The following is a 70,557-nucleotide window of genomic DNA, read 5'->3' on the forward strand; positions in this document are numbered from 1 at the left end:
ACCTGCTCAGGCCTGAGGCCCACTTTGCAGGACTCAGTGAACCTCAGTTCAGTTCAGTTCAGTCACTCAGTCGTGTCGAACTCTTTGTGACCCCATGAATTGCAGCACGCCAGGCCTCCCTGTCCATCACCAACTCCCGCAGTTCAGTCAAACTCAGGTCCATTGAGGCGGTGATGCCATCCAGCCATCTCATCCTCTGCTGTCCCTTTCTCCTCCTGCCCCCAATCCTTCCCTTAATCAGGGTATTTTCCAATGAGTCAACTCTTTGCATGAGGTGGCCAGAGTATTGGAGTTTCACCTTCAGCATCAGTCCTTCCAGTGAACACCCAGGACTGATCTCCTTTTGGATAGACTGCTTGGATCTCCTCCCTGTCCAAAGGACTCTCAAGAATCTTGTCCAGCACCACATTCAAAGCATCAATTCATTGCTGCTCAGCCTTCTTTATGGTCCAACTCTCACATCTGTACCTGACGCCTGGAAAAACCAAGCGTTGACTATATGGACCTTTGTCGGCAAAGTGATGTCTCTCCTTCTCAACACACTGTCTAGGTTTGTCATAGCTTTCCTTCCAAGCTGGAATCAGGATTGCCAGCAGAAATACGAACAGCCTCAGATCGCGGGTGACAGCACCCTAATGGCAGGAGGTGAAGAGGCGCTAGAGAGCTTCTGGTGACGATGAAGGAGGAGCGTGAAAAGGCTACCTTAAAACTCAGCACTCGACACAGAGCCCAAGGCGTCTGGTCCCACCACCTCATGGCAAACGGGTGGGGAGAGAATGGAAACACCCGCAGATGATATTTCCTTGGGCTCCAAAATCACTGCAGCTTCACAGTAATCAGAAGCAAAGCACCACCGTGGATACAGAAAGGAGAGAGAGACAGGCACCCAGGTCTTCCACTACGAAGAGCCATCCAGGCACAAAGGCAGACAGTAAGGGAGGGAGGAGAAACCAACGGCAGAAGAGCAGGAGACAATGAGCGAGCCGGACAGAGCGAGGCCCCAGCCAGCAGGCACCGCGCGAGGAGTCACATCCTCTAGAGAAAGACACAGAGAAGCTCGACTCACAGAGAAAGACCATCCAGTGGGAAGAGCGCAGTTCCTACAAACGCTCTAATTCCGGGGCGAATTGAAACACATGAGAGAGTCATTCCAACAGGAGTCGCAGGCGCTGTGATGAAACCCCGGGAGGGGGGTGTGGAAGGGACCTGTGCACACCCAGAGAAGGAAGAGGCCAGCAGCGACGGCCACACGAGAACACGGAGGAGAAGGGCGCGGAGAGGGAGACAGCCCCCAGAAAGTGAGCCCAGGAGCCGGGAAACACCCGGGACGCCCACCACCAGGGGAAAGCGCACAGCGGCATCGCCAGCAAGAGGAGGGCGGACGCGGGGCAGCCAACACGCAGCCCACCGCGTCCCCACACCTCAGGAAACCTGGAAGCCTGTACTTTAAACGTGAGAAAGTCTCCATGACCCGAAGGAAAATCTGCACGTTTAGCTGAAAGGAGGATAACGTGTTCCAGGGGAAAACAGATGTAAAACGCTCAGGACTAAGTCATGAGATGATTCCAAGCAGAATTCCCCAGGTTTTAAGAACAGTTGCGAAACACCCGTCCCCCGTTCGGGGCCAGGGTGGGAGGCCGCGGCTCTCTGGTCAGTGTGGGCCTGTCTCTGGGAAACATCCTAAGCCCAGAGATGGAGGAGCAGAATCTGCAAACACCTGATGGGAACAAAGGCGCCCCTGGAACAGCCCCTGTGGACACAGCATCGCTCAAGGCCTGGAGGACAGGCAAGCAGGCCCACGGGACAGGAGGCCAGAGCTGCGGGCCCCTGGCTGCTTGACGAAGCCTGGCAGGACCCGTCCCTCGGGACTGGCTCACATCAAAGAGGAGCGATGGGAGAGGCCCTGATGGGAACCCATAACGTGGGGATTAATCCTGAGTGATTGCAAATGAGGATCAGAGCAGGGACCAGCAACGGATGCCTGGAGAGTAACATGTCAACTGCGGAATGTCCCCTTCATCCCCACGCTAATGCTTCTTGCATCTTCCAAGGGGACCGGGAGATTACTATCAAATCTGCGTCATAAGTTTCTTTTGAAAACTGTTTTTCCCTGACTTGGTTTGTGTTATTCCCACCCTGCCACCCTGTTAAGGAGGGCTGGACTCCACTGATCTCCCCAGTTTCCCACCAGAAAGAAGATCTGGGAAACACAGTCTATCTTTTGATGTTTTTATTTGAAATGGACATATATGGTGTCCTACAGAATTTCTGTCTATCCTTTTACTTGCTGAATATTATAGTTTTGAAAATTCATCACCTTTCTTTGTATGAACCCTGGCCGTCTTCCCCCTGGTACCTAGGTCTCCTGAATAAGCCTCCACCCTACTTACTGATGGTCTTAGCTGTGGACACCAGGGGAGCCCCCACCTTCCTCCCCAGGAGCCAGGCCCTGCCAGCATCCTCCTATGTGGTCCAGGCTCTGAGTGCCTGCCTAGGGGGCACATGGTCCCATCACACGCACAGGGGCTTAGACCTACTCCCATCTCCAGCATCTGATGTGAGCATCAGTGGGGCATGTCTGAAGGACACTGGGAGCATCTCCCAACACATATGAAAGGCCCCGTGTACCAGCCGACACCATCACTGTCCCTGATTTCTGAGGCTCAGGTGCCAGGTCGCCCCGTCTCTACCTCCTGTCCTGACCCGGCCCTTCCTCTCAGCACCCAGGCCCCCCATCTGGAGGGGGACACCTCCTCCTCCTGATCCCCGAACCTTTCTGCTTCCACTTCATTTCAGAATTGTTTGCTCATTTCCTTGCAGAGCCTCCAGGAGTCTGTGGAACGGGCTGCGTGGCTTGGAAGGACGAGTATCTGTCCGTCCAGCACTGTCCTGCCTCAGCGCAGGTTTAGACAGCGCCCAGTGGTTTAGTAGGCAACAAGCCTGGGGGTCATGCTGGTAGCTGACCCTTGCTCCTCTGTGCGTTCTGTTCACTGCAAGAGAATCCCTGTTATGAATGTTCTCCTGAGTGACCCTCTCTACAGCCTGTAATCGAGTGATCAGCACCACAGCCCCTGCCCCTGGCTCTCAGTGTATTCTGGTTTCAGGAGACAGAGGAGTGAAAACCCACATAATCCACCGCTGAGTCCCCGGGACGCCCACAGCAACGTGAAGGGGCGATGCCGCTCTCTCCCTCTTCCCTGCGGCCTAAGCTTGTTGGAAATTCTTAACGTGGAGCCTCCCGACAATGGACGGACATCAGGAGTGAGATGGGATCTTTGAATTCGACACAAAGCTGTGTGTTGACGTGCAGATGTGTGGACTTGTCTGAGGAGAGGCCCAGCAGGATTCCAAGAGACGCATAGGCACCAGGAGCCCTTAAGCGCGGGCCTTCGGGTCTGGTCCCCGATGCGGAGCAGGAGAGTGCACTGAAGCTCACCTGGGTCTCAGCGTCAGAGGCTGAGAATGAACTAACTCGCGCCATCTGAGGACACAGGAGCATCTCCACCTCACAGGGAGAGTCCCCTCCCGGGGCAGCTCAGACTGCTCATCCCTGGGTGGGCATCAGGGAGGGCCGAGGCCCCTGCTGTGCTGATGGCTCAGCGGGAAGGTTTCAGGAGCCCCCGCCTCACCTGCTCAGGCCTGAGACCAGTTTGCAGGACTCAGTGACTCTAGAGGGAATCACAACATCAAAGGATTGAAGGCTCACTCTAAAGACCCCCAAGTGAAAATAAGTCTTTTCATACCTGGGGAGGGGGTCCACCCAGCGCCAGTTACCAGGGGTCCACCAGACACATTAAAACACTATTCCATGCTCTGGGAGCTGTGGCTCCAGCTACAGGGTCCGTGGCTATGTTTGAGTTAGAAATAGCAAAAAGAAATCACGATATGTATTAATATTATCTTTAAAAAAAAAAAGCCAGTATTCTATTCCATTGAAACACCTAGAAAAATGACCAACCCAGTAGCTATGAGCACTCCTGGGCCAAGACGGCTCTGGTGCAATTTCACTTTATGTATCTTAAGGGGACCTGAGTACTGGGGAGAAATGGAAGTCCCAAGATGAACCTGGGCCACCTTGTTACCCAGAAAGGAAGACAACAAGGAAACGCTACTCAGTCACGCCACTGGAATAAGGCACCAAACTCGAAAAGACCCCCAGGAGACAAACTGGAGAAACCTAAGCAGCCATTTTTCAACTGGGCTGGAATCCATGAGTACATAATCATATGCAAATGTAAGCACGAATGGTACGCGGAACGCACAAGCTGTCACGACGGCAAGAATCTCACCCAAGCCTCACAGCAGCCAGGAATCGGCGCCAGCAGAAGACGCAGAAGCGATGGCTAGGAACCGAGGCACGCCACGCCGGAAAATCATCGCCTCAGAGAAGGAGAGAGAGGGGAGGAAGGAAAGACCAGCAAACAGCCTGAAAAGGACAAGAGGACCGAGGCACGCCCCTATGTGCTAGTAAGTGCTTTACCTGTAAACGGATTAACTTCTCCATTGAAGACACAGAGAAGCTGAAGAGGGAAGAGCAATCAGTCTCAACCGAAACATACTCCAGGAGACGAAAGTGCATTTCCTGCCCGTGGTTGAGCTATACAGTCAATTCAAATAGGGCAGAATCAGTTGAATAAGGCTCACAGATGAAACGATGCTACTCGAGAAGTTTCAAAAGGGAGACGCGGAGCCCTATAGACACAAGGTGACCATCAGAGGTCACTGCAGACAGAATGCGTGAAAGAGAAGAGCGCGGAGCCAGACAGAGAGAGGTGACTGAGGAGCTGAGTGAGCAAGAAAAAGACCTGGGAGGCTCACCGCGCAGGAGACGCGCAGAGCCGCGACACCACCAGAGCAGTGAGCAGCTACCTGGCGGGGCAGTGGACACGCAGCCTCGGCACAAGTGTGAAGCCTCAGTGAGTGGGACAGAAATGCATTCTTCAAATATAAGAAACGCTCCATGACCTGAAGGAAAATCTGCACGTTTAGCTAAAAGGAGGATAACATGTTCCAGGGGAAAACAGATGCAAAATGCTCTGGACTAAGACGTGAGATGATTACAAGCAGAATTCCACAGGTTTTAAGAAATGTTGCGAAAACACCCATCCCCAGTCCCGGGGCCATGGGTGGGAGGCCGTGGCTCTCTGGTCAATGTGAGCCGTGTCTCTGGGAAACATCCTAAGCCCAGAGATGGAGGAGCAGAATCTGCAAACACCTGATGGGAACAAAGGCGCACCTGGAACAGCCCCTGTGGACACAGCATCGCTCAAGGCCTGGAAGACAGGCAAGCAGGCCCATGGGACAGGAGGCCAGAGCTGCGGACCCCTGGCTGCTTGACGAAGCCTGGCAGGACCCGTCCCTCGGGACTGGCTCACATCAAAGAGCAGCGATGGGAGAGGCCCTGATGGGAACCCATAACGTGGGGATTAATCCTGAGTGATTGCAAATGAGGATCAGAGCAGGGACCAGCAACGGATGCCTGGAGAGTAACATGTCAACTGCGGAATGTCCCCTTCATCCCCACGCTAATGCTTCTTGCATCTTCCAAGGGGACCGGGAGATTACTATCAAATCTGCGTCATAAGTTTCTTTTGAAAACTGTTTTTCCCTGACTTGGTTTGTGTTATTCCCACCCTGCCACCCTGTTAAGGAGGGCTGGACTCCACTGATCTCCCCAGTTTCCCACCAGAAAGAAGATCTGGGAAACACAGTCTATCTTTTGATGTTTTTATTTGAAATGGACATATATGGTGTCCTACAGAATTTCTGTCTATCCTTTTACTTGCTGAATATTATATTTTTGAAAATTCACTCACCTTTCTTTGTATGAACCCCGGCCGTCTTCCCCCTGGTACCTAGGTCTCTTGAATAAGCCTCCACCCTACTTACTGATGGTCTTAGCTGTGGACACCAGGGGAGCCCCCACCTTCCTCCCCAGGAGCCAGGCCCTGCCAGCATCCTCCTATGTGGTCCAGGCTCTGAGTGCCTGCCTAGGGGGCACATGGTCCCATCACACGCACAGGGGCTTAGACCTACTCCCATCTCCAGCATCTGATGTGAGCATCAGTGGGGCATGTCTGAAGGACACTGGGAGCATCTCCCAACACATATGAAAGGCCCCGTGTACCACCCGACACCATCACTGTCCCTGATTTCTGAGGCTCAGGTGCCAGGTCGCCCCGTCTCTACCTCCTGTCCTGACCCGGCCCTTCCTCTCAGCACCCAGGCCCCCCATCTGGAGGGGGACACCTCCTCCTCCTGATCCCCGAACCTTTCTGCTTCCACTTCATTTCAGAATTGTTTGCTCATTTCCTTGCAGAGCCTCCAGGAGTCTGTGGAACGGGCTGCGTGGCTTGGAAGGACGAGTATCTGTCCGTCCAGCACTGTCCTGCCTCAGCGCAGGTTTAGACAGCGCCCAGTGGTTTAGTAGACGACCAGCCTGGGGGTCATGCTGGTCGCTGACCCTTGCTCCTCTGTGCGTTCTGTTCACTGCAAGAGAATCCCTGTTATGAATGTTCTCCTGAGTGACCCTCTCTACAGCCTGTAATCGAGTGATCAGCACCACAGCCCCTGCCCCTGGCTCTCAGTGTATTCTGGTTTCAGGAGACAGAGGAGTGAAAACCCACATAATCCACCGCTGAGTCCCCGGGACGCCCACAGCAACGTGAAGGGGCGATGCCGCTCTCTCCCTCTTCCCTGCGGCCTAAGCTTGTTGGAAATTCTTAACGTGGAGCCTCCCGACAATGGACGGACATCAGGAGTGAGATGGGATCTTTGAATTCGACACAAAGCTGTGTGTTGACGTGCAGATGTGTGGACTTGTCTGAGGAGAGGCCCAGCAGGATTCCAAGAGACGCATAGGCACCAGGAGCCCTTAAGCGCGGGCCTTCGGGTCTGGTCCCCGATGCGGAGCAGGAGAGTGCACTGAAGCTCACCTGGGTCTCAGCGTCAGAGGCTGAGAATGAACTAACTCGCGCCATCTGAGGACACAGGAGCAACTCCACCTCACAGGGAGAGCCCCTTCCCGGGGCAGCTCAGACTGCTCATCCCTGGGTGGGCATCAGGGAGGGCCGAGGCCCCTGCTGTGCTGATGGCTCAGCGGGAAGGTTTCAGGAGCCCCCGCCTCACCTGCTCAGGCCTGAGACCAGTTTGCAGGACTCAGTGACTCTAGAGGGAATCAAAACATCAAAGGATTGAAGGCTCACTCTAAAGACCCCCAAGTGAAAATAAGTCTTTTCATACCTGGGGAGGGGTCCACCCAGCGCCAGTTACCAGGAGTCCACCAGACACATTAAAACACTATTCCATGCTCTGGGAGCTGTGGCTCCAGCTACAGGGTCCGTGGCTATGTTTGAGTTAGAAATAGCAAAAAGAAATCACGATATGTATTAATATTATCTTTAAAAAAAAAAAGCCAGTATTCTATTCCATTGAAACACCTAGAAAAATGACCAACCCAGTAGCTATGAGCACTCCTGGGCCAAGACGGCTCTGGTGCAATTTCACTTTGTGTATCTTAAGGGGACCTGAGTACTGGGGAGAAATGGAAGTCCCAAGATGAACCTGGGCCACCTTGTTACCCAGAAAGGAAGACAACAAGGAAACGCTACTCAGTCACGCCACTGGAATAAGGCACCAAACTCGAAAAGACCCCCAGGAGACAAACTGGAGAAACCTAAGCAGCCATTTTTCAACTGGGCTGGAATCCATGAGTACATAATCATATGCAAATGTAAGCACGAATGGTACGCGGAACGCACAAGCTGTCACGACGGCAAGAATCTCACCCAAGCCTCACAGCAGCCAGGAATCGGCGCCAGCAGAAGACGCAGAAGCGATGGCTAGGAACCGAGGCACGCCACGCCGGAAAATCATCGCCTCAGAGAAGGAGAGAGAGGGGAGGAAGGAAAGACCAGCAAACAGCCTGAAAAGGACAAGAGGACCGAGGCACGCCCCTATGTGCTAGTAAGTGCTTTACCTGTAAACGGATTAACTTCTCCATTGAAGACACAGAGAAGCTGAAGAGGGAAGAGCAATCAGTCTCAACCGAAACATACTCCAGGAGACGAAAGTGCATTTCCTGCCCGTGGTTGAGCTATACAGTCAATTCAAATAGGGCAGAATCAGTTGAATAAGGCTCACAGATGAAACGATGCTACTCGAGAAGTTTCAAAAGGGAGACGCGGAGCCCTATAGACACAAGGTGACCATCAGAGGTCACTGCAGACAGAATGCGTGAAAGAGAAGAGCGCGGAGCCAGACAGAGAGAGGTGACTGAGGAGCTGAGTGAGCAAGAAAAAGACCTGGGAGGCTCACCGCGCGGGAGACGCGCAGAGCCGCGACACCACCAGAGCAGTGAGCAGCTACCTGGCGGGGCAGTGGACACGCAGCCTCGGCACGAGTGTGAAGCCTCAGTGAGTGGGACAGAAATGCATTCTTCAAATATAAGAAACGCTCCATGACCTGAAGGAAAATCTGCACGTTTAGCTAAAAGGAGGATAACATGTTCCAGGGGAAAACAGATGCAAAATGCTCTGGACTAAGACGTGAGATGATTACAAGCAGAATTCCACAGGTTTTAAGAAATGTTGCGAAAACACCCATCCCCAGTCCCGGGGCCATGGGTGGGAGGCCGTGGCTCTCTGGTCAATGTGAGCCGTGTCTCTGGGAAACATCCTAAGCCCAGAGATGGAGGAGCAGAATCTGCAAACACCTGATGGGAACAAAGGCGCCCCTGGAACAGCCCCTGTGGACACAGCATCGCTCAAGGCCTGGAAGACAGGCAAGCAGGCCCACGGGACAGGAGGCCAGAGCTGCGGACCCCTGGCTGCTTGACGAAGCCTGGCAGGACCCGTCCCTTGGGACTGGCTCACATCAAAGAGGAGCGATGGGAGAGGCCCTGATGGGAACCCATAACGTGGGGATTAATCCTGAGTGATTGCAAATGAGGATCAGAGCAGGGACCAGCAACGGATGCCTGGAGAGTAACATGTCAACTGCGGAATGTCCCCTTCATCCCCACGCTAATGCTTCTTGCATCTTCCAAGGGGACCGGGAGATTACTATCAAATCTGCGTCATAAGTTTCTTTTGAAAACTGTTTTTCCCTGACTTGGTTTGTGTTATTCCCACCCTGCCACCCTGTTAAGGAGGGCTGGACTCCACTGATCTCCCCAGTTTCCCACCAGAAAGAAGATCTGGGAAACACAGTCTATCTTTTGATGTTTTTATTTGAAATGGACATATATGGTGTCCTACAGAATTTCTGTCTATCCTTTTACTTGCTGAATATTATATTTTTGAAAATTCACTCACCTTTCTTTGTATGAACCCCGGCCGTCTTCCCCCTGGTACCTAGGTCTCTTGAATAAGCCTCCACCCTACTTACTGATGGTCTTAGCTGTGGACACCAGGGGAGCCCCCACCTTCCTCCCCAGGAGCCAGGCCCTGCCAGCATCCTCCTATGTGGTCCAGGCTCTGAGTGCCTGCCTAGGGGGCACATGGTCCCATCACACGCACAGGGGCTTAGACCTACTCCCATCTCCAGCATCTGATGTGAGCATCAGTGGGGCATGTCTGAAGGACACTGGGAGCATCTCCCAACACATATGAAAGGCCCCGTGTACCACCCGACACCATCACTGTCCCTGATTTCTGAGGCTCAGGTGCCAGGTCGCCCCGTCTCTACCTCCTGTCCTGACCCGGCCCTTCCTCTCAGCACCCAGGCCCCCCATCTGGAGGGGGACACCTCCTCCTCCTGATCCCCGAACCTTTCTGCTTCCACTTCATTTCAGAATTGTTTGCTCATTTCCTTGCAGAGCCTCCAGGAGTCTGTGGAACGGGCTGCGTGGCTTGGAAGGACGAGTATCTGTCCGTCCAGCACTGTCCTGCCTCAGCGCAGGTTTAGACAGCGCCCAGTGGTTTAGTAGACGACCAGCCTGGGGGTCATGCTGGTCGCTGACCCTTGCTCCTCTGTGCGTTCTGTTCACTGCAAGAGAATCCCTGTTATGAATGTTCTCCTGAGTGACCCTCTCTACAGCCTGTAATCGAGTGATCAGCACCACAGCCCCTGCCCCTGGCTCTCAGTGTATTCTGGTTTCAGGAGACAGAGGAGTGAAAACCCACATAATCCACCGCTGAGTCCCCGGGACGCCCACAGCAACGTGAAGGGGCGATGCCGCTCTCTCCCTCTTCCCTGCGGCCTAAGCTTGTTGGAAATTCTTAACGTGGAGCCTCCCGACAATGGACGGACATCAGGAGTGAGATGGGATCTTTGAATTCGACACAAAGCTGTGTGTTGACGTGCAGATGTGTGGACTTGTCTGAGGAGAGGCCCAGCAGGATTCCAAGAGACGCATAGGCACCAGGAGCCCTTAAGCGCGGGCCTTCGGGTCTGGTCCCCGATGCGGAGCAGGAGAGTGCACTGAAGCTCACCTGGGTCTCAGCGTCAGAGGCTGAGAATGAACTAACTCGCGCCATCTGAGGACACAGGAGCAACTCCACCTCACAGGGAGAGCCCCTTCCCGGGGCAGCTCAGACTGCTCATCCCTGGGTGGGCATCAGGGAGGGCCGAGGCCCCTGCTGTGCTGATGGCTCAGCGGGAAGGTTTCAGGAGCCCCCGCCTCACCTGCTCAGGCCTGAGACCAGTTTGCAGGACTCAGTGACTCTAGAGGGAATCAAAACATCAAAGGATTGAAGGCTCACTCTAAAGACCCCCAAGTGAAAATAAGTCTTTTCATACCTGGGGAGGGGTCCACCCAGCGCCAGTTACCAGGAGTCCACCAGACACATTAAAACACTATTCCATGCTCTGGGAGCTGTGGCTCCAGCTACAGGGTCCGTGGCTATGTTTGAGTTAGAAATAGCAAAAAGAAATCACGATATGTATTAATATTATCTTTAAAAAAAAAAAGCCAGTATTCTATTCCATTGAAACACCTAGAAAAATGACCAACCCAGTAGCTATGAGCACTCCTGGGCCAAGACGGCTCTGGTGCAATTTCACTTTGTGTATCTTAAGGGGACCTGAGTACTGGGGAGAAATGGAAGTCCCAAGATGAACCTGGGCCACCTTGTTACCCAGAAAGGAAGACAACAAGGAAACGCTACTCAGTCACGCCACTGGAATAAGGCACCAAACTCGAAAAGACCCCCAGGAGACAAACTGGAGAAACCTAAGCAGCCATTTTTCAACTGGGCTGGAATCCATGAGTACATAATCATATGCAAATGTAAGCACGAATGGTACGCGGAACGCACAAGCTGTCACGACGGCAAGAATCTCACCCAAGCCTCACAGCAGCCAGGAATCGGCGCCAGCAGAAGACGCAGAAGCGATGGCTAGGAACCGAGGCACGCCACGCCGGAAAATCATCGCCTCAGAGAAGGAGAGAGAGGGGAGGAAGGAAAGACCAGCAAACAGCCTGAAAAGGACAAGAGGACCGAGGCACGCCCCTATGTGCTAGTAAGTGCTTTACCTGTAAACGGATTAACTTCTCCATTGAAGACACAGAGAAGCTGAAGAGGGAAGAGCAATCAGTCTCAACCGAAACATACTCCAGGAGACGAAAGTGCATTTCCTGCCCGTGGTTGAGCTATACAGTCAATTCAAATAGGGCAGAATCAGTTGAATAAGGCTCACAGATGAAACGATGCTACTCGAGAAGTTTCAAAAGGGAGACGCGGAGCCCTATAGACACAAGGTGACCATCAGAGGTCACTGCAGACAGAATGCGTGAAAGAGAAGAGCGCGGAGCCAGACAGAGAGAGGTGACTGAGGAGCTGAGTGAGCAAGAAAAAGACCTGGGAGGCTCACCGCGCGGGAGACGCGCAGAGCCGCGACACCACCAGAGCAGTGAGCAGCTACCTGGCGGGGCAGTGGACACGCAGCCTCGGCACGAGTGTGAAGCCTCAGTGAGTGGGACAGAAATGCATTCTTCAAATATAAGAAACGCTCCATGACCTGAAGGAAAATCTGCACGTTTAGCTAAAAGGAGGATAACATGTTCCAGGGGAAAACAGATGCAAAATGCTCTGGACTAAGACGTGAGATGATTACAAGCAGAATTCCACAGGTTTTAAGAAATGTTGCGAAAACACCCATCCCCAGTCCCGGGGCCATGGGTGGGAGGCCGTGGCTCTCTGGTCAATGTGAGCCGTGTCTCTGGGAAACATCCTAAGCCCAGAGATGGAGGAGCAGAATCTGCAAACACCTGATGGGAACAAAGGCGCCCCTGGAACAGCCCCTGTGGACACAGCATCGCTCAAGGCCTGGAAGACAGGCAAGCAGGCCCACGGGACAGGAGGCCAGAGCTGCGGACCCCTGGCTGCTTGACGAAGCCTGGCAGGACCCGTCCCTCAGGACTGGCTCACATCAAAGAGGAGCGATGGGAGAGGCCCTGATGGGAACCCATAATGCGGGGATTAATCCTGAGTGATTACAAATGAGGATCAGAGCAGGGACCAGCAACGGATGCCTGGAGAGTAACATGTCAACTGCGGAATGTCCCCTTCATCCCCATGCTAATGCTTCTTGCATCTTCCAAGGGGACCGGGAGATTACTATCAAATCTGCGTCATAAGTTTCTTTTGAAAACTGTTTTTCCCTGACTTGGTTTGTGTTATTCCCACCCTGCCACCCTGTTAGGGAGGGGCTGGACTCCACTGATCTCCCCAGTTTCCCACCAGAAAGAAGATCTGGGAAACACAGTCTATCTTTTGATGTTTTTATTTGAAATGGACATATATGGTGTCCTACAGAATTTCTGTCTATCCTTTTACTTGCTGAATATTATATTTTTGAAAATTCACTCACCTTTCTTTGTATGAACCCCGGCCGTCTTCCTTCTGGTACCTAATTCTTCAGCATAAGCTCCCATGCCACCTCCAGGTTGCCTTAGCTGTGGATTCCAGGGGAGCCCCCACCTTCCTCCCCAGGAGCCAGGCCCTGCCAGCATCCTCCTATGCGGTCCACGCTCTGAGTGCCTGCCTAGTGGGGCCATGGTCCCTTCACACGCAAAGGGGCTTAGAGCTACTCCCATCTCCAGGATCCAGTGTGAGCACCAGTGGGCCACGTCTGAAGGACTCTCGGAGCATCTCCCGACACACAGGAAAGGCCCGGTGTGCCCGATTTCAGAGGCTCGGGTGCCAGGATCCCCTGTCTCTGCCCACTTGCCTGACCCAGCCCTGCCTCTCGGGGCCCAGACCCCAACCTGAAGACTGACTCTCCCTCCCTGGCGGTTCCTGAGCCCTCCTGCTTCCACATCTTTGCAGAATTGTTTATTCAGCTCCTGCATAGCCCTCTGGGAGACGGTAGAATCGCCTGTGTGATTAGTTTGGAGACAGTGGCGTCCATTCGCCCATCAGTACTTTGTGTCAATGCGTGTTCACAACATCCAGTAGTTTAGTGGGGACCAAGAGTACTCTGCCAGCAAAGGCTGTCCAGTCAAGGCTATGGTTTTTCCTGTGGTCATGTATGGATGTGAGATGTGGACTGTGAAGAAAGCTGAGCACCAAAGAATTAATGCTTTTGAACTGTGGTGTTGGAGAAGACTCTTGAGAGTCCCTTGGACTGCAAGGAGGTCCAACCAGTCCATCCTGAAGGAGATCAGCCCTGGGATTTCTTTGGAAGGAATGATGCTGAAGCTGAAGCTCCAGTACTTTGGCCACCTCATGTGAAGAGTTAACTCATTGGAAAAGACTCTGATGCTGGGAGGGATTGGGGGCAGGAGGAAAAGGGGACGACAGAGGATGAGATGGCTGGATGGCATCACGGACTCGATGGACGTGAGTCTGAGTGAACTCTGGGAGTTGGTGATGGACAGGGAGGCCTGGCGTGCTGCAATTCCTGGGGTCACAAAGAGTCGGACACGACTGAGCAACTGAACTGAGGTGACCCTCGTGGGACCATCCTGGTCACTGCTGCTTGTCCGTCTGCAGGTTCTGTTCACTGCAAGTGAATCTCTGCTGTGGTCATTTTCACTCGCATCACTCTCGACAAGTCTGTACCTTACCTTCCTCATATAAATCAGTGTTCTACCATCTTTAAAAGATGGCGTACCCTGCACCTTCGCTTTCAGTGTATTTTGGGTCCAGGTGACAGAGGACTGAACACCCATGTGATCTGCCCCCCCAGCCCCTGGGACACCCACCGGAAAGCGAGGGGGAAGTGCTGCTCCCCCCGTTCCCTGGCATCTCTGCTCCCCCGTTCCCTGGCATCTCTGCTCCCCCCCGTTCCCTGGCATCTCTGCTAGCAGCGCATCCTCAGCGGGGAGACTGAGGACCACGGTGCGCTGACAGGGAGTCTACGCAGAGCTGTCTGTTGACACGCAGATGCGCAAATCTGTCCACTGGGAGAAGCATTGGAACTTCAGAGAGGGGTATACGCATGGAAAGTGCTTCAGAGAGGAGTCTACACACGGAAAGTACTCAGAGAGGGGTATGCAGACAGAGAGTACTCAGAGGGGGTATGCAGACAGAGAGTACTCAGGGGTATACACACAAAGAGTACTCGGGGTATACGCACGAGAACTACTCAGAGAGGGGTATACGCACGGAAAGTACTCAGAGAGGGGTATACCCACAGAGAGTACTCAGAGAGGGGTATACCCACAGAGAGTACTCAGAGAGGGGTATACCCACAGAGAGTACTCAGAGAGGGGTATACCCACAGAGAGTACTCAGGGGTATACACACAAAGAGTACTCAGGGGTATACGCACGAGAACTACTCAGAGAGGGGTATACGCACGGAAAGTACTCAGAATGGGTCTACAGGTGAGGTCCCTGACATGGAGCAGGGAAAGGATTTTAAAACACATGTGTTTCACCTTCTAAAAGTTAAAATTGCGTAGCATGCTGTATGTAACACTGTAGGAGCATTTGTACATCACAGAAATACCCCCCTTCTTGAGAGCAGCTCAGACGCTGCTCATCGCTGGGTGGGCATCAGGGAGGGGCGAGGCCCCTGCTGTGCTGACGGCTCAGCGGGAAGGTTTCGGGAGCCCCCGCCTCACCTGCTCAGGCCTGAGCCCACTTTGCAGGACTCGGTGACCCTAAAGACATCAGAGGGAAGGCACACTGCTGGTCACTCCATTGTGTCCACCTCTTTGCGACCCTGTGGACTGTAGCCCACCAGGCTCCTCCATCCATGGGACTCTCCAGGCAAGAATACTGGAGTGGGTAGCCATTCCCTTTTCCAGAGGCTCTTCCCCACCCAGAGATGGAGCCCGGGTCTCCCACATAGCGGGCAGATTCTTTACCATCTGAGCCACCAGAAAAATCCCTAAAAAGATTGAAGGCTCACTCTAAAGACCCCCAAGGAAACCCAAGTCCTCTCATACCCTGCGGAGGGAGCCCACCCAGAGGGAGTTACTAGGAGTTCTCTGGATACCTTAACACACTGTCTGCACCTGGATACACACGCCTCTCTCTGTAACTTCACAGGGACGCGCTGCCTCCCCCTGGGGTGAGCTGTCTGCAGGCCTGAGGGTTGGCTCCTGGGAAGTCCTACAGCGACATCGTGTGGCAGCAGGAGGAACAGCATGGCGTCAGTCCCCCCTGAGCTCAGAAGTATTCACACCCATGGGACCCCCTGCTGCTGCTGCTGCTGAGTCGCTTCAGTCGTGTCCGACTCTGTGCGACCCCAGAGACGGCAGCCCACCAGGCTCCCCCGTCCCTGGGATTCTCCAGGCAAGAACACTGGAGTGGGTTGCCATATAACCACCCTCCAAGACTTTGAAGAATGGAAAAGACTAGAGATCTCTTCAAGAATATCAGAGATATCAAGGGAACATTTCATGCAACGATGAGCACAATAAAGGACAAATGTCAAGGACCGAACAGAGCAGAAGATTAGGAAGAGGTGGCAACAACACACAGAACCAGATGCAAAAGGTCTTAATGACCCAGAAAACCGTGGCAGTGTGCTCACTCACCTGCAACCAGGCACCCCAGAGTGTGAAGTCAAGTGCGCCTTATCGGGAAGCGTTGCTAGGAACAAAGCTAGTGGAGGTGACGGAATTCCAGCTGAAACTATTTCAGATCCTGAAAGATGATGCTGCCAACGTGCTGCACTCAATATGCCAGCAAGTTTGGAAAACTCAGCAGTGGCCACAGGACTGGAAAAGGTCCGTTTTCATTCCAGTCCCAAAGAAAAGCAATGCCAAAGAATGCTCACACTGCCACACGATTGTGCTCATTTTGCATGCTAGTAATTACTCCTTGGAAGGAAAGTTATGACCAACCTAGAGAGCATATTCAAAAGCAGAAACATTACTTTGCGGACTAAGGTTCGTCTAGTCAAGGCTATGGTTTTTCCTGTGGTCATGTATGGATGTGAGAGTTTGACTGTGAGGAAGGCTGAGCGCCAAAGAATTGATGCTTTTGAACTGTGGTGTTGGAGAAGACTCTTGAGAGTCCCTTGGACTGCAAGGAGATCCAACCAGTCCATTCTGAAGGAGATCAGCCCTGGGATTTCTTTGGAAGGAATGATGCTGAAGCTGAAACTCCAGTACTTTGGCCACCTCATGCAAGGAGTTGACTCATTGGAAAAGACTCTGATGCTGGGAGGGATTGGGGGCAGGAGGAGAAGGGGACGACAGAGGATGAGATGGCTGGATGGCATCACTGACTCGATGGACGTGAGTCTGAGTGAACTCCGGGAGATGGTGATGGACAGGGAGGCCTGGCGTGCTGCAGTTCATGGGGTCGCAGAGTCGAACACGACTGAGCGACTGAACTGAACCGAACTGAACCACCAACATGTCAAAGAAAAGGATCAAGAGGGAAATAAATCAGTATCCTGAAACAAACAAAAATGGAAACGCAACAAATCAGAACTCCTGGGAGGCAGCGAAAGCAGTTCTAAGAGAGACAGCCACACAGCGGGGGGTCCGCCCCGCCCCCCGCCCCAGGGTCCTGGACTGAAACCCCAGCATCCAGTGTAATGGCGTTTGGATGTGGGGTCTTTGGAAGGTGCTCAGGTCATGGGAGTGGGCCCCTGGTGAATGGGATTAGTGTTCTTATAAAAGAGACCCCACAGAGCTCCCTCGCCCCTGCCGCCACGCGAGGACTCAGCGGCACGGTGCCGCCGATGATGAACCCGGAAGGGGCCCCCCCGTCCGGCAGCAGCGCCGCGGAGCTACCCGCCTCCAGGGCTGCGAGAGACACGCTGCGCCCTGTAAGCCCCCCCGCGCTTGCGGCATTTTGTCCTAGCAGCCCAAGGGGCCTGAGACAGAGCTTACAGCAATCGACGCTCACGTAAAGATAGAGGGGAGGTCCCAGAAGGCCCTTTACGTCTCAGGGAGCTAGAAGAAGGAGAAGGGACTAAGTTCCAGGTTAGCACTGGGGAGAAAATAACAAAGGCCAGAGCAGAAATAAGCGAAACAGGCTGCGAAACAATAGAGAACATCCAGGAGACCAAGGGCTGGGCTTCTGAAAAGAGACAAAGCTGATGAACCTTTAGATTAACTGGAAAAAAGAGAGAGAGAGAGAGACGACCACAACATTGTCAATCGGCTATCCTCCAACGTAAAATTAAAAAAAAAAATTTTTTTTAAGAGCAAAAAGACAGTAAGTTATAATAAAACAATGTGTATTTCAATAAAAAAGCTGCTGCTGCTGCTAAGTCACTTCAGTCATGTCCGACTCTGTGCCACCCCATAGACGGCAGCCCACCAGGCTCTGCTGCCCCTGGGATTCTCCAGGCAAGAACACTGGAGTGGGTTGCCATTTCCTTCTCCAACGCATGAAAGTGAAAAGCGAAAGTGAAGTCGCTCAGTCGTGCCCGACCCTCAGTGACCCCATGGACTGCAGCCCACCAGGCTCCTCCGTGGAGGAGTGGAGTGCCATTGCCTTATCCTCGATAAAAAAGAGAGAATATTCAAATAAAATCAGACATGAAAGAGGGGACATTATGACAGAACCACATAAATGTACAGATCATACACGTGTATTATGAACAGTTATACACCAATGTCAACTGAAAAAACAAGAAAGAAAAATGCACCAGTTGAGAGTTGTGAGTTAAGTTTTATTTAAGCTATGTCAACAGCTCCAAGGAACTGCTCTGCAAAGGTGAGGCGAGAGCTCAGTGTATGTGATTTTGCTGAAGGAGGAGAACGTGCAACCCAGCCTTGGTTGGCGGAAGGTTGCCTCTGGTCTCGGGAATCAGATGTCTCAATGAATGATTTTAGTGCTTTTCTAGACGGGAGAAGACACAAGACACCCAGCTCATCAGTCCTTCTCCTGATAAATACCTCCCGAGCGCCTGTTCTGCCAGCTTTTTCCCAGGCACAGAGCGCTTCATTCCTGACCTCCTTTCAGAGGGTGTTGAAGGTCAGTGACTGCAGTGGCTCGTGACCTCATTCTTACAGAACCAGAGGCTGAGGGATGATTGTTAGTTGGCACCAACAAGTTGGAAAACTCCAATGTGTATTTTTCCAATACCACCAATTTTTTTAGTTCTCTGTGGTAACTGACCAGGTGTCCCACAAACGTAGCTCAATTCTGTTCTGACACCGTCTCCCTGGAGTTAGTGTCTGACCCCAGAGGTTACTGCTCAGTCCTTCAGCTGCCCGCTTTCAACTTCAGACGCCAACATCAAGGCCAGATTGTCACCGGCACTTCTAAGCTGATTGGACACAGAGCAGAGGTTCAGCAACCCTCTCCTTGGGGTTGACTGAAGTGCCAGAGCCGCTCAGAGTCACTGGATGACTGATCTAGCGTAAAAGGATGGGATTCAGGAATGGCCAGCAGGAGAGGCGCAGGGCAGGGTGTGCGAAGGGCACAGTGCTTCCATGCCCTCTGCAGCTGCCCACTCTCCCCGAGCCTCCGCGTGCTCGTCGGCCGGACGCTCACTAGCCCGGGCCGTTGCAGCTCTGCAGCCGCCTGCTCTCCCCGAGCCTCCACGTGCTCGTCAGCCTGGACGCTCACTAGCCCGGGCCGTTGCAGCTCTGCAGCTGCCCACTCTCCCCGAGCCTCCGCGTGCTCGTTGGCCTGGACGCTCACTAGCCCAGGCCGTTGAAGAGCTTTTGCAGAGCTTAGTCCGCAGCTCCCCCTTCCCGGCGTCGGTGGGTCAGCCTGAGAGTTCTCTCTGAATCAGCCTGAGAGTTCTCTCTGAATCAGCCTGAGAGTTCTCTCGATCACTAGCCTTGCTGATGGCCAGCCCCATCCTGAGATGCTCCAGGGGTCCCACCTGAGTCACCTGGTTAGCAACCACTCAGGTGCTCAGACGGGGCTTCTAATGAATGGCAGACGCTCCCATCACTAAGGAAACCCCAAGGGTGCCAGGGGTTCTGCGCTGGGAACCGGGGGCGAAGACAGTATGGATACTCTTATTGGACACAATAACCCAGAGGAAAGAGAGTCCTGGACACACATGAGCAAGACTGAATCATGAGGAGACACAAAATCTGACCAGACTGAATCAAAACCCTCCCAACAAAGGGTCAGCACAGATGGCGTCCTGAGAGGCAAAGTGAAAATAAACAAGTGGGGCCACATCAATTAAGCAGTTTCTGCACAGCAAGCGAAACTGTCAAGAAAGTGAAAAGACAACCTGGGGAACTGGGGGAAATGCTTGCAAATCATTTATCTGCTAAGGGGTTAGTATAAACATATAAGGAACTCACACAACTCAATAGCGAAATACAAGCAACTGAATTAAAAATGGGCAGAGAACATGAGCAGATATTCTTACAAGAAGACATACAAAAGGCCAATAGGTACATTGCAAAAGAGTGCTCGGCATCACTAACCATCAGTGAGATGCAAGTCCAGACCACAATGAGGTCCCACTTGGCACCTCTCGGAATGGCCATCTTCAAGATAAGAGAGAAGGACCTTGGTGAGGATGTGGAGGAAAGCGGGCCCTTGTGTGTTGGTCGTGGGAATGTAACTTGGTGCGGCCCTTATGGGGAGCAGCAGGGAGGTTCCTCAAAAAATCAAAACTAGAACTACGATACAACCCAGCATGCCATACCTGGAGTTGTTTCCAAAAGAATGAGCGTGCTGTGTCAAAGAGCTGTCTGCACTCCCGAGGCCATGCAGCGTTAAGCACAGCAGCCAGACACAGAAGCAGCCTAGGTGTCCATCCACAGACGGACGCACGCGGCTACATCTCGAGCAGCTTGAGATGGCTTAAGGTGTCCATCCACAGATCTCGAGCAGCTTGAGGTGGCTTATACGCATGCGGGAACAGTATGCTGCTGCTCACTCGCTAGGTCGTGTCTGACTCTGTGACCCCATGGACTGTAGCCCGCCAGGCTCCTCTGCCCATGGGATTTCCCAGGCAAGAATACTGGAGCGGGTTGCCATTTCCTTCTCCAGGGGATCTTCCCGACCCAGGGATCGAACTCGAATCTCCGGCACGGGCAGCAGATTCTTTTCCATGGAGCCGTCGGAGAAGCCCAATGAACCAGTATACAGCCTGACAAAAGGAGGGCGTCCTGCCACGCGCGGCTGCCTGGGTGAGCCTGGGGGACGTTGTGCTAAGTGACATAAGTGACGTAAAAAGACAAAGGCTGGGAGACCTCACTCACATGAGGGATCTAAACCACCCAAACCATGGTGACAGAGGGCAGAATGCTGGTTTCCAGGCCCTGGGCGTCCCTGGGGGCTCCGATGGGAAACAATCTGCCTGAAAGGCAGGAGACCCAGGTGCGATCCCTGAGTCGGGAAGATCTCCTGGAGAAGGGAACGGCACCCCGCTCCAGTATTCTTGCCTGGAGAACCCTGGGGACAGAGGAGCCTGGGAGGCTGCAGTCCATGAGGTTGCAAACAGTCACACACGACTGAGTGACTAACATACACTTCCAGGGACTGGGGAGGTGATGGGAACGGGGGCCCGTTGGTTAAAGGGTACAGGCACTCAGCCACAAGAAGGGACGTTCTGGCGTCTGATGTACAGCGTGGTGACTATAGTTAATCATGTATTAAATGCTTGAACTTTGTTAAGACAGTAAATTACCAAGTGTTCTCGTCACAAGAGAAGGGTGACCACGTGAGGTGACAGGTGTGTAAGTTAGCCGCATTGCTGGAATCATTTCACACGCACGGGTCTGTCTAATGCGTGTGCACACACAGCGTGCAACAGAAGCAACTTTTATGTATTTATCAATCATATCTTTTTTCATTTACGGAAAAAATATGCAATCAGTTGGCCTTTGGAGGAGGCTGAGAACTGATTCATCACTTTAAACATGAGAAAGGGAAAGTAGGTTCATCCAATTTTTTATACACAAACTCTATCTCATGGCAATCATAAAATGAAAGGAAGAATTCCAGCTTATAAACAGGGAGAAATCACAGGGTCAGAACCTCAACATCCTGTATTACTCATGAAATAATGAATCTAGGCAAAGACAGTGAGTCATTATGCGTGGAGTTTACTGAAGGCAACCCTGAAATGCACGTTAGAGTGAAAAGGACGGGCTTAGGACTACCAAGTCGAAAACCCACCCAAGTACCCACAGAGACTGACCTAGGGCTGTTGCCAGGCCCTGCCCGCCCCTGGGAGCCGGGCAGCAGGTGGGCGATGGTGGCGCTGGCGGGTCCCCTGGAAGCTCCGCGTGGCCCCGGAGCTGCCCGAGCGGGACTGACCGCTGCCGCATTGCTCCTCCTTCTTCCGGGGTGCCCGGGGCGCTCCCGCCGAGCCCCACGGTGAGGGGCCGGGGGGAGCCGGCATGACCGCCGGCAAGAAGGCACCGTGCCGGGCAGCTCAGGGTCCCCGGGCAGGCGCGGGAGAGAAACTGGCAGGACAGGCAGGCCAGCCGCCCCCCACACCCCCGCCCCCGGCCCCTGGCGAAGCCCCTGCACCTCCGCAGAGAGCGCAGACAGCGCCGTGCTGCCCCGGGTAGTGGCTGCGGCTGCGACGCGCAAAGCATTTGGAGAAAAACGTGACGTTTAAAGAACTGCTCGCTTTACAGCCAGAGGGGAAGTTTGAAGTGTGCGCTTAAGAACCAGTCACAGCCTCAACGTTGGGAGTTATGCTTTATTCACCAGGTGGAAATTTTTAGGACTTAAGCCTGGGGAGCAGCATCTCAAGCAATCCTGAGAAAACTGCTCCTTAGAGGCGCGGGGAGGAGTCAGGCTATGTAGGAGTTTGCAACAAGGGGCCGGTCATCTGAAGATCAGAAGTATTTTTGTGAATTGAAACCAGATATCTCAAGCTAAGGGGCTCGGCGCTCTCCAGGTATGGGAAGATGCGAGTCTGGGCTCACGGAAGCCGCTCCTCTCGCCCGCATCTCAGCCGTCCGGGGCCAGCGTGGTGAGCTCCTCGGAGCTCACGGAAGGCAGGGCTGCAGCCTGGTTGGTTACCAGATGGCAAGGGTTGCGCTCTTCCCTGGGTGCCCTCAGGGCTCAGAAATTCACATTTGGGGGCTGGAACTTTTGATGACTGTGACAACCTTGTTTACTGAAATGGCAGGAATACTCCATTTCTCAGAAGAAAGTCCATAAAGCTGGGGAGACACAGAATTCTCAAGCCCAAATGGTCCGTTAGAAGGTGGTAGAGCGGCCAAGGACGCCGAGATTCCAAGTAAAACGCACCCACTCTAAGCGCAAACCTCCCCAAGGCCTTGCAGGGGGCCATGCCTGCAGGCAGGGAATCTGCGATCACCCCCCTCATGAGAGCACGGCTGTCACAGGGGTCTTGATTAGCGGCGTGGACGTTCACAGACTGACTGCAAGGGGAGCCGGCGTGCAGAAGTGCTATGCGTGTCGGCGGCAGCAGCGGCGAAGGTGCTGAAGGAAGCGGAGTCGCTCAGTCGTGTCCAACGCTGCGATCCCATGGACTGCAGCCCACCCGGCACCTCCGACCGTGGAATTTTCCAGGCAACAGTACTGGAGTGTGTTGCCATCTCCTTCTCCAGGGGATCTTCCCGACCCAGGGATCGAACCCGGGTCTCCTGCACGGCAGGCAGACGTTTTTACCGTCTGAGCCACCAGGGAAGCCAGCCAGCTCCCTAATGTGTTTCAACAGCAGAACCAAGAGGAGCTGGTGGGACAGAAGGAACCCACGCCGCCTGTGGAGTGCTGACTCCATCCCCATCGCCCCCCCATTTCAGAGCGGCTCCCCAGCACCTGACCCTCCTTCAAGAACTGAGACGCGTGCCCAGGAGCCCCCGCGGCCCCCACCCCTCTGCCCAGCCCGCATGGCCCAGGTTCATTTCCTCGGGTCTGGTTACCCCGGGGGTGGGGAAGAGCCTTCGAATCCTGAAAGCATCCACCGCCCAGCCAGTCCTTTCTAGAATGACTCTGCTTCCGTTGCCCCCTGCTGGGATGCAGTTTATCCCCCATGCCTGTCATGGCTTTGCAGCCCCAGATGCCGGGGCAGTCGGCTGAGTGCGAGGGAAATGAACCCCTGCCAACACTCACTCACACAAATCGAGTTTGCCATCCATCGCAGAACTAAACGTCAAAACAAAAATGGACACTCCTAGAAGGAAAGCTCGCAGACTTTTCAGAGGGCTCAGAAGAAGGCACACTAACCATCAAAGATAGAAACGTTCAATTAGATCATGAGGGTAAAAAAAAAATCCTGTCAAAGGATGCTCTTAAGATACCGAGACAGGGACCTCCCAGGTGGTCTTTCCAATGGAGGGGGTGTGGGTTTGATCCCTGGTCAGGGACCGAAGACTCCGCGTGCCTCACAGCCCAAGAGCCGAGACAAAGAACAGAAGCGAAACTGCAATGAATTCAAGAGACTTTAGAAATGGTCCGCAGCAAGGCAATCTGTAAACTGCGAAAAGATGTCAAGACAATAACGAGGCAGAGCAAATAATAGGAGAAATGTATATATATTATATACACACAGTTTATTTAGATACGATTTGTGAGAATTCCAATCAATCAATCCTCGAAAAACAGAAAAACAAATAAAAACCCACAATAAAATGGGCCCCAAGACAGAATGAACGTTTTTTCCAGGAAAGTATACAAACGGCCAGTAAGCATGTGGGAAGGTGCTTGACAGCCTGTCACCAGAGAGATGCGAATCGAGGTGAGCGTGAGCCTTCACTGCACACCCACGGGAACGCTGCAGATTTTTAAGAGCTGCAAATATAAGGGGAGACAGGGAGCCGGTGGTTCGCTCAGACCCACCAGCAAGGTTGAAAACGGCGTGAGTGTCACGGAAACCGTGAGGCTCTGATGAAGTTAAGCCCTTGCCGCGGCCCCGCCCCCCCCCCACTGCCCCCCTCCGCCGCCACAGTCCGCAAGCCCACGTCTACAGGTGTAACCGAAACAAACGACGCATTCTCAGAAAGACGCGTGCATACGCACATGTAACTGAATCCAGACGCCGTGCAGCTGAAACGAGCAACGCGGTACGTCAGTCACGCGCCAGTAAAACGGCACCAGCGCGAGCGTTCACGGGAGTCCTGCTCATCACCGCCCGGCGCTGGACACGATGCAGGCGTCTGCGAACAAGGGGGTGAGAGGGCTCCCCGGGAGCACACGTCCACCTGGGACACTTCCTGGCGACTAAACGTTCATGCACGGAAACAAAAAAATAAATAAAATTCACGCACGTCTCTGAGACACAGGATAAGACGCCGAGTCAAAGAAGCCAGGATATATGTTTACGGTATCGTTTACGTGCCTCCAACTACAGGCAAAACCCGTCAGGAGGGAGGGGGCTGTGCGCCTGGGGCCTGGGGCTGGAAGGGCCAGCGACCCTGCACGGTGGAGACCACCCAGCACAACCAGGGTGGCGGCTGCATCACAGCCTGCTGAGCCAAACTGGTGGGGTCACGGATTCAAAATACTTGCATCACAGCTCTGGATGTACCTGTCACCTCAATAGGAAAATTAAAATCAGTTTCCTAGAGAATGAAGTTCCCTCAGAGAAGATGCCCAACCAAATGGTGGCCAGTCCACCCAAACCGTCTTCACAGCCCTCAATGACAGCTGGTGTGCGTCATGTCAGCTGACGCGTGGGATTCCTATAAAGTGGACTGAAGAAGGCTAGGAAGCGTAGGCGGAGCCACACAATTTGTGAAGCCAGGTCCCGTGGAGAGAAGAGTAGGGGGTCTAATTCGTGTTTGGGGGGATGAACTGAGCAGAGGGAAGGCAGGAAGGTCAGAAAGCCCAAGGGCTTCAAATCCTGCTTCTCAAATTCAACAGAATACTGAGACTGGCAGGGTCGGGATTTGGGAACTGTAAGTAGGCTTCTATTTTTCTGCTCAATACTTTTATTTACAGAAATGACACCAATTGATTTTTAAGAAGGGAAATAGAACCTTACAGAGGTTTATCAGTGAGCAGAAATAGGAAAACCAAGGATGGTGACTCACCGCCCGGGGTGATCTGACCCCAGGGCTCCCTGAGCTGGGAGCATAGGTTCTTTTACGAAGAGAAACACCCTGAGGAGGAAACCACACTTAGAAATCAAGGAAGCAGACCTCGGTGTGAGCTCGTGGGGGCTCATGGGACTGTAAAGAGTTTAAGAATAATGTGTGTGTTTGAAATAGGTAAACACACAAGAGGAAGTCGTGTGTTGAGTATAAACACCCGGCAGGTATATAAAAGCTCCTGGCCCCGGAGGCCCCACACTGAGCCCGTTCTCTCTCTCCACCTGCTCCTCTGACCTACTCCACCCTCAACCCACCAGAACCATGGGCTGCTCTGGCTGCTCCGGAGGCTGCGGCTCCAGCTGCTGTGTGCCCGTCTGCTGCTGTGTGCCAGCCTGCTCCTGCTCCAGCTGTGGCAAAGGGGGCTGCGGCTCGTGTGGGGGCTCCAAGGGGGGCTGCGGCTCCTGTGGGGGCTCCAAGGGGGGCTGCGGCTCCTGTGGGGGCTCCAAGGGGGGCTGCGGCTCCTGTGGGGGCTGTGGCTCTGGCTGCGGCTCCAGCTGCTGTGTGCCCGTGTGCAGCTGTGTGCCAGCCTGCTCCTGCTCCAGCTGTGGCAAGGGGGGCTGCGGCTCCTGCGGGGGGTCTAAGGGGGGCTGCGGCTCATGTGGGGGCTCCAAGGGGGGCTGTGGCTCATGTGGGGGCTGCGGCTCCAGCTGCTGTGTGCCCGTGTGCAGCTGTGTGCCAGCCCGCTCCTGCTCCAGCTGTGGCAAAGGGGGCTGCGGCTCGTGTGGGGGCTGTGGCTCCTGCGGGGGGTCTAAGGGGGGCTGCGGCTCCTGTGGAGGCTGTGGCTCTGGCTGTGGCTCCAGCTGCTGTGTGCCCGTCTGCTGCTGTGTGCCAGCCTGCTCCTGCTCCAGCTGCGGCAAAGGGGCTGCGGCTCGTGTGGGGGCTCCAAGGGGGGCTGCGGCTCCTGCGGGGGCTCCAAGGGGGGCTGCGGCTCCTGCGGGGGGTCTAAGGGGGGCTGCGGCTCCTGGGGAGGCTGTGGCTCTGGCTGTGGCTCCAGCTGCTGTGTGCCCGTCTGCTGCTGTGTGCCAGCCTGCTCCTGCTCCAGCTGCGGCAAAGGGGGCTGCGGCTCGTGTGGCGGCTCCCAGTCCAGCTGCTGCGTCCCCGTGTGCTGCCAGCGCAAGATCTGAGACTCTAGCCACAGACCCATGTCATTCTTCCAGCCCAGGCATCTCAGGATGTGTCCTGGGCTGCACGTCATAGCCCTGAAGTTGTGATGTCATCAAATCCTCCAGAGTTTCTGTCCTCAGTCTCCAGAGTTGGGCATAGAGCAGCCCAGCTGCCGATGAAGGCAGGCGGGGAGGGCACCCAGCTCATACCCATCACCCCCTTACGGAAAGCTGCCCCCGATTCTAACACCACCCGAAGGGACTCCTGTGGTCCTTGCTCCAGGCACCTCATGGTCTTTAGAGCCTGGGCACCTGGGTCCCGCCGGGCTCCTCTCCAGGGCCTCACCAGCCACCCCCGAGTCCTGAATGCCTCCCACTCTCTTCCCTGGCATATCTGGTCCACACTGGCCATTGGTAAATCCTTCAATAAACGCTTTTCCTCTGCACGAGACATATTCTCACGATGAAATTTTTTCCAGCTCCTACCTTGTGAGTAAAACCCACAAATCTGCTTCCACCTTGATCACCGTCCTCTCCTGGCACCCTGCCTGACCAGTCCACTCTCTCTTTTGCTCACACACTGACAGAGATCTGCTGTGTGGCCCACACTGGTGTCTGTTACAGACTGAGTGAGACACACTGCTGCCTCGGCGGGAGGAGCGTGGCGGGGTCTCAGCAGAGGGACTCAGCCCGTTCGTGGGAGGGGGAGGAGTTGGGGAGCACACGGGAGGCGCCCCGGAGAAGGTGCGCAGGCTCAGGGGGGCTTGTCCGGGGGCAGGGACACACGCTCCGTGGCGTGTGGGCTGCCAGGGAAGCACCCGGCTCTGGAGTCAGAATCAGATACTGTGTGACCTTTGCCAGGTAACCTGGGCTCCTGCCTCGGTTTTCTCACCTGGAAAATGGGGGTCCGCGAGTGTCCACCTCACAGTGTTGCGGTGAAGCTGGAGAGTCTGGCCCATGCCAAAGCACTCGGCATGCCACGGACATGCACCTTCACACCACGGCTCACGGAAGGGGTACGATCAGGCGCAGGCAGAGCTGCGAAGGACCCTCCCGGCTCTTACCGAAAGGAGCTTGATCTTTCCCTGGAAACTGAAGAACCGAAGGATGAGGCTGGAAGCGGCTCGAAGTCCGTTTGCTCGGGGGTCATCGAGGGCCTAACTCACGCAGGCGGGCAGCAGGAGGCACGGGTGAGGGGTCCCCAGCCGGGGGGACGGGCTCGCTGAGGTGTTTGGGGATGTGGAGAGCGACGTGGCTCCAGGCGGCCGGGCGGGGGGTGCTGGCCCTGGACCGCACGGTGCTAAGGGACGGTGTACTCGTCTGCTGTTGCTGGGCCACCGATGACCGCAACTCAGGGGCCGGTCAACCTGGCACATCCACGCTTACTGTCTCACAGACTCCCCAGGTCTGAAGCCCAGGCAGGGGCCAGCGGGCAGCCCCCTTGGGGTCTCACGAGGCTGCAGGCAAGGGCCAACTGCACGCACCTCTCATCTGAGGCTCCGGGCCCTCCCCTCCCCACACGGGGTGTGTGAAGAACGCGTCTCCATTTCTCAAGCACTCTCAGCCAGGGGTCGTTCTCAGCCGCAGGAGAGCCCACAGCTCCGGGACCCGCGCTCCCGCAGACCCTGCACAACGCGTCATGTTCCTCCCAGGCCAGCAGGACTGCCTCTCTCTGGCTCACGGTCTCCGCCACCTAGACCCCTATTTCACGGCTCCCCGGGTCGGGCGTCTGTGGTGGAATCTGAAACAGTAAAGAATCTGCCTGCAATGCTGGAGACGTGGGTTCAATCCCTGGGTCAGGAAGATCCCCTCGAGAAGGAAATGGCAATCCACTTCAGCATTCTCGCCTGGAGAATCCGATGGACAGAGGAGCCTGGCGGGCCCCAGTCCATGGGGTCGCAAAAAGTTGGACACAACTAATCAACTCACACACAGATTCAGGCAGGGGACCCCACCCCAGGCAACCTCCCTTTTGAGGAACCCAACTGATCAGGGACCTTAACTATATCTGCAAACATCCCCTTTGCCATATAACCAAACATAATCCCACGAGTGACACCTCATAGTAATCATGGGCTCCGTACACACTCAGAAGGAGATTCTGTACGGAGGAGGGTCACTCGGGGTCATTTTCCAGTCCTGTCCGTCCCAGGAGGAGAGACAAGTGTGCGGATGAGGACAGGTCATGTTCACAGTATCTGCAGGACGTCCAAAATGGAGACATCCCGGAGGCAGTCAGGTGTGGCCTGGAGGGTGGGTCTTCACAGATCCAGAGGCTATCAGAGCACGTGATGGTAGCAAAGCTGATGACGAAGGGCCTCCCTGGTGTTCGTGAGACTCTGAGCTCCCAGAGCAGGGCGCCCAGTCTGCATCCCTGCTTGGGGAACTTGATCCCACACAAACAACTCAGAGTCCACACACCGCAAGTAAAGACCCTGCCATGCAATGGAGACCGTGCCACAGCTAGGACCTGGTGCAGCGAAATAAACATTAAAAAAAAAGAGCCGGGAGCAAACAAAACCAGCGGGTGTCAGCCTTGGGGTAAATCTTTGGATCTAGAAAAGAGCAGCCAAGGCCAGGGCCCGGGGGACACGGACACTGGGGAACAGTGACTCCAAACAGGAGAAGAAGCAGGGGCCATCTGCGGGCTGCGGAGGTGGTGGAGCCCCGGGGAGGGCTGCTGACCTAGCAGTCCATGGGGAGCCGGGCTTTCCCAGACTCTGCACGTGGAGAGATGCCACTGTGTGGAGAGGCCCAAAGAGCAGACGAAACAAGAAAGAAACACACTCTTGGAGCTTACAGATGAGTTTTGAGCTTTCCAAAGTCAAAAGACACAAGGTGAACACAGCAAAAATCAGTCATTATGTCCACGCGATAGGAACAAACTAGAAACCAAAACTTAGAGCACAGTATAGTCACACATTCTCCAAAGAAAGAAAACACGCAGGTCTAACAGCAACAGCAACGAAATGTACGGCTCTGAATGCTGAAAACCGCAAGATGCTAAAGAGCAAGACCAACGACAATCACACAGACAGACAGACGCACCAGGTCCACGGACTGCGGAACTCAGCACAGGCAAGACGCCGACTCTCCCAAACTCTGACAAATGCTTATCAAAATCCTAGCAGGATTCTTCTTCTCAGTCGCTCCTAAAAGGTATATAGAAGGATAAAGGGACTAGAATAGTCAAAGCAATTTTAAAAAACAATATAATTAGAAGAACAACATATGATTTTAAGACTTGCTATATAGCTACAAGTCTACAGCTTGCAGAAAGAAGAGAGTGGAAAAGTTGGCTTAAATCTCAGCTAAGATCATGGCATCTGGCCCCATCACTTTATGGCAGATAGAAGGGGAAACAATGGAAACAGTGAGAGGCTTTATTTTCTTAGGTTCCAAAATCACTGCAGATGGTGACTGCAGCCATGAAATTAAAAGATGCTTGCTCCCTGGAAGAAAAGCTATGACCAACCTAGATAGCATATTAAAAAGCAGAGACATTACTTTGCTAACAAAGGTCCATCTAGTCAAAGCTATGGTTTTTCCAATAGTCATGCATGGATGTGAGAGTTGAACTATAAAGAAAGCTGAGCACCAAAGAATTGATGCTTTTGAACTGTGGTGTTGGAGAAGACTCTTGAGAGTCCCTTGGACTGCAAGGAGATCCAACCAATCCATTTTAAAGGAGATCAGTCCTGGGTGTTCATTGGAAGGAATGATGCTAAAGCTGAAACTCCAGTACTTTGGCCACCTCATGCAAAGAGTTGACTCATTGGAAAAGACTTTGATGCTGGGAGGGATTGCGGGCAGGAGAAGAAGGGGACGACAGAGGGTGAGATATTTGGATGGCATCACCAATGTGGTGGACCTGAGTTTGAGCAAACTCCAGGAGTTGGTGATGGACAGGGAAGCCTGGTGTGCTGCAGTCCATGGGGTCGCAAAGAATAGAGTCGGACACGACTGAGCGACTGAACTGAACTGAACAAGCAAGCTGGGGGCTTCCTCGGTGGCGCGAGCGGTAAAGAACCCATCTGCCAATGCAGGAGGCTTAAGAGACATGGGTGTGATCTCTGGGTCAGGAGGACCCCCTGGAGAAGAGCATGGGAACCCACTCCAGTACTCCTGCCTGGAGAATCCCATGGACAGAGGAGCCTGGCGGGCTACAGTCCATGGCGTCGCAGAGTCGGACACGACTGAGGGACTTAACCCAAGCACGATATGCCACGTGGGGGCCGGGGAGGAGCCCACGTCAAAGCTCTCTGTCAACGCTCCTCCGTTCACGTAACAGTCTCCACGTGGCAGAACTGCCGTGAGATTGCTCAGTGGTCGCCAGGGGTCAGGACTGTGGGAAAGGTGTCATTATTTGCGGATAAAATGAGAGAGTTTCTTTCGGGTGATGGTTGTGGTACTAGCTCTTGGAATCCTCACATGTGATGAAACTTCATTGCACTACACATTGAAAAGGCCTATAAAAACTGGTGGAATCCAAACAAAGTCTGTGCCTGAGTAAACTGGACTGTGCCAAGGTCGACACCTTATTTTTGACAATGTACCATGGTTAGGGGAGAGATTACGACTGAGCAGGGCGAGTGGTGGTCAGTGCTCTGCGGCGGCAGAGCTGCTACTTGGGAAGAGGAAGTTTTGGAGAGGGATGGTGGAGACGCTTCCACAGCAGTGGAATGCTGTGCTCGATACCCCGAGCTGCACACTTAAAATGGCTAAGATGGTAAAGGCGTGAATTTTTATTGTTTTAGTTGCTGAGTCGTGTCTGACTCTTTGCAACCCCATGGACTGTAGCCCACCAGGCTCCTCTGCCCACGGTATTTCTCAGGCAAGAATACTGGAGTGGGTTGCCGTTTCCTTCTCCAGGGGATCTTCTTGACCCAGGGATCGAACTCAAGTCTCCTGCCCGGCAGGTGGGTTCTTTACCACTGAGCCACCAGGAAAGCCTCAGACGTATGTATGTTTTAGCACAAGAATTTTTTAATAGATTACTATTGCGAGAGCTGGGTGAGAGAGACAGCGGAACTCTGAACTATATTTGCTACCTCTTGGGAATCCTGCACAATCACAAAATTAAAGCTCCTCTGTGTCTCCTGGTTTGGATGCTGGGTTACTTGGTCACCCTGCCTCGGACTGTCCGCTACTCCCAGGACTAACCAACGCCACAGCCTCTGCTCAGCTGGACGCCCGCTCCCATCATTCAGTCCCTTCATGCCCATCACCCAGCCTATCCAAGTTGCAAAAGATGCCAATATCAGGAGGTATGCTATTAGGAAAGTACACTCTGGAGAGAAGACCAGGAGTACAGCTAGGCAAACTTTCGCTGAAGAGTTCAGGTGTGTGACTGATGGATCAACTCAACCATCTGAGCAAAATCCAGGAGCAGAAATGGATTATCGGGGAACAGTTTGTGGAGGGCCTACCTGACAGAGAAGCTTCGCTGGAGGCTCAGACAGTAAAGACTCCGCCTGCAGCGCAGGGGACCCAGGTTCCATCTCTGGGTCGGGAAGATCCCCTGGAGGAGGGCATGGCAACCCACTCTAGCATTCTTGTCTGGAGAGTCCCATGGACAGAGGAGCCCGGCGGGCTACAGTCTGGGGGTCACAAAGAGTCAGGCGCGACCGAGCGGCTTTTACAGCAGCACCTAACTGGGGGCTCGCTGTGGCAGACCTGGGAGACCGCCAGTGTTTTGTGGACGTTCCACCAGCAGAGTTGTGTTGCAGCAGAAAGAAATCTGAGCCAACTTTGAGAGACAGTCGAGGACAGAGCAGCCTGGCGTGCTGCAGTTCACGGGGCGGCAGAGTCAGCCCAGCTTAGCGGCTGGACGGCAACAGGTGCACAGCAGCAGAGTCGCTTCTAGTCCAGACGGAAGGAAGCGGAGACCCGGGGCGGGAAAGAGGCCGTCGCTGCAGAGGCCACAGGCAGGAAAGGGGCCGACAGATGCTCAGCGCCAAACATGCGCCACTCCTCAGAAAACTTGCAGCCCCCAAGGGGCTTCCCGGGTGACTCAGCGGTGAAAGGGAAACCCACGTGCCGATGCGGAGCACATGGGTTCAGTCCCTGGTCCAGGAAGACCCCACATGCCGCAAAGCAACTAAGCTCACGCGCACGGCTACTGAGTCTGAGCTCTGGAGCCCGGGAACCACAACGGCTGAGCCCCCGCACCACAGCCACCGAAGCTCGCGCCCTAGAACTTGAGCTCTGCAACAAGGGAGGCCGCCACAAGGAGCCACCCGTGCTCTGCAACGAAGAGCAGCCGCCGCCCAGCACAATCAGGGGAAAGCCCGAACAGCACGAAGACCCAGCGCGGCCTAAATAAATAATCTAACACTTATCATTAAAGAAACCCTCTGCCTCCCGAGGAATGTCCTCAGCCCCGTCTGCAGTCTGCCTTCTGCGGACCAGGCTGTGTGAGGAGCAAGGGAGCCCGAGGGGGCAGCGCCACGGCCCTGGCTGGTACTCGGACCTCACGGGTGTCCTTGGCATCAATTCTGATTCCGTGATTTAAACAAGCAAAAGCTTTCTGTGTCTGTCGGTTGCCTCGCTCTCCAGACTCTCCGGGGGCGACGAGCTCCCCGAGGCAGGAGCTGACCGGGCCTGGCCCTCTGGACGCTGCGCATCCGTGTGCGCTCACGGGAGTCGGGGCGTCGTGAGGAGGACCGCAGGGGGAGCCCCGGGGCAGAGAGGAGGGTTAGGGAGGGCATCACAGGGAGCCGGCGTCGTGGGGAAGGCTGTTTGTTGAGGGAGCTCACAGCACAGTTTCGGCCCCAAAGCGGAGTCAGAGAGGGGAGAAGACAAGAGATGGCCGTGGGGGAGGCCCTAGGGCAGCGCCAAGTCACGGTGGCCAAGGGCCCACGGCTCCAGGGGACGTGCCCAGGGTTTAGGGCCCCACTGTCTGGGGCTCTGCCGGGACTTGCCGCCCACTGACGGCGGAGCTGAGGCAGGCGAGAGGCAGAGGGTGCGGGTGGGTGTCTTCCGAAGGCGGGCTGTCCGCGAGGACTGCCAGTCAAGCCGGAGCCCAGCAGGTGCACCCGGGGCGGGGGCCCGCGGAGACGACGGCAGGGGGCACATGGCACGACTTCCTGAGGACGGGGAGGGGGGCCCAGTCCCAGCAGGCGGCGAGGTCTGCCCTCCACGCCAGCAGAAACGGTCCTCTTCGGTCCAGCGAGCCAGCTCCCACACAGCGGGCGATGAGGGCCCCAGAAGTGGGCTTCAGGCAGGGGGAGCCAGTTCAGGGGAGCCCCAGGAAGAGCGGTTTCACCAAAGAGGGAGAAAGCCAGGGCCTGGGCTCAGAGCCTCGGGTCTCGCCTCGCAGCACACAGGACACAGCAGCTGGCGCCGCAGCCCCCGAGCAGCCAGAGCAGCCGGCGCTTCTGGCGGGCTGAGGGTGGAGCCGGCCCGAGGAGCAGGCGGAGAGAGAAGGGGCTCAGTGTGGGGCCTCCGGCCCGGGAGCCGCCACATGCCCGCAGGGTCGGCTGAGACGCCGGGCACGTGCTCACTTCCTGACTTCTGTGTACGGCTCTTTCCGCAGGGAGATCGTGATCTAGAGATAACAGAAGTGCCGCGCTTCGCCTGCAGCCATTTCCTCCTCTCACACCGTCTTCCTCCGTCACGGCCCAGCTCCTGCGGGCTCTCGTGACCCTGGGAACAGGACAAGCTTCGTGTCTTTCCGCTCACTACACTTCCCATCCCAGGCTTCTATCACTGTTTGAAGGAACAGTCACCTTCCATTAGTTCCCACGGTTTCTTAGTTTCATGGAGACACTGATAAAGCTCAGGCTCTCATGGCTCTTGACCGAAGCTCAGCACGACAGCCAGGCTCTCCGCGGGTGTGGGAACAGAACGCTTGTGTGGCGGCCAGGGTTCCGGAAAGCCCAGCGCCCCCCAGGCTTCTGGGCCACCAGGCGGCCCATCTCGAGACCCCGAACCCCGAGAGAGTGCCCGCCTCTGCTCCTCCGGGTCCTGTCTCTCCAGGTCCAATGCTAGGGCCCTGTCTGCGGCCCCTCTGCGAGGCTTCAGGGTCGCTGGGTCCCCGCGTTCTCCTCTCTGCTCCCTGCACACAGCAGGTCATCAGCCCTGGGCCCTAAAGCCTGAGCGCTGCGGGGATTTCGCTCAGCGCTCCTTTATTGCTTTAGGCCTTTTTTCTTTTTTGCTATTTTTTTATAATTGTAGGAAAACACACGCAACATGAACCACGCCATCGAGCCGTGCTAAGGGCACAGTTCAGGGCCACCAAGCACAGTCACACTGCTGTTCGGCCGTCAGCACCATCTCATCAAACCGAAGCTCTGCCCCATCAAACACTCACTCCGCAGCCCCTGCCGGCAGCCCCAGCCCCACCGTCCGGCTGTCTGCGTCTATGAACTACCGCTCTAGGGGCCTTGTACAAGAGGCATCAGACAGGCTTTGCCCTTTTGTGACCGGACCATTCCACCAGCATGAGGCCCTCAAGGCCCATCCACACACAGCCTGTGTCAGAATGGCCTTCCTTTTCGAGGCTGAGTAATACTCCACTGTGTGCGCGGACCACGGTGTGTGCGTCCCTTCACCCGCTGACGGGCCTCTGGGTTGCCTCCACATTTCAGCTGCTGTAAGTGCTGCTGCTCTGAACGTGGGCGTGCAAACACCTGTCTGAGTTCCTGCTTCCGACTGTTTTGAGGACACACCCAGAAGCTGAAGACCTGGGTCATATTTTTGTTCTATTTGAGGAATCTCAGGCAGAGGCTCTTTCTGTTCGAATGCTTTCTGACTCATTTTACCCTAATACATTCTTTCTAAGGGGCCTCCGTGCCATTTCCCTCAGCATTTTCCACTCCCACCGGGAAAGCTCCTTTCCGATTTCTCCACATCCCGACCAGCACCTGCCACTTCCTGCCTCTCTGACAGTGGCACCATCGGGGGTGAGGGGGTGCAGGCTTTCTTAGCTAAGGGCTGCGGATACTTGGGGGGCTCCCTCCTGACCCCCAGACATTTCTGGGGTACCTGGGGAGCCATCACACGTCTCTCAAGGGATCTTCTTCAGATTCTCTTCCCCACCGCATGGAGGGGCGCTGCTCCCGCACGCTCAGAGATCCCTGGGGAAGAGTCGGCAGGTGGTTGCAGACCATGGGTCTGGGGCATCTCGGGATTCTAGTCTGCCGAACTCCTCTTGTCCATATTCAAGGCGTCCACCGTTATGTCAACACAAGAGGTGGGAAAGAGGTGAAATTCCAGAATAATGGGGTCCAGGAAAAGATCCTGAAAGCTTTCGGGGAGAGAAATCAACAGACACAAAGATGTCTAAATCCTCCTGGCCGCAGGAAAAGGCCAACTCTGTTTTGAAGGAAGCTGCTTGCCTGGAATCAGAGGTCTAGCCAAGCCACCAATCAGACTTAGAGTGAGAATTAGAATCTTTCTTCAGAAATGCCGATTTCCAAAAGGTGTAACCTCACTGCTTTCTTTCTCAAGAAATTCCTGGTGAATGTGCTCCACTGAGACAAGGAGGTGAACCAGGAAAGAAAGGCAGGGCTCCCTGGCAGAAGCAGACGGCCGCGGGGGCACGGCGACGCCCAGGAGGACAGAGGGCCCGGGGCGACAGGGAGCCTGGGGCAGGGGCAGGGGCCCCAGGGGTCTCCTCCAAGGTAAAAACAGCTGCAGTTAGAGGATGCGCCTAAAGCCACAGGGAAGCCAGGAGAGTCACACCTCAGGTGCAGAAGGGGGATGAATGAGCGGACAGCGATTGCTGGGAAATGGCCCAGAAGTTTACATGCTCGGCAGAGGGGCTTAGAGAAAGCAGAACCCTCATCTTCCACTGCTGAAATCCCACAGGACACCCAGTCAGTGGAGAAACAAACAAGAATGTGCGGTCTTTTTCTTTTTTTTTTTTGATTGAGGTTAACAGAAGAAACAATTGGCAGCGCTCTGGCAGCAATGCTGTTCCGGGTAACGTTTGGACTATGTGTGTGTGTGTGACTTAGACAGAAATAAGCCTGAAAGGATGGGCGGGGGGCGGGGAGGCTGCATTGGGTCCACGAGACGTGAAGACACCATACAAGCCAGGGTAACACGTGCGGGACGGCTCGCGGTTGGACAGACATTCAGGGGGAACAGAAGGAAAGTCCAGGGTTTCGAATAAAATAAACACAGAGGTTCCTGATGGGAGAACAGACCCAGACCCAGAACAAGCAGCTCCAGTCACCACAGCCACCACAGGGATTTGCGTAAAGGGATCAGCGAACAACAGCAGACGTGAGACACAATCATAAACCTTTTAATATCTGTCATTAGTATAAGGCAAACAGAACACGCCTGGGGATGCAGTATAACCAACACAAGGAAGGAACCACGTGCCCAGCATCGCACCTGCCCCGGCAGGTATGTAGAGGCTCCCGGCCCCGGAGGCCCCACACTGAGCCCCTTCTCTCCCTCCACCTGCCCCTCTGACATACTCCACCCTCAGCCCACCAGAACCATGGGCTGCTCTGGCTGCTCCGGGGGCTGCGGCTCCAGCTGCTGTGTGCCCGTCTGCTGCCGTGTGCCAGCCCGCTCCTGCTCCAGCTGCGGCAAAGGGGGCTGCGGCTCCTGCGGGGAGTCTAAGGGGGGCTGCGGCTCCTGCGGGGGGTCTAAGGGGGGCTGCAGCTCCTGCGGGGGGTCTAAGGGGGGCTGCGGCTCCTGCGGGGAGTCTAAGGGGGGCTGCGGCTCCTGCGGGGAGTCTAAGGGGGGCTGCGGCTCCTGCGGGGGGTCTAAGGGGGGCTGCGGCTCCTGCGGGGGGTCTAAGGGGGGCTGTGGCTCCTGCGGGGAGTCTAAGGGGGGCTGCGGCTCCTGTGGGGAGTCTAAGGGGGGCTGCGGCTCCTGCGGGGGGTCTAAGGGGGGCTGTGACTCGTGTGGGGGCTCCCAGTCCAGCTGCTGTGTCCCCGTTTGCTGCCAGCGCAAGATCTGAGGCTCTGACTGAGGGCTTCAGGTGGCTCCTAAGGATGTGGGCTTCCCATCGAGTGCCTGTAGACATGACCTAGACCATCCCCAAGCAGTTCCTGCCTAGGTGATGGACAACTAGAGTCTCCTGGCTCCAGACTCCTCCCCAGCACCGAGGGAAAGGTGAGAAGCTCGCCCACACATTCCCTGAGAGGGGGAACCGTGCCCCAGACACTTTTGCGCCTTCTACCCACACACCCTAATGCCTGAGCCAGACTTGCCCTGAAATGGTTCACAGGTCAGGGAGGTGGCCGAAATTCCCATTTCTAATTATTCCATGCGAGGCACCAAACCTTTGCCTTCCTCTGTCTGCCAGGAGCTTTATCACTGCCACAAGTGTGTCTCCTATAACCCACCTGATTACAAGGGCCTTAAGGCCCACAACGGGTCTGGGTGCACCAAAACATAAATCCCCCACCCACAGACCTTGGTCTCACTGTGGTTTCCTTCCAGCCTATCTTGTTAGCAAAATCGATCGTGTTTCCCTCTCCTGCTGCCTAATCGATCGCGGCTCCCGGGGCCCTTCGCTGCTGTCACCCCAGCGCCGGGCTCAGCAGTCATTGCACAGACGTTAGGTAGAGTGATGGATGGAGGACCCACTGAGTGCGTGCGTGAGTGAGCGAAGAATTGATGGAAGCAAGCAGAAGACTTGCGTTAGCAGAGGCGGGGCACCCGCCGAGTGAATGGGACTCAGGATTCAGGCTGTCTCTGCAGGCATCAGGGAGGCAGCTCCTTCCCCAGAGAGGATGTGCTTGGAGGAGGAGGAGGAGACATTTGCCCTCAATGCCCAGAAAAAGGTCTATTGGGTGGGCTGCGCGCCATCCAGGCCCCAGAGCAGGGGTCAAGCCTGGAGAGAAAGAGGCGACTAAAACGAGCTGAGCTCCTGAGAAGTTGCAAAGATATAGATGGTCCTGTTTCGGCGACCAGCGCTGACCTGGCTCAGCAGGGAGCAAGGAGCTCTCTCCCCACCGCTGGGCTCAGGGTCAGTGAGAACCAACCAGTCTCAGATCTCAGCAGGGGTGGGGCTAGGGGAGGAACAGAAGGGGACCCGATGAAGGTCACCTGCGGAAAACCCCCAGCTGACACCACACCTGCTGTGAGAGCTTGGACCCCTCCCACAAGATCAGGAGCAAGCGACGGGCATCCACGCGCCCCAGGTCTGCTCAGCATCACTCTGACATCCTAGCCAGAATGGGAGGCAGCAGCCATGAGCTTCCCTGGTGGCTCAGAGGTAGAGAACCCAGCGGTCAATGCAGGAGACACGGGTTCGATCCCTGGTCTGGGAAGATCCCACGTGCCTCGGAGCAGCTAAGCCCGAGCACCATGATTACAGGAGCCTGCGCTCCGCAAGAGAGGCCGCCGCGGCGAGAAGCCTGCGCACTGCACCTCGAGAGAGCCCGCCCGCAGCGCAAGGCCCACGCTTTAAGCATGAATGCTGAAAGGGATAGCAGGCATCCACACTGGGAAGGAAAAGGTAACACTGCCTCTATTCATAGAAGACAGTGTCTAGTGTGCGGAAAATCCTAAGGGCTACACACACACGCACACACACACACACACACAATTATTAGAGCTAAGAAATGCACTCAGCAGGCTGCAGGATACAACATCAAATATACAAAAATCAGCTATATTTCTATATACCAGCAATGAGCCATCAAAATGTAAATTAAGAAGACAATATCATGGAAGAGAACAAAATCACTTAATAAACTTAACAATTGAAGTGCAAAACTGCAAAACACCACTGAAAGAAGCTAAAGAAAGCCAAAATTAATGGAAAGATATCCAATGGTCCTGTATTAGGAAACATAATATTGTTAAAATGACAGTATTCCAAAACTTTGCAGATTTAACATAATCCCTTTCAAAATCCCAAGTTGCTTTTTGCAGAAAGCGACAAGCTGACCCTAAAATGCATATGGAAATTCAAGGATCTGCAGACAGTCAAACAATCTTGAAACAGAAAATCTAAGTTGGAGGAGGACTCATGTTTCCCAATTTCCAATGCATTACAGAGTTGCAGCAGGACTTCTCTGGTGGACAGTGGATGAGAATCCCCCTGCCAATGCAGGAAGCACGGCTCCGACCCCTGGTGCTGGGAGACCCCACATGCCTCGCAGCGACTAAGCCCGGGCACCGCAAGTCCTGAGCCCGCCTGCTGCAACTGCTGAAGTCCACGCGCTTCGAGTCTGTGCTGCAACGAGAGGCCGCCACCAAGAGGAGCCCGCACACCGCAAGGAGCTGCTGCGCCTGGAGACGGGCCAAGTGCCGGCCAGAGACGCAGCCCAGCGAAAACATGGTAAACAGATTATGCACCAAACGCTGCAGTGAGAAAGCTGCGTGGAACTGCACAAGGGTAGGCACAGATCAGAGGGACAGACCGAGTCTAGAGGCAGATCCCTCAATTGTGGGCAGCTGATTTTCAGCAACGGTGCCACAACCATTCAGTGCAGCCTTCTCGATGACCAGTGCTGAGACCAGCAGCGACCACACGCAAAAGAATACAGCGGAGCCTTTATCTCACCATATGCAGCAAAAAAAAAACAGCCTTGAAATGGATCCACGAGCTAGTCATAAAAGCCAGAACCGGAAACTATAAAACTCTTAGAAGAGAAGGTAGAGTAAGTCTTTGTGATCTTACAGACACTAGACAACGAATATTAGATACGACAGCAGAGTGGAAGTGAAGGTCGCTCGGTCGTGTCCGACTCTGCGACTCCGTGGACCGTATAGTCCATGGGATTCTCCAGGCCAGAATCCTGGAGTGGGAGCCTTTCACTTCTCCAGGGGGTCTTCCCAACCCAGGGATCGAACCCAGGTCTCCTGCATTGCAGGCGGATTCTTTACCAGCTGAGTCACAAGGAAGCCCCAGAATCCTGGAGTGGGAGCCTTTCCCGTCTCCAGGGGGTCTTCCCAACCCAGGGATTGAACCCAGGTCTCCTGCACTGCAGGCGGATTCTTCACCAACTGAGCTCTGAGGGAAGCTTTTGACAGCAGAAGCATAAGCGAAAAAAGAAAAATTATATAAATCAGACTGCATCAAAATAAAAGATTTTGAGCTTCAAACGCCACAAGTCAAAAAGTAAAAAGACAATGTAGAGATAAAATATTTGCCAATCAGATATTTGACAACTGCCTTATATTCAGAATATAGACAGAACTCTTACCCCCCCAAAACTGGAGACAGATAACCCAATTAAAAACTTAGCAAAGGGTCTGAATAGATGTTTCTCCAAAGAAGATACACAGATGGCTAATAAGCACATGAAAAGATGCTCAACATCATTAGTCATCAGGAAGACACAAGTCAAAACCACAGTGAGATGTCTCCTCCTACCCTTAGGGTGGATATCATCGGAAAGGCAAACAGTGACAAGTGTTGGTGAGCACCGGAGAAACTGAAGCCCCGCGCATCGCTGACTGAAACAGAGGATGATGCGACTCCTCCAGAAAACAGTTCGGCGGGTCACCAGATGTTAAATATAGAATTGCCACATGCTCCAGAAAGTCCATTGCTAGGTGTATGCCCAAGAGAGCGGAAAGCAGAAATGTGTGCGGTAATGCTCACGGCAGCATCATCCATAATGTCCAAAAAGTGGAACTAAGCGCATGTCCATCAACTGGAGAACGGGTTAGCAAAATGCGGTCCCCACACTCAACGGCGGATCATCTACCCCAGACAGGAGTGAAGTTCTGACACAGGGTGCAAGAGAGATGAGCTCTGAGAGCATCGTGCTCAGTGAGAGCCCCCATATCATACGACCACATCCATCTGCGGTGTCCAGAGCAGGTGACTCCACAGGGGCAAAGGGCAGATGGGTGTTTACCATGGGCTGCTTTGAAGGAGGGAGATGGAGCCTCCCCATTAAACGTACATGGAATTTCTTTCTGAGACAATGAAACCGTCCTGGAATTAAGTGGTAGTGATGGTCGTGTGACTTTGTCTCCTGAAAAGTCACTGAATTACACACTCTAAAGGGCAAATTTGATGGCACACGAGTGGTATCTCAATTTTACATTTCACATAATATGCTTTGCTGTCGTCGGTCGCTCAGCCGTGTCCGACTCGGCAACCCCGTGGACTGCAGCACGCCAGGCTTCCCTGTCCCTCACCATCTCTCAGGGTTTGCTCAGACTCATGGCCATGGAGCTGGTGATGCTACCTCACCGTCTGTATGTGTTTAAGCACTTCCCAATTTAAAGAATCTTTCCAAATCACCATGTGATTTCCACTGAGTATGTGTATATTTTAGCCCTTGATTTTAGAATCATTTCAAGATAAATGTTACAAACAATCCCAACTAAATCTAAAGACAGTGCTGAAGTGTTTAGGAGCACTTGATATTCATTATATCAAAGGTTTTGTGTATCTGGTCAATGAACGCTATGTACTAAAGGAGGTTACGTGTTAGTGTTTGCTAAGAGTTTTGAGGGTCTAAATCATTCCAGTCTAGCATGCAGGGAGCTTGGACACGGCCATTCCCAGGCACACAACAAGGAAAAATGCTGAACAAACTGAAAATCAACACTTCTTCTCAGATCCATCAAAGACCTGAGGTCACAGGGCACAGTGGGGCCCCCCAAAATTGGAGAAAGACAGGCAGGCAGGTACAGAGAATCAGAGAAGCAGAAACATCTGCGGGAACCCGCGCCCAGCCCGCAAACTGCTGGAGGCTCAGTGCAGACAAGTCCGCGAGTTAACACCCCAGGGAGACCGAGTCAAATGGGGTCCCCACACTCTGATGAGTTTTACCTCCAGGAACCCGACTAGGTTCTCACAGCGGAGACAAGAAAAACCCCTCCGTGCTTTTGACAGGGGCTGGGGCAAGGGGGCATTCTGAAATCCGCAGAGCACTCTTAACACGATCGGCCCTCTTTCGCTGCTGAGTCATAGCTCTCTCTTGGTGAATGCCACATTGCACTTGAAAATATAGGGGTCATTTTTTAAAATCTTTTGATACTGACCTCTAACGTAATTCCACAGTAATAAGAGCAGACTCTACAATTTCAGTACCTTTAGATCTGAAATTTCTGTGCCTTGCTTTATGTCCCTGGGTATGTTCCAGCGTCCCCGAGCTTATGCTCTAAGGGGACTTGGATAGAATTTGCACCCTACTGTTACGTGAAAGTTGTACAAATATTAATTCTGTGAATCTGGCACATAATACTCCCCAGGTCTACTATATACTTCTACTCCTCTGTACATTCATCCTGTTAATTTCTGAGAGTTTGATATGGAAACTCCAACTAAAAACCTTAATTTTCTACTTGAAACAAACAGTTGTTAATACATAGCGGAAGCACGTGTAGCTTTGTTCTGTATTTTGTCCAAGTCTCTTGGAAATGTGTTATCGCATTTTCATAATTTAAAAAATAAAGAAGAAAGATTTAAAAAAAGATCTGCCCTCACGATAAATTACTTTACAAGCCCAACCGGTGGGGGTTTCATCAGTGCTCGTGACCTCGGGGGAGGGAAGCCCCCAGCGCCAGTCCCGGCAGCACTCCTGACCCCGCAGCGGGCGAGGAGGGGCTGAGAAGCCCTGGATCGGTCACCAAGCCCAGGAAGCAGACACTGCCCCCCACACACCTAACCTGCACATCCCAGAAGGCCTGCTTGCCGCAGTTCCCATCACCCACAGATACATCGTGTCCCGCTCGAACAAGAAATCACAGGGCGTCCTCAGAGGCAAGGGCGCCCTGGAAGAGTCAGGGCCAGCATCAGAGCCAGACTCAGACACGGCAGGGAGGTTGGAATTCTCAGGCTAGGAGATCACTGTGTGTGTTACAGGCCCTAAGAAGACACCCAAGAGCTAATGGGTTATGGGGGCGGGGGGGAATCCCAGGAGAGAATCAAAGAAATGCTAGAAATCAAAGCCGCGTGAAGAAACGAAGAACACCTCGGACGGGCTCACCAGGAGGCTGAGCCTCCTCAGGCGCCTCCATCAGGAGGCTGGACATCAGGACCGATCACAGCTCTCAACAGACCTTCCACCCAGAGCGAAGAACCAGGGAGCGTGAAACAAAGACGCAATAGAAGGGACTTCCCTCGCGGCCCGGGGGTTAAGAGTCCACCCTCCAATGCAGGGGACGTGGGTTCCATCCCTGGTCCGGGAATTAAGATCCCACGTGCCACGCAGCTAAGCCTGCACGTGGCAACTACTGAGCCTGCACGCCACAACCAGAGAGAGGGCCGTGTGCCACATGAAGACCAGCACAGCCAAATAGTAGCAATAATTTTCTAAAAAGAATAAAACTCCCCAAACAGAAAAGGAGGAGCAAGTCTGAAAAAAATGGAACAGAATACCCAAGAACAGTGACGTGATTACAAAAGAGGGGAAACCGACGATAACTAACGTGTGCCTGTGGTTAAAATGGGACAGGGATGTAGCTGAATCATAAAATTGATGGCAAGTTTAGCTTAAGAAAGTTTGGACCACTCCAGCTTGAGTTAATGAAACATTAACCATAGGTCCTTCTGACAGTGATTGTCAAATTTAGTACATCTACATTTTTGAAGTTATATTTTAAATATATATATCATACAGTATATATTTATAAATATATACTGGATTAAATTTTATATAATTATTACATTGTATCTATTTTATAAAATATAATTATCAATAGCTATAAATATATTTATTCTCTATGTTTATAAGTTATCCTTATAAAGTTTTAAAATGTAAGATTTTTTAAGCTGTAATGCTAACAAATTGAATATTGATTTCAATACCTCAATGAGTCCCTGGTGTCGCAGTCGGGAAGAATCCGCCTGCCAAAGACGGGACACAGGTTTGACCCCTGGTCCAGGAAGATTCCACATGCCAAGGAGCAAGCAAGCCCGTGCGTCACAACTGCTGAGCCTGAGCTTTGGAGCCTGGGAGCCACGACTCCCGAAGACCCTGCGCCTGGAGCCGCTCCACAGCGAGAGGCCACGGCAGGGAAAAGCCCAGCCACTGCAACAGCCAGTAACCCCCACACACCGGAGAAGATGCTGCTTATAGAATACAAATGTCAACAGCCCAGATACAAATATATGAATATATTATAACTAATTAATATATTACATATTATAATGACCTTTGTTGGCAAAGTAATGTCTCTGCTTTTCAGTATGCTATCTAGGTTGGTCATAACCTTTCATCCAAGGAGTAAGCGTCTTTTAATTCCATGGTTGCAATCATCATCTGCAGTGATTTTGGAGCCCCCAAAATAAAGTCTGACACTGTTTCCACCGTTTTCCCCTCTATTTCCCATGAAGTGATGGGACCAGATGCCATGATCTTCATTTTTCTGAATGTTGAGCTTTAAGCCAACTTTTTCACTCTCCTCTTTCACTTTCATCAAGAGGCTTTTGAGTTCCTCTTCACTTTCTGCCATAAGGGTGGTGTCATCTGCATATCTGAGGTTATTGACATTTCTCCCGGCAATCTTGATTCCAGCTTGTGCTTCTTCCAGCCCAGCGTTTCTCATGATGTACTCTGCATAGAAGTTAAATAAGCAGGGTGACAATATACAGCCTTGACGTATACCTTTTCCTATTTGGAACCAGTCTGTTGTTCCATGTCCAGTTCTAACTGTTGCTTCCTGACCGGAATATAGGTTTCTCAAGAGGCAGGAATATATTTATTATTTAATTATTGATTATATAATATATTTATATTATATTATTATTATATATAGTATATATGTTATAAATATTATTTATTATAGTATAATAAACATAATAAAATATATCAATGTCAAAATATAAATATTAATGGGCCAATAAATGTATTACATATAATTATATATTGATATATAAATATATCTATATATCAAATATAAATATCAGTAGCCAATAAATATATTATTTATAATAATATATATAATCAAAATATAAATATCAGTAGCCCAATAAATATATTATATATAATTATGTTTATATAAGTATTTATTATTTAATGTATATTTAAATAAAATTGAATATATTGAATATATTTATTATTTAATTATATATAATATAATAAATATAATAAAAATCAATATCAAAATATAAATATCAGTAGCCCCTTGCACACCAGCAAGGACGACCCAGCGGAGCAAAAATAAATAGATAAGGGTAATAAAAAACAGACAAAGCCTCAAGCAGCCGGAAACCCCCAGGGAGCACACACGGTCCCCACACGGGTCCCTGCCCCATCCAGTGAGGGCGGCCGTGGAGGAAGGGCCAAGAGAAGCCGCTGGGAAAGCAGTGAACCGCGGCGAGACCACATGGGGCGCAGGACCGGGGAGACCAGGGCCGGCGCGGCCGCCGCACCCGCCGAAGCACCAGCAACCTCAGGCCCTGCTGGTGCACGGTCTTCGCTCCAGAGGGACGGGTGCGCCGCCAGGGCACCAGCGGTCAGCCACGGGGCTGGGGCGGGGCGGCCACTGGCCACGTGCGCTCGCGCCGGCGCAGCTCCCACAGCGAGAGGCTCTGCGCTGGCTGCAGCGACCAGCCCTGATTACCAAAGGGAAACCGAGCCGCCGGTCCGCAAGTGAAGCAGGAAGGCGACAGGCATCCCTCGCAGCGGCAGAAAGCCGGTTCCAGGACCCCGTGGGCGCCGAATTCCAAGGACGCCTAAGTCTCCTGCATAAAACCGCGCTCTTCTGTGGTTCTTTAGGCACTAAGGCGAGTCCGGCTCTTTGCGACCCCGTGGACTCTAGCCCGCCAGGCCCCTCTTTCCAGGGGATTTCCCGGGGGAGAATACTGAAGCGGGTTCCAGTTTCTTCCTCCGGGGGATGTTCCCGACCCAGGGATGTAACCCACACCTCCCGCACTGGCAGGTGGAGGCGTTTCTGCTGAGCCCCCAGGGGAGCCCGTCAAGCGGCACAGTGTTATCATCTGACCGTGCACGCCCTCCGCTGCACTCTAACTTGTCTCTACACGCCTGTGATACCTAATGCAGAGTCAATGCCTCATAAATAGCTGTACACGCAACGTCAATGCTGTGGACACTGTTGCCAGCAGGGCATATCCAAGTTTTGCTTTTTGGAAACGTCTGGACTTTTTCCAGAATATTTTCAATCCCCAGTTGGTTGACCCGTGGCTGGCTGGCTGGCTGGATACAGGAGATCCCTTGAGGCACGGTCAGCATGGCCAGGCCTGGGACTCAAGTCCATGGAAAAGTGAAATAACCCAACTCAGGCAGGACCTCGGACCGTGTGGCTAGGGTTGCAGGTGACACGTGCTCTGAGTCCCTGAGATTAACAGGAAGGATCTTGCCCACCGCCGTCTGCAGTGGCCTTCTGCCTGGCGCGCTCTCCACGCCCTGAGGCCGCCTCTTGTGAGCCCTATCAGCACCGTCAAGGCTTCACAGTACAGAGGTGGTCAGGCGTCGTGCCAGGGTGATGCCCAGTATGGCCCTGAGGCTCAACCTCTGTCTCTTGCAAACAAGGAACACAAGCCCACCAGGTGATGAAGCCGTGTGCTGGGAACACGCAAGACACAGCAGGAGGGTTTCTTATAAACACCACAATGTGTTCATGACTAAATCTGTTTTAAACACTCAGAATTTTTCTGCTGGAAAGTGGTGTGAACAGGAACCAGGAAGGGACCATGTGCCCAGCATCTCACCTGACCCTGGCAGGTATATAGAGGCTCCCGGCCCCAGAGGCCCCACACCGAGCACCTTCTCTCTCTCCACCTGCTCCTCTGACCTACTCCACCCTCAACCCACCAGAACCATGGGCTGCTCTGGCTGCTCCGGAGGCTGCGGCTCCAGCTGCTGTGTGCCCGTCTGCTGCTGTGTGCCAGCCCGCTCCTGCTCCAGCTGCGGCAAAGGGGGCTGCGGCTCCTGCTGTGGGGGCTCCAAGGGGGGCTGCGGCTCCTGCTGTGGGGGCTCCAAGGGAGGCTGCGGCTCCTGTGGGGGGTCTAAGGGGGGCTGCGGCTCATGTGGAGGCTGCGGCTCCAGCTGCTGTGTGCCCGTCTGCTGCTGTGTGCCAGCCTGCTCCTGCTCCAGCTGTGGCAAAGGGGGCTGTGGCTCCAGCTGTGGGGGCTCCAAGGGGGGCTGTGGCTCCTGTGGGGGGTCTAAGGGGGGCTGCGGCTCATGTGGAGGCTGCGGCTCCAGCTGCTGTGTGCCCGTCTGCTGCTGTGTGCCAGCCTGCTCCTGCTCCAGCTGCGGCAAAGGGGGCTGCGGCTCTTGTGGCTGCTCCCAGTCCAGCTGCTGCGTCCCCGTGTGCTGCCAGCGCAAGATCTGATTCTTCAACACACACCCCAGTATGTATCAGATGCCCTGGATGGAGATCAGTACCCGACCTCAAAGCCCTGAATCCCAGCCCTGGGCTGCTGTTTCGGGAATGTGGGACCGGGGGTGTTTATAGTAGAAAGAGCACACCCATCTCACCCTTGAGAGGGTCTGACCCCTGACCTCCCATCAGCTTCCTGTGAAAAGCCTCAACCACAGCCCTCAGACGTCTCCCCTGAACTCACCGGCTTAATTCTGTCATGGGCTACAGATTCTGAGAATCCTTGCAACTCCTTTCAATAAATGTATCCCTTCCCCGCACACGTCCTGGTCTTATCGTGATTCTTTTCTTACTGTTTCTGGTAATTTACCATTTCAACATCCCTCTTCTCTCTGTCTCCTTTGGATTTCCTGAATCCCAACAGAGCATTCAGCAACCCACTGCCCCGGGCAACCCAGAGTGCTCAGCGCCCACAGCACGCACTGTGCGAGAAACTGGGGCTCAGGAGAGAACTGGGCACCCACCTGCCCGAGGCAGCTTGACTGTGGCAGGGAGCGGGGCAACCCTGATCAGGTTCGGGAGGGGGCGGAGGCCAGCAGCCACTGGGGTCACAGGGACACCAGAGGAGGGGCGGATGTGAAGGTCCGAGGCCAGCTGCAGAGGGGTCGGGGGCCAGCCCCATTCCTCAGTAACTCCAGTTCAGTTCAGTCACTCAGTCGTGTCCGACTCTTTGCGACCCCACAAATCACAGCACGCCAGGCCTCTCTGTCCATCACCAACTCCCACAGTTCACTCAAACTCACGTCCATCGAGTCCGTGATGCCATCCAGCCATCTCATCCTCTGTCGTCCCCTTCTCCTCCTGCCCCCAATCCCTCCCAGCATCAGAGTCTTTTCCAGTGAGTCAACTCTTTGCATGAGGTGGCCAAAGTATTGGAGTTTCAGCTTTAGCATCATTCCTTCCAAAGAAATCCCAGGGCTGATCTCGTTTAGAATGGACTGGTTGGATCTCCTTGCAGTCCAAGGGACTCTCAACAGTCTTTTCCAACACCACAGTTCAAAAGCATCAATTCTTCGGTGCTCAGCTTTCTTCACAGTCCAACTCTCACATCCATACATGACCACAGGAAAAACCATAGCCTTGACTAGACGGACCTTAGTCGACAAAGTAATGTCTCTGCTTTTGAATATGCTATCTAGGTTGGTCATAACTTTTCTTCCAAGGAGTAAGCGTCTTTTAATTTCATGGCTGCAATCACGTAACTTGGGGGTAAGAATTCTAAACACCATGACCCTTTCGATCCGCGGCAGGAAGCCGCGCCGTAAAGAGAGGCGTGTCGCAGCACCAGAGAACTGACAGCGACCTGCCTCTGGTCTTCGGTGTGGTTCCGCATAAGCTCCACAGGGTGGCGCTGGAGCTGCTGTAAGTGGTTTCGCATTTGCTTGAAAGGGATTTATATTTTCAAGTCTTTAAAAAAAGAAAAAAGCGGACGGGGAAATCCCACGCTACCCACGCGCCTGAATCCTGGCGACGACCAGCCCTTCTGCAGAGAAGGGAGCGAGGCTGCTGCGCAGACACTCACGTCTGCTCTTCAAGCTCAGAAAGAGGTGTGTGTGCGTGTGTGTGTCTGCGCGCGCACGTATGTTCACATGCACATCAGAGGACGAGAGAGACGCCTTCTGAACCGCGGGGACTCAGAGTTCGGAGCCCATCATAGCCAGTCGTGTACCTGGAAGGCTCCTGAGGCCCGGCTGGGGACCCGCAAGTGTGCACCCAGTCACGCTCCGGTGGCTGCTGCCAGCTGCTCTGCGCGTGTTTTCGCCGGGGCCTCGGACCGGCAAGCGCTAAGCTGAAATACTGCAGGCGCGGGGTGCTGCTCAGAGAGCCACCGGTGTCCAGCTGCCTCCTCGTCGGCGCCGGAAAGCGGCCCGGTCCAGCCACAGAGAAGCCCGCGCAGCCGGGGGCCGGGGGTGCGCACCGGGGCCGGAGCCTTTATCTCCAAACTCTTCAGTCGTGTCTGCCCGTTCTGGCCTTTGCTTTCTGTACCAGACTCTCCACTGGGGACAGGACCGTCTCCCAGGCTGGGGGGGCTGGGGGTAGGGTGTGCAGATGAAGAGCACAGCAGGGGGGTGTGGGGGGTAAACGGAGCTTGGGCCCCCAAGCTTGCCTGCAGAGCTGGTCGAGACCCGGCCCTGAGCCCCTGGGGTCCAGCTGCGGGGCAGGTGGGACACCCTGACCGTCCTGCTGCTGCTCTTCACTCGCCGAGCCGCGTCTGACTCTTTGCAACCCCATGCGCTGCGGCACACCAGGTTCCCCTGTCCTCCACTATTTCCTGGAGTTTGCTCACACTCACGTCCATCAGGTCAGTGATGCCATCCAACCGTCTCGTCGTCTGCTGCCCCCTTCTCCTTTCGTCTTCAATCTTTCCCAGCATCAGGGTCTTTTCCCCTGGGTTGGAGCTTCAGCTTCAGTATCAGTCCTTCCAATGAATATTCAGGACTGATTTCCTTTAGGATTGTATGGTTGGATCTCCTTGCAGTCCAAGGGACTTTCAAGAGTCTTCTCCAACAGCACAGTTTGAAAGCACCAATTCTTCAGTGCTCAGCCTTCCTTATGGTCCAACTGTGACATGTGTACATGACTGCTGGAAAAACCATAACTTGACCATACGGAGCTTTGTCGGCAAAATGATGTCCCCGCTTTTGAGTACATCGTCTAGGTTTGTCATAGCTTTTCTTACAAGGAGCAAGAGTCTTTTAATCTCATGGCTGCAGTCACCATCGGCAGTGATTTTGGAGCCCCCAAAATAAAATCTGTCCATTTTCTCCCATTCTATTTGCCATGAAGTGATGGGACTGGATGCCATGATCTTGGTCTTTTTAATGTTGAGTTTTAAGCCAGCTTTTTCACTCTCTTCTTTCACCCTCATCAAGAGTCTCTTTAGTTCCTCTTCCCTTTCTGACCGTCCTGGGGAGACCTGACAAGACCAGTGTGTGTGGCCAGCAGCATCGCAGGCTGCGTCATCTAGGCCCCAGCTGAATTCAGACAATCAGGTATTTTCTCTACTTGCCTCTGCTAAGCCAGGTCTCCCCTTCTGGGCTTCTGCAACTGGTTTTTGGAAGTAAGCTGCCACTGAGCTTCCAGCCATGCCCTTTCCAAACTCTGACCACCCAGACAACCTGCCAACCACTGTTCCTGAATCCTAAATCCATCTCTTCTTTCCTACAAACAGGGGTCTAACAGCCTAGTTAGACCCTGCAAGCTCTGCCCACGACTGGCTGCCCCTCCACCACCTGCGGGGCCAGCCCCCTGACCCGGGCTGTGATTCAGCAAACGTCACTCAGGATGCTGAGCCTGGCACAGACCAGGCCACAGGGCGTCTCCCTCCACTAGTGGTCCTAGGAAATCCACTGGAAGCCGTGTAGGGAAGGGAGAGTCCAGTCACCCGGAAGTCTCTCTGGTGTGAGCATATGGCAGTCAGGGGGCAGGGAAGAGGAGCTGGGAGAAGTCTGCAAGAGCGGGTCAGAGGGAGATTGAGGAGCCACCAGCCAGATTCACTGAACACAAGGCGCCCAGGGACTCAAGGCCAGACCTGGGTCTGGAAAGGGGCGGCCACGGCCACCAGGAAAAGGGCCGGGGTTCCTCCTGTTTGACCCGTAAAGAGAGTCTCTTCTGAGGACTAAGAAGCATGGGTGACCTTGGAGAATGAGGAACCATGGGACACGCCTGTCTACAAAAAATCACATGGGATCAACCGAAATATGGCGCTCTAGGGCTTCCCTGGAGGCCCAGCGGTGAGGACCCCGCCTGGCGATGCAGGGGGCACAGGGCTATCCCTGGTCCAGGAAGATGCCGCGCGCCGCCAGGCAACCAACCCACGCACCGCAGCTACTGAGCCTGCGATGCCAGCGCCCGTGCTAGACGGCAGGGGAAGCCACCACGTCAGGGGCCCGCGCACCTCGGGCGAGTGTAGCCCCTGCTCAGCGCAGCTAGAGAAAGCCCGCGTGCAGCAAGGAAGACCCAGCGCGCGCGCGCGCGCACACACACACGCACGCGCACACACACACGCGCGCGCACACACGCACAGGCGCGCACACACGCGCGCGCGCGACCCTCCGGAGCGTGGGGTTGTGGGTAATTTGCCTGGTTCTCGACTTCTCCAGTTTTAACTAAGACCTCACTTTTTTCCTGAGAAATAACTGACGTCTCTCTCTCTAGTCGCTCAGTCGTGTCCGACTCTTGCGCCCCTGTGGACTGTAGCCTGCCAGGCTGCTCTGGCCACATGACTCTCCGGGCAAGAATACTGGAGTGGGGTGCCAGTTCCCTCTCCAGGGAAGCTTCCCGACCAGGGGTCAAACCTGCGTCCCCTGCATCTGCTGCCATGCAGGCAGAGCCTTAACTGCTGAGCCACTGGGGCAGCCCCCACAATACCCTCTAGGTCTATCCACATCGCCCCAAACGGCGGGACACCTTTCCTTCTCTTTACAGCTGAAGAGTACCCCATGACCCTCCACATCGCCTTTACCCATTCACCCCTAATGGGCATGCAGGTTGCTTCCGGATCTCCACTAACGTAAACAATGCTGCAATAAACAGGGTCCAGATGTCATTTCAAGGTGATGTTTTCGTTTCTCTAAGACAAACATCCGGAAGTAGAATTGCTGGCTCATATAATAGCTCTATTTTTAATTTTTTGAGGAAACGCCATACTGTTTTCCACAGTGGATGCACCAACTTACATTCCCACGAACAGCGCGGGCTCCCTTCTCTCCACTTGCTCACCTTGCTGTTTGCTGTCTTTCTGATAACAGCTGTTCGCAGGTGTGAGATGATATCTCGCGGTCTTGACTTGCGTCTCTCTGATGGTTAGGGATGCTGAGCCTCTCTTCGTGTCTGTTGGTCACCTGTACGTCTTCCTTAGGGGAAAAGAAAGTCTATTCAGATACTCAGCCCATTTTTTAAGCATACCGTTTGCCCGTTTTGGGGGGTCATTTTTTCGCTACTGAGTGATATCAGCTCTTTATATACTTTGGATATTAATCCTTTATCAGAAAGGATTAATCAAATGATTTACAAATGACTAATCAAGTATTTTCTCCCACTCCGTGGGCTGCCTTTTATCTTTGTTGGTGGTTTGGTTTCCTTTGCTGCAGAAGCTTCTTAGTTTGATACAGTCCTGCTTGCTTGCTTTTGCTTTTGTTTCCACTACAAACCTCTAATTTTAAAAAATAAAATTCTGAAGATAAGTAATGGGGAGGTTTTCAGTACATAAAATAGATGTTGGGAAAGATCCCAGGACCCCCAGTTATATGTAGTCAACAGAAAACTGGAAATAGCACAAAGCTGGACTGTTCCTTTTTACAGGAAACAAACAAGACAGGGAAGAAGCCAGACTTAGAAACCTAGGAGGGTGTCTGCTGGGAAAAGTCAACAGAAGCCCATGGATTCCAGGCCCACAAACAAGACACAGCACAGATGGGAACCAGGAAGTGAGCATGTGCCCAAGTCACACCTGCCCCGGCAGGTATATAGAGGCTCCCGGCCCCGGAGGCCCCACACTGAGCCGCTTCTCTCTCTCCACCTGCTCCTCTGACCTACTCCACCCTCAACCCACCAGAACCATGGGCTGCTCTGGCTGTTCCAGAGGCTGCGGCTCCAGCTGTGGGGGCTGCGGCTCCAGCTGTGGGGGCTGCGGCTCCAGCTGCTGTGTGCCCGTCTGCTGCTGTGTGCCAGCCTGCTCCTGCTCCAGCTGCGGCAAAGGGGGCTGTGGCTCCAGCTGTGGGGGCTCCAAGGGGGGCTGCGGCTCCTGCGGGGGGTCTAAGGGGGGCTGCGGCTCGTGTGGAGGCTGTGGCTCCAGCTGCTGCAAGCCCGTCTGCTGCTGTGTGCCAGCCTGCTCCTGCTCCAGCTGCGGCAAAGGGGGCTGCGGCTCCTGCGGGGGCTCCAAGGGGGGCTGCGGCTCCTGCGGGGGGTCTAAGGGGGGCTGCGGCTCCTGTGGGGGGTCTAAAGGGGGCTGCGGCTCCTGTGGGGGCTGTGGCTCTGGCTGTGGCTCCAGCTGCTGTGTGCCCATCTGCTGCTGTGTGCCCGCCTGCTCCTGCTCCAGCTGCGGCAAAGGGGGCTGCGGCTCCTGTGGGGGCTGTGGCTCTGGCTGCGGCTCCAGCTGCTGCAAGCCCGTCTGCTGCTGTGTGCCCGCCTGCTCCTGCTCCAGCTGCGGCTCCTGTGGCTGCTCCCAGTCCAGCTGCTGTGTCCCCGTGTGCTGCCAGCGCAAGATCTGAAGCTGTGTCCAGGGACCTCAAGTGGCTCCCGGGAACCCAGGAATCTAGGAAGTGACCGGTGGCCCATCCAAGATCAGCAAGTGGCAGTTTTGGATCCATCTTTTCTAGAACGGGGAGCCCAGCTCTCCAGGCCCAGCAGATTGCTCCCCAGATCCAGGCGAGGGGAGGCCACTTCGTGCCCTCTGTCCATTCTGCATCCCCACCTCCTCTGCCTCGAGGAAGCCACTTCCTTCCCAGTCTCCGCATGACTGCGGTCCCCGCAGGCCCCTGATTCCTGGAGTCCACTGCCCCTCGTGCTTTGGACTTGGCCGACCTGGTCCATCCCACAAGGCCAACGTCTGGACCACAGACCCAGGAGGTGCCCCCCCTCTCCTCAGTCCCGCATCAGCTGGCCCAGCACCGCCCTTCACCAGGACTCGCCTGTGCCTCCGCCACCAGCCACAGTCCAGTCTGGACCTGGTGTGGACTCTAAATAAACACATTCCCCTCTCAAGGACTCTGTCTCCATGATACTTCTTTATGTTTTTAATATTCTTTTAAATTCGTGTGGCTCCACTGGGTCTTAGTTGCAGCAGTGGGATCTTTTAGTTTGCGCACATGACCTCAGTTTCAGCATGTTGGGTCTAGTTCCCCAACCAGGGATCGAACCCATGCCCCTCTGCACTGGGAGCATGGTGTCTTAGCCACTGGAGCACCACGGAAGTCCCCAAGACACTCCTTTAATGGACACTCTAGTAAGGAGTTCAGAAAACTACTGCACGCTGTTGATGCGAGGAACACACAGGTGCAATCTCTTTTTTCTGAAGGTATTTCTGGCAACATTTACTATAATTTCCCTGTTGCTGGCATCACTTTCCTTGCTTTGGGGGCATTTCTAAATACAATTATTAATAAGAATGAAACAAAGCAGCAGTCGGAAAAGAGAAAGCAAAATCATCACCGTCTCCGTGTGTTCCCGTTGCACACCTGGGGGGGTGGAAAAGTGAGCTCAGGCAGAAGGCTGCGGACGTAAAATGTAGACCAGCAGCCTTTCCACGCACACAAAACAGACACAGTGAAGGAAAGGACTTCCTCCACTCCTAAACGTGAATGCTATAAAACCCATTTCTAAAATCTGCACGAAAAAGCACTACTTCTAACAGTAAAAACTGGAGATTGTCCTGATGTCCATTAATAGAAAAGAAACATTGCTTGTGGTTTAGTCGCTCGGCAGACTGCTGCTGCTGCTGCTGCTGCTGCTGCTGCTGCTGCTGAGTCGTTTCAGTCGTGTCCGACTCTGTGCGACCCCATAGACGGCAGCCCAGCAGGCTCCGCCACCCCTGGGATTCTCCAGGCAAGAACACTGGAGTGGGCTGCCAGGCAGCAACGGGAATCTTACAGACTGATGTTGAGCAGAAGAAATCGACAGAAAGGCAGACGCTGGGACCGATTCCACGTGAAGTCCATAAACACACACGCAGAACAGACTGGCCTATGCCACCAAGGACTGGGATGGGGCTCCTTGGGGGAAAGTGCTTGAAAAGAGGACAGGGGAGAGCTCCTGGGGCCTGGGGACGCTCTCTTTCTAAATCTGGGCACACCGGTTACATGCATGTTCAGTCTGTGAAAATCTGTCAAGCTGCCAAAGATGGGTACTCAATATTACACACAGTCAAGTGTGCGCTGCATGGCTGGAACAGGGGAGAACCTTTGCATTCGGCTACAGGGTCATCGATAAACGGATGTTGCCTCTAAGCCTCAACTATACTTAGTATCCCACCTTTGAAAAACTTGCCTTGCAGGTTATGGGCATGAACGTAAAAAAACCTTCACAGGAAGCATGGTAACACTCTTCTCCGTGAACTTGTATTTCAATAAAAGTCTTTAAAAATCTATGTAAAGAAAGTTGTAATATAGAGACCCATAAAAAGAGTCAGGAATAAAGGATGGATAGTTCTTGTTTTAATAGGAAGGTTTTTTCATTTATACATTTTTATTTCGAAATGTTTATACCAGTACAGTGAAACTAAATTTTAGAGACGCTGGATAGCATTAGTGTGGATATTGTTGGTTTATTATAAAAGAAAAACATGGAAATTATTTACGTGATGAGACTTCACAGCTTCAGTGGAATGGGCAGCTTCATGTGATGCCATTTCAACAGTGACTTATTTCAGTCAACATGCTCATCAAGAATGCCACCACCTCTATTGCTGTCTATAACTGCTTCCTGGGCTATATGCTAAGTAAATTGTATCCTCACCTCATCTCTTGTGCGCGTTTGCTTCAGTTCTGTCCGACTCTTTGCAACTCTATGGACTGTAACCCACCAGGCTTCTCTGTCGATGGGGTTCTCCAGGCAAGAAGACTGGAGTGAGTTGCCATGCCCTCCTCCAGGGGATCTTCCCGACCCATGGGTCAAACTCACATCTCCTGGGAGGAGAACTGTATTTCCAACTTGCCCAGTAACTGGTTGAATCTCTCCACTCTTCCCATTGGGGTCCCATCCGACAGCTACTACCATTCCTTGCGATGTTTTTCCTTGTGATTTTTCTGGAAGCCTAATGCCCCTCTGGTTACAGTTTCAGCTGTCCTTCTTTCAGCTAATACTCGGTCAAAGAGGGGAGGAAACTTTCTAAATGGCTGTCCTGCCACAACCCCGGCTGCTGCAGCTCCCAGCCACACTTTACACCTTGCTGCAGGGAGCAGGAAGTGTTACTATTTGAAGCAAGTCATTCTTCCTAAATTAATCTATATATTGGATCTGAATAAATATACTAAGAAGATATTTTAAGTAGCTATGCTGACTGTCACATTTATACAGGGGGAAAAAAAGATACACGTAAAAATAGCTAAGAAACGGCTGAACAGAAAGGGGACCAGGACTTCCCTGGTGATCCAGTGGTGAGAATCCTCCTGCCAAAGCAGGGGACACACGTTCGATCCCTGGTCTGCAAAGATTCCACGCGCCGCGGGGCAGCCACGCCCCAGCCACGCAACTACTGCGCCCTCTTGCCACAACTGCTGTGGCCTGAGTGCCTAGAGCCCACGCTCAGCAATGAGAGCAGGCCCCGCAGCGAGCAGCCCCAGCACCCGCTGGAGACAGCCCACGTGCAGCCGCAAACCCCAGCACAGCCAAAAAGAAATCGAGAGAAGCAACAGCTTCAGAAAGAGTCCACTGCCCAAAAAGAAATGGAACCAGATAGCAAACCTATTATTAAGCTATGAGCATTCGAACAGCTTGGAACACGTGTAAAAATCCAACAAATAAAAGAACAGAACCACCAGAGAAAGGTCGAAACGTGTGAGAATTTTCTACACACATAAGATAGCATATTCAATTTGTTCACAAATACATTATTCCACAGACGGATATTAAAGCAACCATGCAGGGAGGGCCTTCCCGGGCGGCAAAGAGTACACTTGCCAGCGCAGGAGATGCTGCGTCCATCCCCAGCCCAGGAAGACCACGCGTGCCGCGCGGCGACGAAGCCCGAGCGGCGCAGCTACTGAGCCTGCGCTCTAGAGCCCACCAGCCGCAAGTACTGAGCCCCGGAGCTGCAAGTACTGAGCCCACGAGCCGCAAGTACTGAGCCCCAGAGCCGCAAGTACTGAGCCCCAGAGCCACAAGTACTAAGCCCCAGAGCCGCAAGTACTGAACCCCAGAGCCGCAAGTACTGACCCCAGGAGCCACAAGTACTGAGCCCCGGAGCTGCAAGTACTGAGCCCCGGCACCACAAGTACTGAGTCCGGGCACCTAAAGCCCAAGCTCCACAGTGAGAAGCTCACGCACGGCAGCTAGAGAAGAGCCCGTGTGCAGCAACAAAGCCCAGCGCAGCCAAATACCTAGAGCAGCCATGGAGGGCGCTGAAAGTCGGAACTGCGCCTTTACTTCACCTCTCAAGCTCAGTCACTCAGTCGCGTCTGATTCTCTGCGACCCTGCGGACTGCAGCCCACCAAGTTCCTCCATCCACGGGAGTCTCCAGGCAAGAGTCCTGGAGTGGGTGCCATGCCCTCCTCCAGGGGGTCTTCCCGACCCGGGGATGGAGCCTGGGCCTCCTGTGTCTTCTGCATCGCAGGCAGACTCTTCACTGCTGAACCACCAGGGACACCCAACTTCATCTCTTCCTCTAAAAATAAACTGCATACAGAAAAAAAGACTCCAATAAAAGATTAAAACACAAATGACCAAAAGAGGAACTTTTAAAATGATACTGAGATGGGATAGTTGTTTCTAACCACGACACAAAATTCAGCAGCTCACGAAAAGATAGATAAATGTGGCATAAAAGAAAAATAAACATATAAAAAGAAAAATCTGTATGGCAAAAAATAATAATAATAACAACAGTGTCAACTGATAATTAACAAAGGACGAACTTCAGCTGGAGGGACGGCCGTCTGTCTGGCCTGCGGAGGCCACTGACTCGACCGATTCTCTGGTTTGGAAGCCACAGGAAACAGACACAGCACGTGCCACATCTGAGCTGCCCTTCCGGGGCAGTGCCAGGGGCTGAGACAATGGGCTGCTAAGAAGGAGCCGGGACTAAATGCCCGGGAAATCCAAGGTGATGCAAAGAGCACACGCCAACCCAGAGAAGACACCTCCCCAGAACAGGTCTGAGAGATACCACCTCACCCCTATCAGAAGGACCACAATTATAAAGACAACAGATAACCAGCACTGGCGAGGATGCGGAGAGTAGGGAAGCCTGGCGCACTGCCAGCCAGGAAGGTCAACTGGAGCAGCCACTGCGGAGGAGAGGAGGAAGGCTCCTCCAGAAATTAAAAATAGGCCAGTCATGTGACCCAGCAATGTCACTTCCGGGTATTAACCCAAAGAAGACAAAGACACAATTAGAAAAGACACAGGACACCAGCGTTCACTGCAGCATTTTCATAACAGACAAAATACGAAACCTAAGCATCCGTGAGTGGGTGAAGAGAGAGAGTGGGGTGTGCATAGGTCTATGTATAGCTTTTCTTAAGGACACTTCAGAACCAGATTCTGAACTGTATTCGTTTTTGCACGAGCCCTCAACACTATGTCAAAATGTAAAAGCACATGTGACTCATTTATCCAAAACAGTTCATGAAAATTTGACCAAAATAAATAAGAACATGCACAGAATAAACCGATACGTGGGATAAACCAGGCACAAATATGTCTCCGGGGCTGTCGACGCTGTTTGGGAATGGTGAGCCCCGACTGTCCATTGCCACTGCCACAGGAAACTTAACAAGCAGTGTGAACATTTCCACCGACAGGAAACAATCCACCTGTGACTTTACTCAACAAAGGGAAAGACATGGATGCCCGCAGCCAGCCCGTGAGCAGCTCTGGTGGCCGCAGCATCGCGCAGTTAAGGCAATGGTGTGCGCCCACCTTCAGGACCACAGGTGCACACGCAGAGCGCCAGGCGGTGTGCAGCTGCCAGAATCCCTGCGGGCAGTTCCCTCTTAACTTGCTGCAGCGTCTTCCATAATAGCTCACGTTTTTCGCCAAAGAATCTAAAAGTAACGACGGTTTGCTATGGTTTGCCGATAGAAGGCTGTGGAAGACTCGCAGCATGGATTTGATGTTTTAAGTCCTCTTAAATAGATCTTCAAAAATTCAGGAGAGAAATCTGAACACACGCAATGTACCAAATGCACTCAAAAGGACAAGTTTGTTGTTAAAGGACAAGTTCGTTGTTAAAGGACAGATTTGCTTTCTGAACTGCAGCTTGCCAGCTCAGTCACTCAGTCTGGTCCAACTCTTTGCGGCCCCCTGGACCGTAGCCCGCCAGGCTCCTCTGTCCTTGGGATTCTCTAGGCCAGAATACTGGAGTGGGTTGCCATGCCCTCCTCCAGGGGATCTTCCTGACCCAGGGATCAAACCCAGGTCTTGCGCATTACAGGAGGATTCTTTACTGTCTGAGCCACCAGGGAAGCCCAAAAGTGTTTGGAGATATGTTTTTAAACATTCCAGGTGAAAAACTGAGACAGGGCTCCGTGGGGGCCCAGTAGTTAAGAATTCGCCCGCCTGTGCAGGGCACGTGGATCCAATCCCTGGCCTGAGAAGATTCCACAACTAACCCTGTGCGCCACAACTACCGCGGCCGCGCCCGAGAGCCAAGAACTGCAGTCAGAGAGGCCGCGGCAACGAGAAGCCCGTGCGCCGCGGCTGGAGGGCAGCCCCGCTCCCAGCAGCTGGGGAAACGCCCCCGCCGCGTCAGAGGCCCGGCGCAGCCAGAGGAGATGGAGAGCCCAGGACCTGGGCTGAGCAGGCAGGAGAGGGCCCAGGACCTGGGCTGAGCAGGCAGGAGAGGGCACAGGACCTGGGCTGAGCAGACAGCAGCAAAGCTTCTTCTGTCCTTTTCACACCTATTTCTTAAAGAACTAAGAAAGACTTCTCATCAAAAGTGATAAAATGTGCCCTCCTACACTGTTGGTGGGGATGTAAATTGGTACAGCCACTACGGAGAGCAGTATGGAAGCTCCTTAAGAAAGTAAACACAGAGCTACCAAATGACCTTGCAGTCCCACTCCTGGGCATGTGTCAGAGAAAACCACGATGTGAAAGGGCGCACGCTCCCCAGTGCCCGCGGCAGCGCTGTTTACAACAGCTGGGACACGGAAGCACCTCGATGTCCGCTGGCAGAGCGAGGGACGAGAAGCACAGACACACACGACGGAATCTTACTCGGTCACTGAGAAGAACGAAACGGCATTGGCAGCAGGTCCATAGATGGACCTGGGAGTGTCACACCGAGTGAAGTCAGTCAGACAGGGACGGAGAAATAATGAGCGGCGTGCCTTACATGTGGGATCGAAAAAGAAATGGTACAAATGAACTTACGGGACAGAAAGAGGCTCAGAGACTCAGAGAGCGAACTTACGGTTGCTGGGGGGAAGGACGGGGGAGCCGATCGCTAGGGAGTCTGGAAAGGCTGTGCACACACTGCTATATTTAAGACGGACGACCAGCGAGGGCCTACTGTATACCACATGGAACTCTGCGCAGTGCTACGTGGAAGCCGGGATGGGAGCGGGGCTTGGGGGAGAAGGGACTCATGGAACTCTGCTCAGTGTTACGTGGAAGCCGGGATGGCAGCAGGGCTTGGGGCAGAAGGGACTCGTAGATGTGTCTGACTGAGTCATGTCACTGCCCACCTGAAACAATCACAGCCTGGTTAGTCAGCTCTACCCCAATGCAAAGTAAAAAGTTCAAAGGAAAACAAGTGATAAGATGTGAAATAAACATGCAAAAATAAGCTAGAAGCCATTCCTGAAAGTGAAAATATTACTCACTCAATCATATCCAACTTTTTGTGACCCTATGCACCATAGCCTGCCAGCCTCCTCTGTCCATGGAATTCTCCAGGCAAGAATAGTGCAATGGGTTGCCATTCCCTTCTCCAGGGGATCTTTCCAACCCAGAGACTGAACCCAGGTCTCCTGCATTGCAGGCGGATTCTTTACTGTCTGAAACACCACGGAAGAAATGCTGATGAAAGGCCCAAATTACAGCGAAATTTTCATATCACGCCAACAGCAGAATTCATTCACAAGAGGCGATACATTTCAAACAAAAGTAAGGAAAGCTCATGAATTATTTGATAATTCAATTAATGCGTAGTAGCAAATCACATGAATATTTTGGTAAAGGTTTAAGTTTCCTGCTGATTCAACATGAAAATATTGACACAGTCAAAGGTAGTGCAGAACACATAACAGGCCAGCTCCACCAAGGATGCGATCACAAGCAGGCCGACAGAGGTAATTGATTAAGAAGAAATAGGAGGCAAACAAGGAGGTTAACCAGTTAGTCCTGAAGGAAAGTAGTCCTGAATACTCACTGGAGGGACTCATGCAGAAGCTGAAGCGCCAATACTTTGGCCACCTGGTGCGAAGAGACAACTCACTGGAAAAGATCCTGATGCCTGGAAAGACTGAAGGCAGGAGGAGAAGGGGACGACAGAGGATGAGATGGTTGGATGGCATCACCGACTCGATGGACGGGAGTTTGAGTGAACTCTGAGAGATAGTGGAGGACAGGGGAGCCTGGCGTGCTGCGGTTATGGTTGCCGGGCGGCGGGGGGAAGGATGGGGGAGCGGATTGAAGAGGGCGGACATGACTTATCAGCTGAACAACAAAAAGACTAAACGCCACACAAAATGCTGATCCCCTGCAGCTTTAGAGCACAAATGTAAAGACATTTGGTTAATATTTCCCCAGATTTGATAGCAAACCTAAATACTTACATGACAGTATCATAAGGCTACAACACATGTTCAAAGTCAACAACTAAAAAAAAAAAACCCTCAAGCAGCCACGATAAAGGAAAAATGGAAAGCTCTGTATTCACTTTGGAAAGTAAGACTCTGAAACTGTCGTCATATGACTGAGTGATGAAGGATATGCAGCAAAAAAAAAATAATAAAAATAAAGGAAAACCATAGTGGAGGACGCCCGGGGTAGAGAAGAGAGGCCGGGGTGATTCACTCAACAAAGTAAGATCATTTTCCCTCCTTTGTGCTCCCTAACGTCCACCTCTCTGTGAACCTAGGCTCCTCTGTCCGTGGGACTGTCCGAGCAAGAATGCTGGAGCGGGGGCCCCTTCCTCCTCCAGGGGATCTTCCCGACCCACGGATCAAACCCGTGCATGTCTCCCGTGCCTCCTGCACAGCAGGAGGACTCTTTACAGCTGAGTCACTGTGAAGTGAAGTGAAGTCGCTCAGTCGTGTCCGACTCTTTGCGACCCGTGGACAGTAGCCCACCAAGCTCCTCTGTCCATGGGATTCTCCAGGCGAGAATACTGGAGTGGGTTGCCATTTCCTTCTCCAGGGGATCTTCCCGACCCAGGGATCGAACCCAGGTCTCCCATATTGCAGGCAGACACTTTAACCTCTGCACCACCAGGGAAGAAACGCCTTATCCTCTCAGGTTTGGTCATATTTGTGGTATCTGTCATTTCTTTAAATCTGCAATTTATTGTTATTTCTTTTCTTACTCAGTTAACTCTAATACATGCACACCCTCTCTGGGTTGGGCCTCCAAAGTCAGACAACGTATACAGAACTTAAACTCGAGCCTTTAAGCTCAAAACGAGGCCAATTTGGAGTCAAGCAAGTTCTGCTCCCGCAGAGAAAGCGGTGGGAACCTGGGCGCCCCCTGGTGACGGACCCAAGAAACCGCGCCTGGGACCCGGGGCCGCGTCGCCGGAAGCCGGGGGTGTCTCGCCAGCTCCAGGACAAACACGCAAGATAGTAACATTGCGGCCCCAGCTTCTTCAGCATTTCTGATAAGAGGCTGTCAGCACTCCACTTTGAGGTATTCCTTTCCCAGTTACACATTTTCTCTGTTAGAGATCTGGATATCTAGATGCCAAAGAGATCCCCAGGTTTCTTGAAAGAACACGTTAAGAGTCTGGGAAACAGACACCCAGGGGCGTTGTACACGGCCTCGGGGACCCCTGTTCTGGCTAATAACGCCCTCAGAAGCTCCTCAAGTCACCTCTGTACGTTCCATCTGCTGACAATGAGACTAAAAGCTGAAAATGGTTCGAGAACTCAACTGTGTTCTGCTAGAGGGTTAAGGTCAGTAACTGGTTCCGGGCAGCTCAGTGGGTAAGAATCTGTCTGCCAGGGCAGGGGCCCACGGGTTCGAGCCCTGTAAGTCCCACGTGAGTCACGTCGTCAGCGCGGCCATGCTCCCTCTGCAAGGCTGCACGGAGAGCCCAGCTCTCACCGCCGCGCCCTTCCGGCGGCTGCCAGGACGCTTGTGGCCACCTCACTCAGATGCTCAAAGCGGCACCCGCAAATCCCCTCTGCTGCACCGCACACCCTCTCCTCCTCTCGGCGTGCTCAGGTCTCACAATGATGGATGTGGTCTCACTTAACCCATCACCACCCACGGGGACAGTCTCTCATCTCAAGATGCTGAGCTTAATCACACCTGCAAACTCCCAACAGGGATGAAGGAGCCTGGACCCAAAGCCATCCTCACAGGTCACACACAGTCCAACCAGAGGCAGGTGACCAACTACCGGGGATGCTTAGGAAGGACAGACTGAAATCCAGAATGAATGAGGAAGAGGCAAAATTTAGAAACCTAAGAAAGTTGTCAGTGACCCAGGCAACAGGAACTCATGGAAAAAAAGATGACAAACAAAAGCATGACCCTGGAATAACAGACAAAAGGAAGTGACCAGCGGCCTGGTAAACACCCGGCAGGCACATAAAGGCTCCGGCCCCGGAGGCCCCACACTGAGCCCCTTCTCTCTCTCCACCTGCTCCTCTGACCTACTCCACCCTCAACCGGCAAAGGGGGCTGCGGCTCGTGTGGGGGCTCCAAGGGGGGCTGCGGCTCCTGTGGGGGGTCTAAGGGGGGCTGCGGCTCCTGTGGAGGCTGTGGCTCCAGCTGCTGCAAGCCCGTCTGCTGCTGTGTGCCTGCCTGCTCCTGCTCCAGCTGTGGCAAAGGGGGCTGCGGCTCCAGCTGTGGGGGCTCCAAGGGGGGCTGCGGCTCCTGTGGGGGGTCTAAGGGGGGCTGCGGCTCCAGCTGCTGTGTGCCCGTCTGCTGCTGTGTGCCAGCCTGCTCCTGCTCCAGCTGCGGCAAAGGGGGCTGCGGCTCCTGTGGCTGCTCCCAGTCCAGCTGCTGCGTCCCCGTGTGCTGCCAGCGCAAGATCTGATGTAACGGTCAGTCCGGCGTTCAGCTAACCTCTTCCAGCTGCGGCATCTGTGAGGCTGTCTGGCTTGTCATTCTCCTGGACACATCTTGCTCTGTGGGCCTCTTCCCTGCATTTCCCGACTCCAGCAGGAAGCACCATTCACATGAGGAGCCACGGCGCTATCCCCATCCCTCTAGGATGTCATTATGCAGAGGAGGGCCGTGTGCTAATAGTCCTCCAAACACCAAGTGGCCCCCACCTGTCCTGACTCTTCTAAGGGCCATCATCTGCCACAACCAGGCGCTGACCCTCACGTGAAGCATCTGGTCAAGAACAGCCAGCTCCTGGCTTCTCAATAAGAAAAGATGCCACTTTGATCACATCCAAGTTTCCTTCTCCAGTGAAGCCCAGTCCAGCAAGACTCCCTTCCTCACAGCAGGTTTCTATACTTGTTTGTTAAAATACAATAAAATGCCCTGTCAATAAAATTATCTCTGTCACTGCCAACCAAATTCATTCCCAGTGTAACTCTTCATAGCAGTCTCTATTCAATGTACTGATGAACAAGGGGGTTCACTGGAAGTGGGTGTCCGGAAGCCCATGCCAGCTGACCAGGCCCTGACTCCACTTACCGCCAGGTGTCCCGTCTGCCTCCAGCCACGGCCATACTCCACCACCGATGTTGTGGCCAGGGGACATTCCAGGGCGCGGCGGAGAGGCCTGGGCTCCGAGTCAGGATGTGGCGTGTGCGTCCTGGATGTGTGACTGTCCAGCAGTGGGGCTTTCCCTTGGTGGTGGGGGGGCAGTAAACTTGCTGTGTTGGGGCCAGCCCCCTCTCCAGGCCCCTCCTCTCTCACGTCACAGAGGCTGCATAGCACTCTCCCGACTCTCTTGTAGCCGTGGTTGCAGATGCAGTGGGCTCAGCCACTCTGCATTGATCTTCTCACGGTGTTTAGAAAAGAAAAATAACGCAGAAGCAGATAAGGGTGTTGTGGACCTCTGCGCGGGACATTACCAACATCCACTGTCCAGCCACAGGCGTCACGCTCGTCAGCCATAATGCAGCAGGGTGGGCTCCTAACCCTGCCTGGCAGGGGTCCTCATATACAGGGGACGTTTAGGGATAGACGGACACGCACGCGGGGAGAACACGGGGAGAAGACGACGCGGAGCTCTGGTGATGCTCCCACAAGCCAAACATCACCAAACCTGGACCAGGACCTGGGAGAGAGCAGAGAACAGCTTCCCCTCCGAGCTGTCAGAAGGTGGGAAGACAGCCCTGAGAAATCCAGCCAGACTCCAAGAGTCATAAAGGGCTCAGCCACGAAATAGAAGCCAAGAACCGTGGAAGAGCGATCAGAGGCTCCATCACAGCTCTGCCACGTGTCCCACACGGAGAGACCAGAAGAAACGGCAGGACAACAATACTCAGAACAATGACGCGTGAAGGTGCTTCAGATCAAAGGCACACGCTCGGTACCGAGGAGGAAGGACAAGAATGCACACACACAGACCACGTCAGCGTGAAACGGGCTGCAGACCGCGAGGAGCGGGCTTCTGCCGCCATGCGAAATGTGGCAAGTGGCGGCCGCCCGCAATCCCTACTGCAGCAACCGAAAGAAAACCCTGACGCCGGGAAAGATTCAGGAGAAGAGGGCGGCAGAGCGTGAGGCGGTTAGATGACAACACCAAGTCAGTGGGCAGGAGCTTGAGCGGACTCCGGGAGAGAGCGGAGGACAGGGAAGCCTGGCGCGCTGCAGTCCTCGGGGTCGCAGAGACTCAGGTGTGACTTAGCGACGAAACAGCAACCACAGCAAACTAGGGGCTTCCCTGTGGTCCAGGGGATACGGATCCGCTCGCCAGTGCAGGGGGCACAGGCTTGACCCCTGTGGTCCAGGGGATACGGATCCGCTCGCCAGTGCAGGGGGCACAGGCTTGACCCCTGGTGGTCCAGGGGATACGGATCCGCTCGCCAGTGCAGGGGGCACAGGCTTGACCCCTGGTGGTCCAGGGGATACGGATCCGCTCGCCAGTGCAGGGGGCACAGGCTTGACCCCTGGTGGTCCAGGGGATAAGGATCCGCTCGCCAGTGCAGGGGGCACAGGCTTGACCCCTGGTGGTCCAGGGGATACAGATCCGCTCGCCAGTGGATTCCACATGCCATGGGGCAACGAAGCCCGTGTGGTATGACTGCTGAGCCCAGGGGCCCAGGGCCTGTGCTCCACAAGAGATGACACCACGTGAGAAGTTTTCACGCCACGGCTAGAGAGGAGTCCCGCTCTCCGCAGCTAAAGAAAGCCTGCACAGCAGCGAGGACGCAGCACAGACAGAGAGTAACGAAATACGTTTTAAAATAAAGCCAGGTAAATTACAGGGTGTATCTGAAGACAACGGGATACAGAAGTAACAGGGACTAGATGACAGGATTCCTAATAGCAGAAGCCCTTCCCCCCAAAAGAGGGCTCTCCCATGATGCAACACTACACCATGCAAAACTTCTATGGTTCTTCCATAAAAAGTAGCCAGTACACAGCAAAAAAAAAAAAAAAATACCAGACGAAAAAAGAATCAGGAGGGAGCTTCCTGGCGGCTCAGCGGTTCGCACTTGGTGCTGTCACTGCCAGGCCCTGGGTTCAGGCCCTGATCAGAGGACTAAGATCCTGAAAGCTGCGAGGCATGGCCAAAGAAAGAACCAGAAATGGGAAAATGTGACAAAAAATCACAAGGGGAAAGTGTAATAAAAGCAGACTCAGAAATGATTCGGACCGTACTGTTAGTTAGCAGAGACTTAAAGACAACATAGGGAAAATAGGGACAAACTAGACGAAAAGGTGGAAAAATTCCGCCAAAAGAGTGTCCCTACAAATATAATAAAATGGACATGCTAAAACTGGAAAGTACAATATATAAAATTCAGAATTTATCAGATGGCTCTAACAGATGACTGGACATAGCAAAAAAACAACAGAATTAGGGAATTCCATTTTTTTAAAAAGTCCGTGGAAAAACATCCAAGCTGAAGCGGATAGAAATGAGAATGCAAAAAATAAATGAGTGTAAAAGACGTGTGGGAACGAGCCAACAAGTCTAACATGAGTGTAACGGGCAAATCAGAGAGAAATAAGATAGAAAATGGGGCAAAAGCAATATTTCAAAAGACAGAGGTTGAGAATATCTTAGACTTAACCGAAGATATCAACCCATAGATTCAAGAAGTTCAGCAAAACTCAAGAAGACACTTTTAAAACCCTAGCTACAAAATGATCATCTTCTGAAAGAAAAAAATTTTAAGGTCTCAAAAGCAAAGAATATGGCACACCGTTCCCAAAGAAGCAACAGTAACATTTAGAGCTGACTTTTCCAGAAGAACCACGGAAGCCAGGGGACAACGGCATGCCATCTATGAAGGAGCGAGAGAGGGAACTTGTTAACAACTCTGCACTGGAGACGCTACTTTGAAAAAATAAGTTCTGCAAAAATGAAGCTTAAATAAAGATATTTAAGAAAGACAAAGACTATGCCAAAGCCTTTGACTGTGTGGATCACAATAAACTGTGGAAAATTCTGAAAGAGATGGGAATAGAGACCAGACCACCTGACCTTCCTCTTGAGAAATCTGTATTCAGGTCAGGAAGCAACAGTTAGAACTGGACATGGAACAACAGACTGGTTCCAAATAGGAAAAGGAGTACATCAAGGCTGTATATTGTCACCCTGCTGATTTGACTTATATGCAGAGTACATCATGAGAAACGCTGGGCTGGAAGAAGCACAAGCTGGAATCAAGATTGCCGGGAGAAATGTCAATAACCTCAGATATGCAGATGACACCACCCTTATGGCAGAAAGTGAAGAGGAACTAAAGAGCCTCTTGATGAAAGTGAAAGAGGAGAGTGAAAACGTTGGCTTAAAGCTCAACATTCAGAAAACAAAGATCATGGCATCTGGTCCCATGACTTCATGGGACATAGACGGGGAAACGGTGGAAACGGTGTCAGACTTTGTTTTGGGGGGCTCCAAAATCACTGCAGGTGATTGCAGCCATGAAATTAAAAGACACTTACTCCTTGGAAGAAAAGTTATGACCAACCTAGATAGCATATTGAAAAGCAGAGACATTACTTTGCCAACAAAGGTCCGTCCAGTCCAGGCTGTGGTTTTTCCTGTGGTCATGTATGGATGTGAGAGTTGGACTGTGAAGAAAGCTGAGCGCCGAAGAATTAATGCTTTTGAACTGTGGTGTTGGAGAAGACTCTTGAGAGTCCCTTGGACTGCAAGGAGATCCAACCAGTCCATCCTAAAGGAGATCAGTCCTGGGTGTTCATTGGAAGGACTGATGCTGAAGCTGAAACTCCAGTACTTTGGCCACCTCATGCGAAGAGTTGACTCATTGGAAAAGACTCTGATGCTGGGAGGGATTGGGGGCAGGAGGAGAAGGGGACGACAGAGGATGAGATGGCTGGATGGCATCACCGACTCGATGGACGTGAGTTTGGGTGAACTCCGGGAGTTGGTGATGGACAGGGAGGCCTGGCGTGCTGCGATTTATGGGGTCACAAAGAGTCGGACACGACTGAGCGACTGAACTGAACTGAAGTGAAGAAAGACAAAACTAAGAGAATTCTTCACAAGCAGGCTCACACTTCCAGAAATACTGAAGATGTCCTTCAGGCTGAAGGAAGATGGCCCCATAAAGCACACACACAGATCTACAGGAAGGGATGAACACCGGCAGCGTCACATACAGGGGCTTCCCTGGTGGTGCGGAGGTTAGAGCGTCTGCCTGCGACGCGGGAGACCACGCAGACGCAAGAGAGTAACGGCCACAGTGGGCTGAACTGTGTCCCCCCAAAACTCTCAGGCTGAAGCCCCCGTGTAACATTTGGAGATGAGGCTGTTCAGAGCAATGGTCACTCAGCCACTTCGATCGTGTCTGACTCTTCTGTGACCCCATGGACTGCAGCCCACCAGGCTCCTCCTTCCATGGGATTCTCCAGGCAAGAGTACTGCAGTGGGTTGCCATTTCCTCCTCCAGGGGATCTTCCCAACCCCGGGATGGAACCCAGGTCTCCCGCATTGCAGGCAGATTCTTTACCAGCTGAGCCGCCAGGGCAGCCCAAGAATACTGCAGTGGGTAGCCTGTCCCTTCTCCAGCGGATCTTCCCGACCCAGGAATCGAACCAGGGTCTTCTGCACTGCAGGGGGATTCTTTACCAGCCGAGGCTTCAGGGAAGCCCCTGTAAGGGCAGAGTCAAGGCTGAATGGAGTAGTAAGGACGGGCCTCTAACCCAGGAGGACTTCTGTCCTTATAGGAAGAGGAGACACATCAGCTCTCTGTGCCCCCTGCTCTCCTGACAGACATCATGGAAGGAGACAAGCCAGAAAGAGAGGTCTCACCCAGAATCAACTTTCACCTTGGACTTCTGGCCTCCAGAATTGTCAGAAATGAAGCTCCTACTGACTCTGACACCCAGGAAGTGGTCCTTTGCCGGGGCAGCCAAGCAGATCCCTACGCTGAGTGTTTAAGGCAACGCCAGTGGACGTGACTTCTGGGATTCGCAAGAGTGTACGAGTGAGCCGGACAGTAGCAGCGCTCACGTCGGCAGGCGGAGGCGGCCCCTAGGAATGCTCCTGGTTTCCTCGTGAAGAAGCGAGAAGTACTAAGGGCGGGCTGCATTTGCCAAGGAAATCCTGAAAGGTGAAATACGAACTACCACAAGAGAAAAATCCAAAATAATCTACAAATAAAGCATCACAGTTAATAAGTAAATTTAGCAAGACCGGCGGGGAAACAACTAATATATACTAACTTTTCCAAGGATGCTGACAACAGCAATTAGAAATTTTAAAATATATGTTTATTAAGACACAAAAACTATTTATAATTGATCCCCTAAAAGCATAAACCTAGAAACAGAAATCCTATCAAAGATGTACAAACTCTCTAAAGTGAAATTATAAAGCCTTATTGAAGGAAATTAAGGAGGATTTAATAAATGGAAAGCTACGCATGTTCACAGATCATGTGG

At 53.3% G+C, this 70,557-nt stretch overlaps 2 protein-coding genes and 1 long non-coding RNA gene across 4 annotated transcripts in view; 1 reads left to right on the plus strand and 2 right to left on the minus strand.

The window, feature by feature from the left end:
• LOC106503767 (protein TsetseEP-like) lies at window positions 25,521-28,159 on the minus strand. Its single transcript, XM_018043297.1, has 2 exons — window positions 26,407-28,159; window positions 25,521-26,212 (listed from the first exon to the last, which is right to left on the minus strand). The coding sequence occupies exons 1-2, from the start codon at window positions 26,546-26,548 to the stop codon at window positions 25,599-25,601; spliced, it is 756 nt and encodes a 251-aa protein (XP_017898786.1). The 5' UTR covers window positions 26,549-28,159; the 3' UTR covers window positions 25,521-25,598.
• Window positions 47,066-54,390, plus strand: LOC108634232 (keratin, ultra high-sulfur matrix protein). 2 transcript variants are annotated; one of them, XM_018043298.1, is made up of 3 exons: window positions 47,066-47,606; window positions 47,642-47,649; window positions 53,845-54,390. In XM_018043298.1, the coding sequence occupies exons 1-3, from the start codon at window positions 47,124-47,126 to the stop codon at window positions 53,894-53,896; spliced, it is 543 nt and encodes a 180-aa protein (XP_017898787.1). In that variant the 5' UTR covers window positions 47,066-47,123; the 3' UTR covers window positions 53,897-54,390. The 2 variants fall into 2 exon arrangements, with proteins under 2 accessions (XP_017898787.1, XP_017898788.1); XM_018043299.1 differs by lacking the exons at window positions 47,066-47,606; window positions 47,642-47,649 and adding an exon at window positions 53,240-53,613 and having other exon boundaries at window positions 53,749-54,390.
• LOC108634234 overlaps window positions 52,372-70,557 on the minus strand; it is a 65,271-nt gene continuing 47,085 nt past the window's right edge. Inside the window, exon 3 of the long non-coding RNA XR_001917498.1 lies at window positions 52,372-52,540. This is a non-coding gene — a long non-coding RNA (uncharacterized LOC108634234). The remainder of the gene's footprint in view (window positions 52,541-70,557) is intronic.

The sequence above is a fragment of the Capra hircus genome, chromosome 29, assembly GCF_001704415.2.
Source record: "Capra hircus breed San Clemente chromosome 29, ASM170441v1, whole genome shotgun sequence".
Classification (NCBI taxonomy): domain Eukaryota; kingdom Metazoa; phylum Chordata; class Mammalia; order Artiodactyla; family Bovidae; genus Capra; species Capra hircus.

Coding starts and splice junctions, on each gene's coding strand:
- LOC106503767 (XM_018043297.1), bottom strand. CDS start 26,548: ATGACGTGCAGCCCAGGACACATCCTGAGATGCCTGGGCTGGAAGAAT. Junction 26,213..26,406: donor GCCACACGAGCCGCAGCCCC/CTTTGCCGCAGC, acceptor GAGCCGCAGCCC/CTTTGCCGCAGCTGGAGCAG.
- LOC108634232 (XM_018043298.1), top strand. CDS start 47,124: ATGGGCTGCTCTGGCTGCTCCGGAGGCTGCGGCTCCAGCTGCTGTGTG.